This window comes from Oryctolagus cuniculus, chromosome 7 (assembly GCF_051225735.1).
Source record: "Oryctolagus cuniculus isolate XC-2025 breed Fujian yellow rabbit chromosome 7, ASM5122573v1, whole genome shotgun sequence".
NCBI classification, from domain to species: domain Eukaryota; kingdom Metazoa; phylum Chordata; class Mammalia; order Lagomorpha; family Leporidae; genus Oryctolagus; species Oryctolagus cuniculus.
The window spans coordinates 12,752,620-12,823,546 of record NC_142873.1 but is presented as its reverse complement, the minus strand read 5'-3'; the positions used below and the strand labels follow the sequence as shown (position 1 = coordinate 12,823,546).

At 47.2% G+C, this 70,927-nt stretch overlaps 1 protein-coding gene across 6 annotated transcripts; it reads left to right on the top strand.

Moving 5' to 3' along the window:
- The first annotated feature begins 29,293 nt into the window (after window positions 1-29,293).
- NOM1 (nucleolar protein with MIF4G domain 1) lies at window positions 29,294-53,941 on the top strand. 6 transcript variants are annotated; one of them, XR_016236923.1, is made up of 12 exons: window positions 29,294-31,091; window positions 33,206-33,333; window positions 34,727-34,922; window positions 40,465-40,788; window positions 42,452-42,562; window positions 43,960-44,127; window positions 44,960-45,081; window positions 47,757-47,889; window positions 49,459-49,590; window positions 50,800-51,003; window positions 52,106-52,215; window positions 52,545-53,941. XR_016236923.1 is itself a non-coding variant. In XM_008263866.5 (11 exons), the coding sequence occupies exons 1-11, from the start codon at window positions 30,150-30,152 to the stop codon at window positions 52,717-52,719; spliced, it is 2,538 nt and encodes an 845-aa protein (XP_008262088.2). In that variant the 5' UTR covers window positions 29,294-30,149; the 3' UTR covers window positions 52,720-53,941. The 6 variants fall into 6 exon arrangements, 4 of the variants coding, with proteins under 4 accessions (XP_008262088.2, XP_008262087.2, XP_069933319.1 ...); XR_007924163.3 differs by lacking the exon at window positions 50,800-51,003 and having other exon boundaries at window positions 49,459-49,601; XM_008263866.5 differs by lacking the exon at window positions 50,800-51,003 and having other exon boundaries at window positions 33,209-33,333.
- The last annotated feature ends 16,986 nt before the right edge of the window (window positions 53,942-70,927 follow it).

The window sequence follows — 70,927 nt, the reverse complement described above, 5'->3', positions numbered from 1 at the left end:
CAGGGGACGCTACGGATGCAGCCTCTAGGGCCACAGAACAGGCTGCTCTGGGTGGAGAGGACATCCCAGGGTGACGTGAAAGGAGGTAGGTTCTGTCCTTTCTATTTCCTCCGCACCCCTGGTGATGGTAACTGTATAAGTGTTCTAGGGACACCATAACAAATGACCACAGACTGGATGGCTTAAAACAACAGAAATTTATTCTCTCACAGCTCCAAAGGTCAGAAGTCTGAAATCAAGCTGTCGGCAGGGCCATGCTCCCTCTGAAGCCTCTGGAAGAGATACTGTCCTACGCCTGTCTCCTAGCTGCTCCTGTTCCTGGCAGTCCTCGTGTTCCTTGGCTGAAGGTGGGGGCACTGCTCCAGTCTCTGCCTCCATTCTCACACAGTCTGCTTGTGTGTCTCTCTTCTTCTTCTAACAACACCAATCATGTTTGATTGAGAATCCTTCTTCCTTAGTAGGACCCCAACTAATTACATCTAATAGCATCCAGTGACCCTGCTTTCAAATTAGGTCACATTCATAGGTACTAGGAACTTAGGATTTCAACGTATGTTCTATGTTCAACCCATCATAGTAAGTACTCAATAAGCATGCATGGACTGCATCAGTGAATGAATTGTAACCCCATGAGAATAATAGAAAGTTTGGAGAAAACTCAGATCAGATGATTTAAGGGATCTCATTCAATTAAAAATGTTTTTCTTTGATATTATGTCAAAACTATGAGCAGCATTAAATCTCAAAGAGAAGTCAAACTCCAGGATTTAGTGGTAGGCAGTTAGCAAACAAACTCAAACCAAATAAACAACAAGGAACTGGACGCAAGGCGGGGCAGTATAAAATCCAGACATAGAACCCAAGAGAGCCTGAGAAGCACTAAATTCAGGGGGTGAAGTTACATGTGAAATCTGCAAGGACTGACTACGTTCTCACACCCCTCCATGCCCAGAACAGGGACCTGGCTCTCCAAATGAGGGCTCTTTACTACGTAAATTAAAGAGTTCCAAACAGCTGCCATGGCATCCTGGCACCCATGGATCTCCCTACCTGCTCATGGTAAAGTGAGCCTCGCATCCAGTGAGCCTTGATAACACACACAGAGCCCATGCTCAACCTCCAGGGCCTCTTAACCCCAAGTGTCAGTGAACAATGACCAGACATCTGGGAGAAGTCAGAAACACTAAGAAAGTTGCACACTTTTTCCATGATAAATATTTATCATCAAGTTTTTGACCACCTCTATGCACAGATTTAAAAAATTTTCTGCAACAACAAAAGAAACGTTTTTTAATTCTATTCTCCATGAACTTTTGAAATACACACACACACACATATGGAATGATACATACACAGATGTTTACAGTGTTAATCTCTACGCAGTAGAAACATAATTTGTTTTTCATTGTTCCATTTATCAGTTTTCATTTTCATATCTTATTCTATCTTCTGATTATACAAATGTATGATACTTCTGAGAGTATAAGAAACATTTTTTTCTAATTAGAAATAAACTAAGGGGCAAGTATTTAGCCTATTGGCTAAAATGCTCATATCCTATAGCAGAGTGCCTGGGTTCAATCTGTCTCTGGCTTCTGACTTCAGCTTCCTGCTAATGGAAACTGGAGTCACTCAAGTAATCGGGTCTCTCATCCACATGGGAAAACTGGAATGAGTCCCCAGCTCCTGGCTCTGCCCCTGGCCCAGGCCTGACTGTTGCAGGTATTTGAGGGGTGAAACACCCTTTTTTATTTAATCTCTCTCCCTGTCATTCTCTCAAACAAATTTTTTAAAATTTTGAAGAAATTAACTAAAACATTATTTCATAAATGTAGAGTGATCTGAGATATTGCAGGAAACAGAACTTTAAAAAAATCTACAAATTTTATCATTAGAGAGACTAGGGAAATAATGCATCCATAAAACAAGCATGGGATGATACGAAAAGGGAAAAACTAGAGAGCAAGAAACTTCAAAAAGATTGCTGAAATTTTAAAAATCAACATAAAAGTTGGAAGATGGAGTTGGGGAAAAATAAAGAGATAAAAAATATGGGGAAACAATAAAAAACTTGGACTATGTTTTTTTTTAAAAAGCCCAATATCTGCCTAGAAGAGTCCAAAAGCCCCATGAAGAGACCAGGGAGCAAATATTGTTGAGGACATAATGCAAGAAATTACCAGAAACCAATGACCAAAGACATAGTCATATGATTGAAGTTTCTAGCACAAGTGTAAAAAAGACCCACATCTCAGCGTATCATCTCAGAATACCAAAAGGGACAAGAACTGTCCCATGGGCATCTGACCTTTCATAAATAATACCAGATGCGCCGGCGCCGCGGCTCAACAGGTTAATCCTCCGCCCTGCGGCGCCGGCACACCGGGTTCTAGTCCCGGTCGGGGCGCCGGATTCTGTCCCAGTTGCCCCTCTTCCAGGCCAGCTCTCTGCTGTGGCCAGGGAGTGCAGTGGAGGGTGGCCCAAGTGCTTGGGCCCTGCACCCCATGGGAGACCAGGAGAAGCACCTGGCTCCTGCCACCGGATCAGCGCGGTGCACCGGCCACAGCGTGCCAGCCGTGGCGGCCATTGGAGGGTGAACCAACGGCAAAAGGAAGACCTTTCTCTCTGTCTCTCTCTCTCTCACTGTCCACTCTGCCTGTAAAAATAATAATAATAATAATAATACCAGATGCAATAAGATAATGAAGCAACACCTTCAAAGTTCTGGGGGGAAACACTATGTTTTATCTAAAATTCTGTATCCTCACCAAACCACCAATCAAGTGTGAAAATAAAATCTTTTGCAGATATGCATATATATGGAACATATACTTCCGTCTTTCTCCCCTTTCTAAAAAGCTACTAAAGTATGTGACTCGTAAGGAGGCAGAGGGGGACTAACAGAGGCCACCTGGCCCCTCCACCCTCAGCAAACAGCCTTGGAGAAGAAGGAAGAGGAGCCTCAGATGATAGCCGATCGTCCAAGGAACACAGAGTCGGAGACTCAGGACACTGGCTCCACACTCTCAGCAAGACTCAGGGAGGTGAGTTCCCCAGCAGGAGGGAATCCGCATCTCGGATAGGCAGGCAGTGGCAAACATCCCACACTGCTCACGAAACAAGTGCATCCACGATAACACTGCTGGCTGTGTGGTGATGCAAATGCTGCCACCAAACTTTTTATCTCAAATAGTTACACAGTCGCAGCCAGTTCTAAGAAATGACACAGAGATATCCCTATTACCCTATGTCCTGGGTTTTTTTTTTTTTTTTCATTATTATTATTTGACAAGCAGAGTTATAGACAATGAGAGAGAGAGAGAGACAGAGAGAAAGGTCCTCCATCTGTTGGTTCACTCCCCAAATGGCCGCTACGGCTGGCGCTGCGCCAATCCAAAGCCAGGAGCCAGGTGCTTCCTCCTGGTCTCCCATGGGGTGCAGGGCCCAAGCACTTGGGCCATCCTCCACTGCACTCCCGGGCCACAGCAGAGAGCTGGACTGGAAGAGGAGCAACCGGGACCAGAACCCAGTGCCCACTTGGGATGCCGGCGCTGCAGGCAGAGGATTAACCAAGTGAGCAATGGCGCCGGCCCCCCTATATCCTATTTTTGTCAATGGTTATATCTTACAGAACCACCGTACAGGCTCACATGCAGGTACGGAAATGGAAATAGTCCAGATACAGAACATTTCCATCACCACAAAACTGTATTGTTGCCTTTTTACAGCCACTCATTTCCTTCTATCCCAATCTGTCCTTAAGCCCTGGCAACCACCAATCTTCTCTCCAATTTTATAACCTTTTCATCTTATGAAGGTAATATAAGTGGAATAATATAGTATATATAACTCTTGGCACTGGCCTTTTTACTCACCATAATTATCTGATAATTCATCCAGATTGTTGTGTAGGTCGCTAGTTCACTCATTTTTATTGCTTAGTAGTATTCCTTAGTGTGGATATGCTACAGTTTGACCATATTTCACTGAACGAGGTCTGAGTTGTTTTCAGCTTATGGCTATTGTGAATCAACATGTTGCAAATATTCATACCTGTGTACAGGATTTTATGTGAACACAGCCATCATTTATGTGGGATAGACGCCCAACAGTGCAGATGCTGGCTCATATGATAATTTCATGCTCATTTTTAAAGAAATTGTCCAACTGTTTTCCAGGAAGATGATACCTTCTTATGAGTGGTTGATGATGTCGCTGGTTGTTGTATGACCTGACAGATTTTTCTTTGGTCTAATTGTTCTAGCAAGAGTTGAAAAGGGGGTGTTGAAGACTCCAATTGTAATTATGGACTATCTACTTATTTTTTCAGTTCTATCAGATTTTGCCTAACATATTTTGCAGCTCTGTTGTTCGACGCATATAAATTTTTAGAACTGTTATGTTTTCTTAGTGAAGTGGCCATTTTATGACTTTATAATATCCCTTTCTCCCTGTTCATTTCTTTTGCTCTAAAGTCTACTACATCTGCTATTAACAAAGTCATTCTTGTTTTGTTTAATATTGCATGATATATCTTTTTATATTCTTTTTCTTTTAAATATCCTGTATTATTACAATTAAAGTGCATTCTTTGTACAGGATATAGTTGTATCATTTTTTTTAAAAAAGATTTTACTCTATTTGAGAGGCAGCATCACAGACACACAGAGGGAGAGACCGAGAAAGAGGTCTTCCAGCTACTGGTTCATTCCCCACGTGGCCACATCAGCCAGAGCTGGGCAGATCCGAAGCCAGGAGCCAAGAGCTTCCTCTGGGTCTCCTATATGGGTGGAGGGGTCCAAGCACTTGAGCCATCTTCCTATGCTTTCCCAGGCCACTAGTAGGGAGCTGGATCAGAAGTGGAGCAGCCGGCACACGAACCAGCATCCAATGGGATGCCGACATTCCAGGCGGAGGCTTAACCCACTACGCCACAGCACCAGGTCCTAGTTGGTCACTTTTAAAAATCTACTCTGTCAAGACTTGTGCTGTGGCATAGTGGATTAAGCCGCCGCCTGTGATGCCAGCATTCCATATGGGCACCAGTTCGAGCCTCAGGTGGGAGACTCAAATGAAGTTCCTGGCTTGGGCCTGGCCAGCCCTGGCCGTTGAGTCATCTGGGGAGTGAACCAGCATATGAAAGATCTTTGTTTCTCTATATGTAACTTTTTCAAATAAAAAAATAAGTGAATCTTTAAAAAAATCTGCTCTATCAATCTCTACCCTTTGATTGATATATTTAGACAATTTATATTTAATGTAATTATTGATATGTTAGGGTGTAAATTTGTCATTTATATTTTTGTTTCTGCTTCTGCTCTTTTTTTGACTTTTATTTAATGAATATAAATTTCCAAAATACGGCTTATGGATTACAATGGCTTCCCCCCCCATAACGTCCCTCCCACCCGCAACCCTCCCCTTTCCCACTCCCTCTCCCCTTCCATTCACATCAAGATTCATTTTCAATTCTCTTTATATACAGAAGATCAGTTTAGCATATATTAAGTAAAGATTTCAACAGTTTGCACCCACATAGAAACAAAAAGTGAAAAATACTGTTTGCGTACTAGTTATAGCATTAAATCACAATGTACAGCACATTAAGGACAGAGATCCTACATGAGGAGTAAGTGCACAGTGACTCCTGTTGTTGACTTAACAAATTGACACTGTTGTTTATGGCGTCAGTAATCACCCTAGGCTCTTGTCATGAGTTGCCAAGGCTATGGAAGCCTTTTGAGTTCACCGACTCTGATCATATTTAGACAAGGTCGTAGTCAAAGTGGAAGTTCTCTCCTCCCTTCAGAGAAAGGTGCCTCCTTCTTTAATGGCCTGTTCTTTCCACTGGGATCTCACTTGCGGAGATCTTTCATTTAGGGTTTGGTGGTGGTGTTGTTGTTGTTTTTTTTTTTTTTTTTTTTTTTTTTTTTTTTTTTTTTTTTTTTTTTTGCCAGAGTGTCTTGGCTTTCCATGCCTGAAATACTCTCATGGGCTTTTCAGCCGGATCCGCATGCCTTAAGGGCTGATTCTGAGGCCAGAGTGCTTTTTAGGACATCTGCCTGCTTCTGCTCTTTATTTCTGTATTTTCTCTACCTTTCTGTCAGTTATTTACTAGACAGGTGCTTTAACCAACTAAGCCACTCTGCCAGTTATTTAAACATTTTTCAAAGATTTATTTTATTTATTTGAAAGGCATGCTGACTGAGAGAAGAGAAAGATATCTTCCATCCACTAGTTCACTTGTCAAATGACCACAGCAGCTGGGGCTGGGCCAGGCTGAAGCCAAAAAGCCTGGAACTCCATCTGGATCCCAAAACGGAGGACAAGTGGCCCAAGTGCTTGTGCCACCTTCTGCTGCTTTCCCAGGCACATTAGCAGGGAGCTGAGCAGCTGGGATTTCTCAAAACTGCAGTCCAGTATGGGATGCTGGCTTAACATGCTGTATCACAATACCAGCCCCAATTACTTTCAATTTTTCTTAGGATTTCATTTTGATTTATACATAGTGTTTTTGTTTGACCTCTTTGTGTTGGCTTCTTTAGAGATTGCCCTAGCCTCAATCTCTTGATCCTCTCCTTCTGGTACTCCAATGACAAAAGAAAAAAAATTAGATCTTCTAATGGAGCCTCACAGGTGTCTGAAGCTCTGTTCCCTGTTCTGATTTCATCCGTCTTCTCTGGCATTTCTGTTGTTCTGTCTCTCAGTTCGCTTGTTATTTTCTCGGCCCACTCCATTCTGCACGTGAGTCCATCCACAGGGGTTTTCATTTTGTTTACTGCACCTGGTTTCCAGTTGGTCCTTATTTCTTGTCTAGATTTTTACTTCTTTGCAGCGGCTTCCTATTTTTTTTTTTTTTGCTTCAAATATGTCCAAAATTATTTGTTAAAGCATTTTAATCATGGCGTTTTAATCTCTTTGTTGGACAATTGTAACATCTCTGCCAGGTGGGTGCACAAGTCCAGGCTCCCTCCTGGCCTCCTAGGACATCGCCCAGCAAGAACATCGGGACGCTCCATTACAGCTTTCACACGGCTGAGTCTCAGCCTCGGCTGACACTTCTGTTTATTTGGGTCACTTTTGACTGGAGTAGAGCAGTTATTGCCTAAATGTCTTCTGTCTTAGGTTTGCCCCTTTCCTAGTTCTTCGACTAGAGGCGGCAACTTCCCTCCCAGCTCCCCACCTCGTGCCCATGGGTGTTTCTGGGTTGCTGGCTTCTTCAGTTCCAAGTGTGGGATACATATGCAAAGCAAAGCAGAAACAAAAACAAAAATCAGGGGACCCCCACTCTACTGTCCCTTGGGTTCCGATATCCCTATCTGGTCTACCTTCTTCTCTCTGCCGTTCATCATCTTCTTACGTCTGCTTTATATATAAGTACAGTGGTTTTCGTTTAATGTAATGGGAGGAAGGAGGACAAGGATGTCTACTCCATCATCCTAGAGGCAGAAAGGGCTCGCAATGATGTAAGCATAATCACTGGTTCTTAATTTTAGAATCAACTTACAGTTAAGCACAGAAGATCTCATTATGCGCCCAGAAATGATCTAAAAGTTATCACTGCTGAAAACATGAAAGTAGGGATGGGCATTTAGCCTAGCTGTGAGGCACGAACAGCCCACGTAGGAGTACTGGCTGGTTTCTCAGATTCAGCGCCTCACTCCAGCTTCCTGTTAATGAAGATTCTGACAGCTCACCTAATTGAGTTCCTGCCCCCACATGAGACCTGGAATGAATTTCCAGCTCCTGGTTTCAGCCAATTAAAGCCCCAGCTTTTGGGAGCCTTTGGGGAGCTAACCGGCAGATGGAAGCTCTCAATCCACCACTTTCAAATAATTAAATCAAAATTTTAAAACATGGAGCAGGTGTTGTGACACAACAGGCAAAGCATCACTGTGGAAGCCCATACCCCATAGTGGAGTGCTTAGGATCAAGTCCCTTCTTTTTTTTTTTTTTTTTCTTCTTTTTTAATGGCTTACTTAGCATTTTATTTATTTATTTATTTACTTTATTTTTGGACAGGCAGAGTGGACAGTGAGAGAGAGAGACAGAGAGAAAGGTCTTCCTTTTGCCGTTGGTTCACCCTCCAATGGCCGCCGCGGCTGGCGCACCGCGCTGATCTGATGGCAGGAGCCAGGTACTTATCCTGGTCTCCCATGGGGTGCAGGGCCCAAGCACTTGGGCCATCCTCCACTGCACTCCTTGGCCACAGCAGAGAGCTGGCCTGGAAGAAGGGCAACTGGGACAGAATCCGGCGCCCCGACCGGGACTAGAACCCCGTGTGCCGGCGCCGCAAGGTGGAGGATTAGCCTAGTGAGCCGCGGTGCCGGCCAAGGATCAAGTCCCTTCTCCACCTCAGCTTCCAATCCAGTTTCCTGCTAACGCTCCTGGGAGGCACTGCATGGTAGCTCCTGCCACACATGTGGGAGACCCAAATGGAGCAGTCCCGGCTGTTGCAGGCATTTAGGAAGATAACCAGTGTATGGAGGACCTCTTTCTCTGTGTGTCTCCATCACTCTACCTTTCAAAATAATAAAAATGAATAATAAACATTTTTTTTTATTTTAAAACAGTAAAATGTAAAAGTTTGGGGGATGGCGTTGTAGCACAGTGGGTTAAGCCACTACATGTGACGCTGGGATTCCGCATAAGCACTAGATTCTCACGTCCAATCTGCTACACTTTCATTTCAGCTCCCTGCTAATGCACCTGGGAAAGCAGTGGAAGTTGGCCCAGATACTTGGGCTCCTGCGACCCAGATGGAGTTTCAGGCTCCTAGCTTCATCGTGATCCAGGCCTGGCTGTCAAGGCCATCTGGGGAGTCAACCAGAGAATGAAAGATATCTCTCTCTCTCTCCCTCCCTCTGTGTAACTCTGACTTTCAAATAAATAAATACATTTTTTTTTAAAGTTTCGATGGTAGAAGAAGGAAGAGGGTAATTAGGTGAAAGGAGTGATAAAGGTATAAATATTTTCATTTAACAAAATTTTAAGTGTGAAAATGATAAAGTGGAACGTGTACTATTTAAAGTTACAAAGGCAGGGCCGGCATTGTGATACACTTGGTTAAGTTGCCCCCTGCTGGGACAATCCCCATGTTTAATCCTCCACCTGCATCCCATATTGGGGGCCGGTTCCAGTCCTGGCTGCTCCTCTTCCAGTCCAGCTCTCTGCTGTGGCCTGGGAAAGCAGTAGAGGATGGCCCAAGCCCTTGGGCCCCTGCACCTGCGTGGGAGACCAGGAAGAAACTCCTGACTCCTGGTTTCGGATTGGCACAGCTCCGGCCGTTGCGGCCATTTGGGGAGTGAGCCAACGGAAGGAAGACCTTTCTCTCTGTCTCTCCTTCTCACTGTCTGAAACTCTACCTCTCAAATAAAGAAATAAAATTAAAAAAAAAAAAAAAAAAGCAGTTGCCCCCTGGAACACCAGCATCTCATATGAGCACAGTTCAAGTGCTGGCTGCTCCACTTTAGATCAAGTTCCCCACTAATGTGCTTGGGAAAGCAGCAGCAGATGACCCAAGTTGCTGAGCCCCTGCACTTATGTGGGAGAGCCGGAAGAAGCTCCTGGCTGCTGCCTTTGACCTGACCCCTGGCTATTGAGTCCACTTGGGGAGTGAACCAGTGGATGGAAGACCAACCTCTCTCTCTCTCTCTCTGCAATTCTGCCTTTTAAATAAATAAATAAATTCTAAAAATAAAATAAAGACACAAGGGCAGAGGATCTAACAACAGTCCTGTATCTACATAGAGTGTAAAAAGAGGAATAGGAGAAAGGGCGTAAGAAAGTCCAATTCCCTGGGCTGGCACTGCAGTAAAATGGGTTAAGCTGCCACCTGCAATGCCAGCATCCCGTATGGTGCCGGTTCGAGTCCCAGCTGCTCCACTTCCGAGCTAGCTCTCTGCTAATATGCCTGGGAAAGCATGGAGGACAGCCCAAATGTTTGGGCCCCTGTACTCGTGTCAGAGACCTGGAAGAAGTTCCTGGCTTCAGCCTGACCCAGCTCTGGCAGTTGTTACCACTTGGGGAGTGAACCAGAAGGTGGAAGACCTCTCTCTGTGTGTGTCTCTCTCCTCTCTCTCTGTAACTCTGCCTTTCAAATAAATAAATAAATCTTAAAAAAAAAAGTGTAAGTAGTTTCAAGTTCTAATTTTTATCAAAATTTCTATTTTCTTAATTGTTGACATTCTAGCCATTCTACCTATATATTCCTAAGTTTTATTTTTAAAAGATCACACAATTAGAAATGACTTTCTAACAGCAGTTCTGTGAATTTTAGGAAATGCACAGCTCTGTGGGGCCATCACCACTTTCAGGACACAGATAAAATCAGGACACACCCTTAAAATTGGGGTGGACATTTGGTCCAGCGGTTAAGACGTGAGTTAGGAAGTTCACATCCCTCATTGGAGTGTCTGCATTTGATCCCTGTCTCCAACTCCTGATTCCAGCTTCCTGCTAATGTAGACTCTGAAAGGCAGCAGTGATGGCTCAAGTAGCTGTCCCTACATCCACCTGGGAGACCGGAGCTGTGTTCCCAGCTCCTGGCTTTGGCCTTGGCTATTGCAGGCATTTGAGAAGTGAACCAGGGAACAAAGGCGCTCGCTCTCTCTCTCTCTCTCTCTCTCTCTCTCCCCCCCTCTATGTGTGTGTGTTCTCTGCCTCTCAAACAAACCTCTCCATAGGGTCCTTTGAAATCCTTCCCTCCCTCCATCTCTAACCTTTGGAAACCACTCTACCATTAAGAGTTTTTTTTTTTTTTAGAATGTCATGTAAAATGGAATAATCTATATATACTCTCTTTTTTCCTCCAAATGTTCAGTATTTATTTGCATAATGCATACATCAAAAAGTTTGGGGAGAAAAGAAGTGTCAACAGGAAGTCTATAAGTGCACAGGCCCTTGCCTGTCTCTAGTACTTAGGGGAATAGAATCCTTGGAGTCTGAATGGGAGAACTTCAAATGTTCCAGGCACCCACCAAAGCAATGCCACACTTGTGGTCCTTCATGCCTGTATTCAGTAAAGATCATAATGATGTAACTAATGACCCTATTCCTTTCTGCATGCAATAGAAAAGATCATCTCGTACCTGTAAATTTGTGCGATTTATAGTCCTTCATCCTACTTCTTCATAAGCAACGCTATCCATTACCCTGAAGTTGCGGGACATCAGGAGCGAATGCCCTGGTTCTGAATTGTCCTTTATTAGCAAACAAGTTTTTGTTTTTCCATCTGGCATCCTCTACATCTAAATTCATTAAGTGTAGCTTCCAGTAACCTGGGAGGTATTTCTTGACACCATCAATACCATATATGAATCCATTAAACAGAGTTGCTTAGCACAGTTGGCCCTCTTTATCTGCATTTGTGGGTTCCACATCTGAATATTCAACTAACCACAGATCGAAGATGTTTTTGTAAAAAACTGCATTTGTACTGAGCATATGCAGACTTTTTCTTGCCATTATTCCCTAAACGATACAATGTAATAACTATTTCCCTAGCAGTTACATTGTGTTAGATATTTTAAGTAATCTAGAGATGATTTAAAGTATGCAAGGATATGAGTGGATCATATGCAAACACTACACCATTTTCTATAAAGGCCTGGATCATCTGCAGATTTTAATATTCTCAGATATCCTGGAAGCAGTCCCCTGAGGATACTAGAGGATGACTATTGTATCAATGTAGATGCCAGAGCTAGCCCAGGGACACAACAGTGGTTCTGTATTATTAACGTGGAGGAGGATCTCCTGTTTAATTCATTTTACAGGCCACATGACCCGGCCAGCTAAGAACGATTCTAAAATCTTTAGGCGGAGGGGTGTGTAAAACAGAGCCATCTTAACATAATTAAATATGGAATTGGATGTCAGGAGGCCATTCCTACCCACTCTGATTTCCTTGGTGACATTATGATAAAGGCGAAAGGTGCATTAAAAGCTCTGGATCTATATTGCGGTCGTAAAATCTCACTCAGAGACAGTTCCTGTCTAGGGATTCATATGCCAGATATAGATCAATAAATGCTGAGAAGTTCTACAATATCCCAACCACTGCTCTATAAAGCACCAGTGAGTGCTCGCTGGTTGAACAATAAGGTACTTCTGTAATTCCAGTGTCAACACACAATTTACTCAAATACAATGAATTTATTCAGGAAAATTACTTGAGAAATGATGGGTTAGACTTGCCTTTTATCCAGGATAAAAATCCTTGGTAGTAACTACTGGGTTATACCAAGCTCAGATCAGTAAATGCTGGAGACTTTTTTTCCTGAGCTGTCAGGGTTAACACTTGGTATAAAGTTGGTGGTACCACATTTGTAATCAGCAAAAATAGTTTTATCCTGGCAAAATTCAGCTATTTTCTTTTTTTTTTTTTTTCTTGTGACAGGCAGAGTGGACAGTGAGAGAGAGAGACAGAGAGAAAGGTCTTCCTTTGCCATTGGTTCACCCCCGCAGTGGCTGCTGTGGCCAGCGTGGTGCTGGTGCGCTGTGGCCGGTGCACCGCGCTGATCCAAAGCCAGGAGCCAGGTGCTTCTCCTGGTCTCCCATGGGGTGCAGGGCCCAAGCACTTGGGCCATCCTCCACTGCACTCCCGGGCCACAGCAGAGAGCTGCCCTGGAAGAGGGGCAACCAGGACAGAATCCAGCGCCCTGACCAGGACTAGAACCCGGTGTGCCGGCGCCGCAGGCAGAGGATTAGCCTGTTGAGCTGCAGCGCAGGCCAAATTCAGTTATTTTTAACGCACCAGGAAGGAGATGAAATAAATGTGTTATGGTAGATGTTCACTCTTTGAATGCCAATAAAGATTGCACGCTGAAGGGTTTCCGTGGTCCTCTGACAGGCAGCAGACCGTGGGCTCGGCACACCAGCACTGGTGAGCAGGACCGAGGTGAGGGGACTTCGAGGGCACTTCACATTCAATGTCTCCAGCAGGAAAGACTGCTTTCTTGGCAACAGAAAGATTAACTGTACATTTCATAAAGGAGACACAAAGTTCAGTAATGTGAGACTTTGATTTACAATGGTCTCCTGATTTATTGTTGGATATTTTTAAGCCGTACTATTTAAAACACAGCTAATTTAAACGCTAGTGATTCTGCACTGCTTGATTGCTGCTAAAGATTTACTAATAAGGAAACTGTTCAGTCTACATATTCTCAGTCCTCCACGACAGAGCCAACCTCTAATAAACATCATTTGTCAGGCAATGGATAGTGGTTTTCTTCTGAGTAGTTACTATCTCTTTTTATCTCTTTGCTTGTTTGCTTCAAATGCAGTTTTAAATGTCATAGAAGCCCACACAAAGCACAGCACTTAATAGTAACCACTTTGCTGGTTAAATACAGATGGTGAGTTGTTTTGTTTTGTTTTGTTTTGACAGGCAGACTGGACAGTGAGAGAGAGAGACAGAGAGAAAGGTCTTCCTTTGCCGTTGGTTCACCCTCCAATGGCCGCCGTGGCTGGCGCACCGCGCTGATCCGAAGCCAGGAGCCAGGAGCCAGGTGCTTCTCCTGGTCTCCCATGGGGTGCAGGGCCCAAGCACTTGGGCCATCCTCCACTGCACTCCCGGGCCACAGCAGAGAGCTGGCCTGGAAGAGGGACAACTGGGACAGAATCCGGCGCCCCGACCGGGACTAGAACCTGGTGTGCCAGTGCCGCAAGGCAGAGGATTAGCCTATTGAGCTGTGGCGCCGGCCCATCCTTAACTTTTGATAATCTGACTACAATATGCCTCGGAGAAGATCTTTTTTGTTTGAGTTTACTTGGGGTTGTTTGAGCTTCTTGTATCTGGATATCCATGTCTCTTTCAAGACCTGGGAAACTTTCATTTATCAGGTTTTCAAAGCCTTTTTGTTTCCTTCTTCAGGAATATCTATAATATGAATATTTAGTCACTTAATGGAATCCCAATTTCACATAGACTTTCTTCATTCTTTCTTAATTCTTTTCTCTTCATTTTTGTCTGATGGGTTTAGAAATTCTTTCTTCTACTTGGTCTATTTTGCTGTTAAAGCTCTCAATCATATTTTTTTATTTCACTGATTAAAGATTTCATCTCCAAAATTTCTATTTCATTCTTCTTAATGAGTTTCATCTCCTTAGTAATATTTGCATTCATGCCAGTCGTTGATTTAATCATTTCTTGGATCTGTCTGTATACTCTTGGATCTCATTGAGTTTCCTTACAATCATTATTTTGAATTCTATATTTGCCATTTCAGGGATTTTCTTCAGTTCAGGATCTAATTCTTGAGCGTTATTTTGTTCTTTTGGAGGTGTAATGCTGCCTTGCTTCTTCATGTCTCCTGTGTCCCTATGTTGACGTTTGTGCATCTGCTGTAATCCTGCCTAGGTTTTACTGGAAAAGAGTTTATGGCTCAGCTGGAGTGGAGGGTATCAGTGGACTTGCTGCTTTGGCTTTGGTTCTAAATGAGCTCAGGAGTGTACTTCCTGAGTGATTTCTGCTGTCTTGATTAATGCTGTGTCTGTAAGTGACACAGTGGATGGTGCACTGCAGTTTGCAGGGGCTGAGGTGTGGCCTTGAGATGAATATGGTTTCCTAGGGTGTGCATCTTTGGTCCACAATCCCCCTGGGGTTGTGATAGCCAGGGCCTTGTTCCTGGTGCTGAGGGAGACAAAGGTGGCTGTCCCCTTGTCCAGCTGACAAAACAGAGTGATGCTGGGGCTTGTGGCACCAGCTGCTGGACTCTATGACTGAGTGATGAGGAGGGACCTTTCTGGCTAGGAAAGTCCAGCTGCTGTTGTAACTTATAAGACCAATAGCCCTAGCCCTGGGACTAGGGAGTAGGAACTGAGTGCTACTCAAGTCCTACAGGATGGCTGTAAGCATACAGGAGACCTTGTTCTGGAGGGTATGAGTCCAGACAGGTGGAATGCAGGCAGGCCCTTCCCTGGGCACACCAGGTAGATTCCAGTGGGACTGAGAAATTTAGAACTAAGAGTTACAGTCCTGGTGCTACAGGGTACAGTGGGGCCTTTACTCAGATCTCCCAAGGCAGGGTGAATTTTTATGAGGTGCTGCTGGTGCTAGTCCCCAGAAGTTAAGGGGTCCCCCTGGCTCAAGTAGAATGTATAAACCTAGCTCTTGGGCTAATGCCCCAAACCTCCCACAGTTACAAGGTGCAGGGAGTCTGTGCTTTGCCCCACACATTGTCCTGACTCTCACTCTGATGCTGGTAGGAGCAGAACAGAGGCCTGCGGCATGACTTTCTGCTGCAGCGTGGGGGAGGCGAGGGAAGCGGGGCAGCCTCCCTTCTCCAAGCCGGGCAGCTGCTCAGGCTCCAGTCAGCTCCAATGGCTCAAGCACAAGTCAGGGGGTCACTGCGGAATCCTCTCTCAGCTAAAACTGAGCAGCAGGGCGCATGGCACTTTCTTCCTACTTTGACTTGGTAAAATGGGGCTCATAGCGGCAGCTGGCTGCACCGTGGGGCCAGCTGTCTTCTCTCCTCTTGTCCCATGGAGTCTTCATTGTGTTTTCACTTCTGTGCCAAAAGTTTCCATCAGTCAGACTCTGGAAAGTGGCCCTTCCTTTGCTGATTCCATACCCCAAGCCTCCTTGGATCTCTCCGATACTCTTTTTTTTTTTTTTTTTTTAAGATTTATTTATTTATTTGAAAGGCAGAGTTACACAGAGAGAGAAGGAGAGGCAGAGAGAGGGAGGTCTTCCATCCAACGGTTCACTCCCCATTTGGCCACAATGGCTGGAGTTGCACCAATTCAAAGTCAGGAGCCAGGAGCTTCTTCCAGGTCTCCCATGTGGGTGCTGGGGCTCAAGGACTTAGGCCATCTCCCACTGCTTTTCCAGGCCATAGCAGAGAACTGGATCAGAAGTACAGCAGCCGAGACTTGAACAGGCGCCCAACTGGGATGCCAGCACTTCTAGCCAGGGCATTAACAGTGCCACCCCCCTGCCATACTCTTTCAAAGCTTAGAATAGCTGGCGCCGTGGCTCACTAGGCTAATCCTCCGCCTAGCAGCACTGGCACACCGGGTTCTAGTCCTGGTCGGGGCGCCGGATTCTGTCCCGGTTGCCCCTCTTCCAGGCCAGCTCTCTGCTGTGGCCAGGGAGTGCAGTGGAGGATGGCCCAAGTACTTGGGCCCTGCACCCGATGGGAGACCAGGATAAGTACCTGGCTCCTGCCATTGGATCAGCACGGTGCGCCGGCCGCAGCACACCGGCCACAGCGGCCATTGGAGGGTGAACCAATGGCAAAGGAAGACCTTTCTCTCTGTCTCTCTCTCTCACTGTCCACTCTGCCTGTCCAAAAAAAAAAAAAAAAAAGAGCTTAGAATAGTGCCTGGTTCACAGGAATTAAGACAATAAATTAGATATTTTTATTATGATTGACACAGAAAAATAAGTTCTATACAAGTTTGTCATGTACTAAATACAGAAGAAGAAACAAATAATATGTTTTAAAGACCTGTTAGGGGCCAGCATTGTGGCGTAGTAGGTAAAGGCAGATGCCGGTAACCCACATGGGCTCCAGTTCAAGTCCCAGCTGCTGTACTTCTGATCCAGCTCCCTGCTAATGTGCCTGGGAAAGCAGCGGAAGATGACCCAAGTGTTTGGGCCCCTGCACCCACGTGGGAGACATGGAAGAGGCTCCTGGCTCCTAGCTCCTGGCTTCAGATCAGCCCAGCCCTGGCTGTTGTGGCCATCTAGGGAGTGAACCAGTGGATGAAAGATTCTCTCTCTCTCCCTCTCTCTCTCTGCCTCTCTGTAACTCTGCCTTTCAAATAAATAATCTTTTAAAAATAATAAAATAATAGGAGGGTTTTTTTAAAAGCTACTGTGTTAAGGTAGATTCTTCTAGAAGCAAAGATTTTAATGCAAGCCTCAGAAGCCCTAGGAGAGGTGGTGATTAGAGAGAGAAGAGGAAGACTCCAATAAAGATATGAAACAACAAAGTCACCCACAGGTAAGCAGCTGAGACTCAGGGACACATGGCCCAGTCCTCAGAGCCGGTCCAGGAGGGCAGAAGTTAGGATATGGGTCCCCCATGGCCCAGTCCTCAGAGCTGGCCCAGGAGGGCAGAAGTGGGATGCGGGTCCCCCATGGCCCAGTCCTCAGAGCTGGCTCAGGCTGCTCCCAGGGCCATTAATGCCTCCCACCCCTGGAGGCCCCACTGCCACTGGCACCTGCTGTGTGGAAGAGATAAGGAGAGCACCAGAGGAGTACCCTTGAGTCTTCCTCTTCAAACTTTCTTATTCTCTGAAATGTTTACTTTGAACTTATCTTTTTACAAAAAAAAAAAAGCTACTTTCATTTAGAAAACATAAAACATACTTGAATATTGTGCTAATATTTCAGAATGGGGATAGCTAGATTTGGATTTAGTCTAATCTGAGTAACTTTAAGGAATGGAAAAACTTTTTTCTGCCAAAGGCCATTCAGATATTTATAAAATCATTCACGGGGCAAACAAAATTATCCATTTAAGCATTAGCCTGCTATATATTTACTGGATTTTTAAAGATTTATTTATTTATTTATTTGAAAGGCAGAGTTATACAGAAAGAGGAGAGGCAGAGGGAGAGGTCTTCCATCCACTGGTTCACTCTCCAATTGGCCTCAACAGCAGGAGCTGGGCCAATCTGAAGCCAGGAGCCAGGAGCTTCTTCCAGGTCTCCCACATGGGTGCAGGGGCCCAAGGACTTGGACCATCTTCTACTGCTTTTCCAGGCCATAGCAGAGAGCCGGATCGCAAGAGAAGCAGCCGGGACTAGAATTGGTGCCCATATGGGATGCCAGTGCCGCAGGCAGAGGATTAACCTACTGCGCCATGGTGCCAGGCCTGCTTCCTTTTTTAAGATTTAATTATTTATTTGAAAATCAGAGTTACAGAGAGGCAGAGACAGAGAGAGAGGTCCTCCATCTGCTGGCTCACTCCCCAGATGACCACAACGGCCAGAGCTGGGCCGATCCAAAGCCAGGAGCCAGGAGCTTCTTCCAGGTCTCCCATGCGGGTGCAGGGACCCAAGGACTTGGGCCATCTTCCACTGCTTTCCCAGGCCATAGCAGAAAGCTGGATTGGAACTGGGGCAGCTGGCACTGGAACTGGTGCCCATATGGGATGCCGGCACTGTGGGCGGCGGCTTTACCCGCTACGTCACAGCACCAGCCCCGATTTACTGAATTTTGAGTCATGCCTGCAGTTAATTTGCCTGGGCCAGACCAGACGAGTCTGTGGGCATTATGTGGTCCACGGGATGCACATTCCCTATCCCTGCCAGAGCTCGTGTCTTCAGCCAGTGACAATGTTAAGTACTACTTTGTGTACTTTGAAAGAGCTACATTCGAACTCAGTGAATTTGCTCTAGGCTTATGTAAGAAACCCCTAAAGACAGACAACCCATCGTGCAAGTATATGTGAAAGCAACAGGCTGCCTTCTTCCAAGGCGGGCTAAGCTGACAGTAAACACAATGAACTGAGGTCAGTTTTCTCAGGCCAGGATATTGATGGGAAATAACCCACGTGGAAGATCGCCCTGCATGAAAACCAAACTGCTTTCCCAGCAAGCCTCGCACAGAGACCACAGAAACAAAGAAAATCATAAAAAGTAGTAAGAACCATTACACTCACAGTGACTAACAATATAGTCATAACTTTCACCAAGGATGTAAAGTGCATAAATATAAAAAAGAGGCAGCTCCCCTTAATTCCAGGACTTCTAGGTAATTGCTGCAATGGGGAAAGCATCTCCAGATAATAGGAAAATACACTAAAAATGGGGAAAAGGTATGCTAAGACTAGGAAGAGTGAAAATTAACAATGCATCTGAAATACAGCCAGAATTAGATATCATTTTATGTTACCCAAACACATGAGAGCCGGCTGACGGGGGCTATACCAAGGAACAAAGGTTTTGCAAGGACTTTGGTAATCAGGGGTGAGATTGATCACCATAACGAAAGCCACGGCATTAATAATAAAGGGATCAATGACACAGACAAATATATTTACAGATCATTGCCTCAACTTGGGCCTGCAAGGGTCCAGATGTATCACTGCTTTCAAATTTATTTATAGATCAGTGTCCTCATGTGATAAACAGTCAGCTTGTAAACTAAAAATATTGAAAAGCACAACTTATTACTGTGACTTTCTTCCCTTTTCTTAACCGTGCAAGAGATGTCAGCACAGGCCTACAGTCCAGGGACGACTCCTTACTCATCTGATGAATGGGATGAAGAGTGTCAAAGGATGAGCTTACCCTACAGCTAACGTCTAATAAACAACAGACTCAAGACCCGGTCGGCAAGCCCGGCTGAGATGCCAACGTCTCCCTCGCAGCGTCTCCCACGGAGAAGTCCTTCTCCAAGTCTAAGAGAACTGCATGGCTGCAGCTCGGTTTTGTCCGACCTCTGTCGAGAGAAAACTCGAGCCCTTCCATGCGTGGCTCAGCTATTCCATAGACAAACAGCATTCCAAACAGACGCAACCAAGGACGTGGGGGGCCCTCTGAGTTCACATCCACCTCCTTGTGGTCTGCCTACTCTAAGGCATTAGCCGATCCCTTCCTTCCCTCCTTCGTCCATTTGCCTGACAAATGGTGGGTGCCGACGGAGAGCCTCAGGCTCTGGGGGCAGATGAGCCTGCTGCAGGAAGTTGACTAAGACGGAACGTGACCTCTCTTCTGCAGACTTGAAGTCCAGCATGGGAGGCACCGAGAATCCCAGCATGGAAGGCTCACTTTAGGAGTACCCCTCAGGGCGCCCCCCGACCACACACACACACACACACACACACACACACGGGAGCCTTGGGGAGGGCAGGGGAACTGTCACTGAGCAGAGTAGGGGGTGGGCAGGCAGAAAAGGCCTCCAAGGAAGAGCAGCCTGAAAGACTGTCGGGGGGGGGGCTCTCACATTTGGATCTTAGAAACCTTGGTTTCAGAGCAAAGAAACCTCTACCTGGAGGTGGCTACAATGGGTGCAAAGGACCTCACTGCTACCAGCCCCAGGCCTCAGAGAAATGTGTGGGCAGACAAAAAAAAAAAAAAAAAGTCAGTGGATTTGAAAGTACACTAACCTTTATTGCACAGTTACTATGGGCTGGATCCAGCTTTAAGAGGCTGGCATAGGGGCCGGCGCTGTGGTGCAGCAGGTTAAAGCCCTCAGCCTACAGCGCCGGCATCCCATATGGTCACTGGTTTGAGTCCTAGCTGCTCCACTTCCAACCCAGTTCTCTGCTGTGGCCTGGGAAAGCAGTAGAAGATGGCCCAAGTCCTTGGGCCCCTGCACCCATGTGGGAGACCCAGAAGAAGCTCCTGGCTCCTGGCTTCGGATCAGTTCAGCTCTGGCCATTGTGGTCATTTGGGGAGTGAATCAAGGAATAGAAGACCTCTCTCTCTCTCTTTCTGGCTCTACCTCTCTCTGTAACTCTTTCAAATAAATAAAATAAATCTTAAAAAAAAAAGAGTCTGGCATACATGAAGAAATTCTTTGTTTCCCGTCAAAACGGGGGAGCACCCAGCTTCACTGGCCCCCTCTCCCCTTGAGCATCAATGAAGTTACTGAATGACAGCGAGGCCTGGACTGAGTAACCGGAGCACAACCCTGGCAAGTTGAAGGCTTAGACGAGCGTATGGGGAAGGGGGAAGGCTGGGCAAGCAGCAGGCACTGGGTGGGGCGGGGGGAAGGTGGAAGAAGAACATCCATAGTCCTCTCACTCTCTCTCTCACAGGGCCTTGACACTCACAACTTGTCCCCAGCAGCCCCGAAAAGCAATCTGCCCCTGCCCCTCACCAGGGGAAAGCGACACAGCAAGGCAGAGCTGGGCCAGTGCAGCAGGCAGCCTTCCTTCCAAGACCGGGGGGCTGCAGCCTGGATCCCCCTCCTTCCCTGCTGCTCCTGCCTGGGAATGGAGTGACAGAAGCTTGACTGCCGGAGTGGTCTGGGCAGGTGGGTGGGCCTGCAGTTCTCTCCAGTGGAGTGTATCACAGAGACAGGCCCACACCTCCAGCCTCCAAACACTCATTACTGGACAAGGAAGTTGATCCGGGAGCTAGCCATGTGCTCACAAAGCCTAATCAGCGGATGCCTGAGGAGTAACACCTGCCCCAAAAGCAAGTTACCAAAGAGGCCAGCACTGGAAATTATGAGAAAAGAGATCAGCAAAATTTGAAACCACTGAGGAAGAATGGGAGGGCTGTGTTCAATGCCAAAGGGGAGCAAGAGCAAGAAATTACTTCTTAACAACCCTACAGGACAAGCATTATCATCAGGCCATTTTACAGATAAAGAAACTGAGTCTTGGCGCTGCCCAGCAAGGTTAACAGCGGCAAAGGGTGAGATGAGGATTTGGACCAAGCCCTGGAGCCCTTGCTGGTCACTGCTGTGTGTGTTTGCTTGTTCCTCTGAGGCTTCCTGCAGTTTGTTCTCTTCGCCAGGAAGGCGCGAGCACTGCTTGCTGTCACTTCCACCTTCCTGCCACAGCGTCCCTGAGGACACTGCTCTGGTGCAGTGTGTAAACCATCACCCGTTTACCCGGCAGCCTGGGGAGCCCACAGGTAGGGGTCAGCGGTGGCCAAATCCTTATGCTGTGGGCTGGCACTGTGGCTCTCTAGGCTAATCCTCTGCCTGCAGTGCCGGCACCCTGGGTTCTAGTTCCGGTCGGGGCACTGGATTCTGTCCCGGTTGCCCCTCTTCCAGTCCAGCTCTCTGCTGTGGCCCGGGTGTGCAGCGGAGAATGGCCCAAGTGCTTGGGCCCTGCACCGCATGGGAGACCAGGAGGAAGCACCTGGCTCCTGGCTTCGGATCAGTGCTGCGCACTGGCCATAGAGGCCATTTGGGGGGTGAACCAACAGAAGGAAAACCTTTCTCTCTGTCTCTCTCTCTCACTGTCTAACTCTGCCTGTCCAAAAAAAAAAAAAAAAAAAAAAATCCTTATGCTGTGTTCCCGCAGAGAGCCAGAGCACCTCTCGGGCTGCCACTCACAAAGATTTTGAGAGTTAGGAGAGCAGGCAAGACACTGGCGGTCAGCCACACGGGGTAGCAACAGCTGACAGCTGCGACAGGGGAGGGGCAACGTAAACAGTTGGGGTGGAATGAGGAGCGTAGAAGGACTTGCAGTCACTTACACTCTATAGCAACCAGCATTTAAAATGATGTCTTGTGGTCTAGGAAAAGCAATGACACGCTGAGTCCTGCAGGCTGCTGGTTTACTCTTTGTCACTATAACTGAAATACTTGAGAGGAGCTAGTTAGGAAGGAGGAAGGGGCCGGCGCCGCGGCTCACTAGGCTAATCCTCCACCTTGTGGCGCCGGCATACCAGGTTCTAGTCCCGGTCAGGGCGCCGGATTCTGTCCTGGTTGCTCCTCTTCCAGTCCAGCTCTCTGCTGCGGCCCGGGAAGGCAGTGGAGGATGGCCCAAGTGCTTGGGCCCTGCACCCGCATGGGAGACCAGGAGGAAGCACCTGGCTCCTGGCTTCGGATCAGCATAGTGCGCCGGCTGGAGCGGCCACTTGGGTCCGTGAACCAACGGAAAAGGAGGACTTTTCTCTTTGTCTCTCTCTCTCACTGTTTAACTCTGCCTGTCCAAAAAATAAAAATAAACAAACAAAATGTTTTGCACCAAAATAAATTTTCCATGAACTTTCTGAACACCCATATCCCTATTACACATCTATAAAATATTGAGTGCTGTGAGAGTAAGCCTCTTGATGCTGATATTCACCTGGGCAGCATGTCCCCAGACATGCAGAATGTTCAGTAAGGTGTTGCCCTGTTTCATTTCCACACCGAACAAAAAGTGGGCTTTTTTTTTTTTTTTTTTTTTTTTTGCAGCATTTCTGTTCTCTATCATAGCTGTGCTAACTTGCATATTCCCACCAACAGTGTATAAGGATTCCCTTTCCTCCATATCCTGGCCAGCAATTTTTCTTTTTTGTCTTTGGTAATAGCCACTCTGTTAGTAAAATGGTGCCATCTTATCTGTGGTGCCATCTATGCCACGGACACACTCTTAGGCTCTCTCCCTGGCCACCTTGCACAGTTAGCTTCTGTCCTAAGCCCCATGGCCCTACCACAGGTGTCAGCTCCACCCCACCCTCATTGGATTCACTGCTCCTACTTCCCTGCCCCCTTGCAAAGGTATAACAGGATCTGCTTCCAGCACACAGACTCTCTCTCTCTCTTACTCCCATGACCCTCCCCCCAAACCCCCACCCCTGTGGGGATTCCCCCATCTGACACTAAACCTTCCTTTACCTCCGGTGTGTGGTGTGTTTTGTGGTGGCTTTACACACTCTAACTGTGGTGAGGTGATACCTCATTGTGGTTTTAATTTGCATTTCCCGAATGGCTATTGATACAGAGCATTTTTTTTTATGTATATTTTGGCCATCTGAGAACTGTCTATTTAGATCCTTTGCTTATTTCTTAACTGAATCATTAATTTTCTGGTTGCTGTGTTTCTCGAGTCCCTTACACATTCTGGGTATTAAGTCTTTGCCAGATGTTTAGTTTGCAAATATTTTCTCCCATTCTGTCAGCTGCCTTTTCACTCTGTTGATTGTTACCTTTGCTGAGCGAAAGTTTCTTACTTTGCCATAATGCAGTTTGTCCATTTTTGATTTGTCGCTTGTGCTTTTGGGATCTTATAAAAAAATCATTGCCTACACAAATGTCTTGAACTACTTGCCCTTGTTTTCTTCTAGTAGTTTCATAATCTCATGTCTTACATTTAGATCTGTGTTCCATTTTGAGTTGATTTTTTTGCACAGGGTGAAAGGCAGTGTTGAGTGCGGGAGTCCCAGTCTTCTGCATATGGATATCCACATTCCCAGCACCAGTACAGAACAGAGTGGTGGATGTTTCTAATCCACACGTATATTAACATGTATGTCTGACTGTCTCTCATAAACATTCTCCTCTTTGTCCTTAGAAAAAGACCACCTGAGGGTTAACTAGTACTGTGAGCACCCACCTAAATGACTGTGACCCAGCCTCCACGAATCCTGGGCTGACCACAGGATTAACTACTGGCAGATGTCATGCAGCTCCTGGTGTGTTCTCTAAAGAGGAGGAGCGTGCCCCAGCCTCGCCTACCTCTCTGCTTGTCTTGCTGCCTGGAATGCAGGCTTCAGGAGTTGGAATGCCATGGAGACGACCACAGGAACAGAAAACAGAACCGGGGTGTCTACCAGACCCCCACCAACAGGGCAGCACTCAAGACCAATGCAGCAGAATCTCTGGGAGTTGGGACCCAGGAATTGATGTATTTCAAAAGTCTTCAAATGACCTTAATGTGCAGCTGAGGTTGACAGTCACTGAGACAGAAAAGCGTACACTGTATCCCCAACACCTTTTTTTTTTCTGACAGGCAGAGTGGACAGTGAGAGAGAGACAGAGAGAAAGGTCTTCCTTCCATTGGTTCACCCCCCAAATGGCTGCTACGGCCGGAGCGCTGCTCCGATCCGAGGCCAGGAGCCAGGTGCTTCCTTCTGGTCTCCCATGCAGATGCAGGGCCCAAGCACTTGGGCCATCCTCCACTGCCTTCCTGGAAGAGGAGCAACCAGGACAGAATTTGGCGCCCCAACTGGGACTAGAACCCGGGGTGCCGGCGCCGCAGGCAGAGGACTAGCCTAGTGAGCCGCGGTGCCGGCTCCCCAACACCTTATAACCTTATGTTGCCTCTAGACTAATCTCTGATGTTCTATGAGAGAGAAATACATTTCTATCATGTTTAGGCCATTTTTTTTTTTTAACAAAAGTCAAAACAACATCCCAACTGATGCCCAGACACCTGGAAGATTGTGCATGATCATCAGTGTACCTGTTCTGGAGGAGTTGGCCAAAAAAAAAAAAAAAAAAAAAAAGTATAAGAATGGAAAAGGAGAAGGCTGGGGCGTATATTGCTGATTCTCTCTTCCATGTTAACTGAAGTTGAGATTTTTTTAGCTTAGCACATACCTTTCATATATACAAACAGTTACTAAAGCTATAAGGATCTCTAAGCTCCCCACTAGTGCACCTGGGAAGGCAGCAGAAGATGGTCCAGGCTTGGGCTCCTGCCACCCACGTGGGAGACCTGGACGGAGTTCCAGGCCCTTGGCTTCAGCCTGGCCCAGCCCTGGCTGTTGTGGACACTTGGGGAGTGAACCAACGGATGGAAGATCTCACTTTCTCCATCTCTCCCTCTTTCTCTGGGACTCTGCCTTTCCAAATAAATAAACAAATCTTTTCAAAAAGATCTAAGGAGTCCATGATAAAAACAAAATGATAAGGGCTGGGCATTTGGCCCTGTGGGTACTACACTGATTAAGACGCCTATGTTCCATATCAAAGTGGCTGGATTTCAGTTCAGGATCCAGCTTGTGAGTCCAGCTTCCTGCTAATGCAGACCCTGGGAGACAGCGGTGAAGACTTAAGTAACTGGACTCCTGCCACCCACATGAGAGCCTAGGATTGAGTTCTGGCTCCTGGTCCAGCCCAGGCCCAGCTGTTACAGGCATTTGGGGAATGAACCAGAGAATAGACCCTCTCTCTGTTTCTCTGTCTCTCTCAAATACATAATTTTAAAAACAGAGTGACAAAATATTTAACAAGAAATTCAACAAGAAATGTCTATAGTCTATATGAAGAAAATGCAAAAGAAGATCTGAATGAATGGAAAGTAATAGATGTTAATTCTAAAGTTTACTTTTATGAAAGAGCAAAAATAGAAAGAAAAAATACGAAAATTGAAGAGTAACAAGGAATAAAGTTGACCTGACCTTAGACCATGACATAGAACCATAATAATGAAAACAGTATAGTACTACAGCATGAATACCTGGGTAGATAAGGAAAAAGAATAGGAAGTCTAGAAATTACTCTCAAAAACATAAGGAGGGGCTGGTGCTGTGGCGCAGTGGGTTAACGCCCTGGCCTGAAGTGCCAGCATCCCATATGGGCGCTGGTTCTAGTCCCAGCTGCTCCTCTTCCTATCCAGCTCTTCGCTGTGGCCTGGGAAAGCAGTAGAAGATTGGTCCTTGGGCCCCTGCACCCACGTGGGAGACCCAGAAGAAGCTTCTGGCTCCTGGCTTCGGATCAGCACAGCGGATGGAAAACTTCTCTCTCTGTCTCTACCTCTCTCTGTAACTCTGTCTTTCAAATAAATAAAATAAATATTAAAAATAAAAAACATAAAAGGCCTGCGCTGTGGCTCACTTGACTAATATTCTGACTACTGCACCGGCACCCCGGGTTTTAGTCCCGGTTGGGGCACTGGATTCTGTTCTCGTTGCTCCTCTTCCAGTCCAGCTCTCTGCTGCAGCCCGGGGAGGGCAGTGGAGGATGGCCCAAGTGCTTGGGCCCCTGCACCTGCATGGGAGACCAGGAATAAGCACCTGGCTCCTGGCTTCGGATCGGCACAGCGCCGCAGTGGCGGCCATTGGGGGAGTGAACCAACAGAAGGAAGACCTTTCTCTGTCTCTCTCTCACTGTCTATGACTCTACCTGTCAAATAAAAATTAAAAAAAATTAAAAATAAGGAACTTCGGTATATTATATCAAGATAGTGTTTCAAATTGGTGGAGAAAAGGTGGATTTTTTAATAAGTTGTATTGGGTAGTTATCTAGAAAAAAATGTGTTGATTCTGCCCTATTCTTTCCATTAAAGCAAAAGATATGTCAAAGATTAAATATTTAATTCATGAAATCATAAAATGACAGGAAGAAAACATGGAACACTTTTTTTTTAAGATTTATTTATTTATTTGAAAGTCAGAGTTACATAGAGAGAAGAGAGGCAGAGAGAGAGAGGTCTTCCATCCGATGGTTCACTCCCCAGATGGCCGCAATGGCTGGAGCTGCGCCGATCCGAAGCCAAGAGCCAGGAGCTTCTTCCTGGTCTCCCACGTGGGTGCAGGGGCCCAAGGGCTTGGGCCATCTTCTACTGCTTTCCCAGGTCATAGCAGAGAGCTGGACAGGAAGCAGAGCAGCCTGGACTAGAACCAGCGCCCATATGGGATGCCGGCACTGTGCCATTGCGCTGGCCCCCTTTTCTTTCTTTCTTTTTTTTTCTTTTCTTTTTTTTTTTTTTTTTTTTTTTTTACAGGCAGAGTTAGTGAGAGAGAGAGACAGAGAGAGACAGACAGAGAAAGGTCTTCCTTCCGTTGGTTCACCCTCCAAAGGCCGCTACGGCCGGCATATCTGTGCCGATCCTAAGCCAGGAGCCAGGAGCCAGGAGCTTCTCCTGGTCTCCCATTCGGGTGCAGGACCCAAGCACTTGGGCCATCCTCCACCACCTTCCCTGGCCACAGCAGAGAGCTGGCCTGGAAGAGGAGCAACCGGGACAGAACCAGCACCCCAACCGGGACTAGAACCCGGAGTGCCAGCACCGCAGGTGGAGGATTAGCCTAGTGAGCCGCGGTGCTGGCCGAAAACAGGGAACATTAAAAAAAAAAAAATCATTAGGTGAGGAAGGCCTTTCAAAATACAACACAAAGCCCAGAAGTCATGGGGCAGGTATCAAGGTGCAATGAGTTAAACCACTGCTTGGGATGCCAGCACAGTGCCATTTTGAGTCTCGCTGTTCTGCTTCAGATCAGCTTTCTGCTAATTCTTTCTGAGAGACAACAGATCATGGCTCAAGTGCTGGAGCCCCTGCCATCCACAGGGGAGACCCGGATGGAGTTACGAGTCTGTGGTTTGGGCTTAGCCCAGGCCCAGCTGTTGTGCACACTGGGGTAGTGAACTAGCAGATGGAGGATCTCTCTTTCTCTCTCTCTCACTCCCTCTCTCCGTCACTCTTCCTTTCAAGTTGATGAACATAAATAAATAAACAGTTAGTAAAAGAAAAGACTGATAATTTTGACTATGGGAAAAACTTTAATCTCTACAGCAAAAACAAACAGTTAAGTCTGAAACTAGCTATTTGCAACACTTCATGAAGAAGAGCTAATTTTCTTGACATAAATAGAGCTACCATGGAAAAAATGTAATAAATGATGGAAAAATAGGGCAAAGGATATGAACCAAAATTTTCAGAAAGGAAATGGAAGTGGCTTATAAGACACATACAAATTTGAATTCAGTGAGGTATTTTTTCTCTCATCAAATTGGCCAACACAATTTTCATAGATTGATGCAATATTTATGGATAGCACTTCAGCAATATCTATCAGGTTTATAAAATATAAAATGTTAAATTCAGAAATCACACTTCCAGGATCATGCCTCAGATTCTACTCTTGCAAGTGCAAAATGCTATATATTCAAAGATACTCATTGTAGCATCATTTTTAATATGAGTAGCTTGGAAATAATAACTCAATAGGAGACTGCTTAGCTAAATGATAGATACCTCCATACAATGACAGATGCCAATACAAAAATAACCATTCATGCACTCACCCATCATCTACCTGCTGAGTGCCTATTACGTGTCAGGCACTGCTTTAACCACAAGGCAGGAAGCCTGAGCTATTAGTGAAGCTTGCCCTGCAATGCTAGAAAGGGGGCAACCAACACATCAGTCAAATGAAGGGAAATGTGTCATGGAAAATGGTGTCAAGGGATGAGATGTTGCTGCAGTTTAAGAAGGACAGCCAGGCTGGGGCCAGCGCTGTGGCGCAGCAGGTTAAAGCCCCAGCCTGCAGTGCTGGGATGCCGGTTCAAGTCCCGGCTGCTCCACTTCCGATCCAGCTCTCTGCTATAGCCTGGGAAAGCAGTAGAAGATGGCCCAAGTCCTTGGGCCCCTGCACCCGCGTGGGAGACCCAGAAGAAGCTCCTGGCTCCTGGCTTCGGATTGGCACAGCTCTGGCCATTGTGGCCAATTGGGGAGTGAACCAGTGGATGGAAGACCTCTCTCTCTGCATCTCTTTCTCTCTGTGTGTGTAACTCTGACTTTCAAATAACAAATAAATCTTTAAAAAAAGAGGCTTTCCACATATTATAACTCCAGTTAATATTTATTTACTTGGAAAATAGAGCAACAGAGAGAGGGAGAGACAAAGAGCGAGCTCTTTCATCTGCTGGTTCACTCTCCAAATGGTGCAATAGCCAGATCTGGGACAGGCCAAAACCAGGAGCCAAGAACTCCATCCTGGTCTCACGAGTAGGTGGCAGGGACCAAGTCCTTGGGCCATCCTCCACTACCTTCCCTGTTGCATTAGCAGGAGGTAGAGCAGAGCAGACTCAAATCAGTACATACTCAGACAGACGGGCTGCTTCGGATCAAGGGGCTTGCATAACCCTCTGTACCACAACACAAAGGACAAGGGTGCTTTTCCAAGCACAGCTTGTTACAAGCAAAACTGGAAACCAACTAAATGTCCATTTTATTAGTGTCCTAGTGCAAATTACTTAGTAACAGTGTACCACAAACTGGGTAGTAGTTTGAAACAACAAACAGTATCTTCTCCATCTTGGAGTCCAGAGATCTGAAATCAGTTTCGTCAAGGCTGGATCTTGCTATGGTCTCTCCCATGTCTGCCTCCTAGCTTCTGGTGGTTGCCAGCAATCCTTGGCTTGTAGCTGCATCACTCCCATCTCTGCCTCCACCACCGCGTGATGTTCTTGGGTCCGAATTTCCTCCATTTTATGAGATCACCCGTCACTGAACTTAGGGTCTGCTCTAATTCGGTTTGCTGTCCACTTTTCTAAATGTGCGTGGTCTATTTCCAGACACAGGGTCCAGGTGGACCTGAATTTGGGGACACTAAATTCACTCCAGTGCGCCTATCAACGGAAGTCCAAATAAATCATGGGGCCCCATTCCATGAAATACTAAGCAACTCAGCTACCGAAGAGGACGCTTAGGATTCCGTTGCTACTGCAAAATACGCACAGAAGTGTCTGTACTATATGGGAATATGCACCCAGGTAAATGCAAACTTGCCAGAAACGGGTCGCGCGGCACCCGTAACTTTGGTTACTCCTGGGGCGGGTCGTTAAGACGCCTCTCTCACGATCTCGTGTTTTTTGAGCGAGACGGTATTTGTGTACGCAGCGCGAAGTTAAACTGTACCAAACGTTCTCAAAGCAGCCATTACCCGTCGGAGGCTCCCTGCCCTCAGCGCGGCCACCTTCCAGACAGCAGGGGGCGCCGCCCACACACCCTGCCGCTGCTTTCTCCCGGAAGTCCCGCCTCCGCCGGAAGTCGTGCGTCGGCGTGTCCGGGAAGATGGCGGCGCCCAGGAGCGTGGAAGGTGCGGGCCGGGGCGGCTCTCGGGGCCGCGTGGCCCGCCTGAAGCGGAAAGGCGGGCGAGGGTCTCGCCGCGGTCCTGGGGCCGGCGGGGAAGGGGCCCTCAAACGGCTCAAACTAGCGGTGGAGGAGTTCGTACAGACGACTTCCGAGGGCGAGGCTCCCGGCGGCTTCAAGGGCCGCGGAGCCGGCGTGGGCTCCCGCCCCAACGGCAAGAAAAGCCGCAAGGAGCTGAGAAAGGAGAAACGGCACTTGAGGAAAGCCCGCCGCCTGCAGAGGACGGCGGGCAGCACCCAGAGCCCCGGAGTCCCCCGATCACGAGAGGAGGAGCGCAGCGCCCGCCGTCCCGCCCCTAAGGACCCCTCGCCACCCGGGCAGCCGCCGCCGCCCAAGGCCAAGAACCCCCGACCCCCGGCCAAGTCTCCCTCTGCGCACACCGGGCCCTCAGCGGCCGCCAACGCCGCTGCCCGCAGACGGGCGCTTCTCGCGGCCAACGAGGAGGAGGACCGAGAGATCCGGAAGCTGGCGCGCTGCCTCGGCTTGAACAAGCGGAAGAGGAAAGGCGACGGCAGCTCCGTGCCGCTTAGCTTCGCACGCGATGGGCTGGACTACATTCTGGGAGCCCTGGAGTCTGGGAAAAGCAGCGGCTTGTACGAAAGCAGTGAGGAGGGGGAGGACGCCGCGGAGACGCCCCCCGAGAGTGATCTGGAGAGCGACTCCGAGGAGGGAAGTGAGGACGACGTAGAGGAGGCGGAGAAAGCTCAGGAGGCGGCTGAGGCATCGCCGAGCGAGCTCGAGGGTGCGCAGCAGGAAGAGGGAGCAGCAGACAGGGAGGCGAGAAGGGGGAGAAAGAGGGTCCGCTTCGCCGAAGACGAAGGCGCGAGTGACAGCTCTTCAGAGGATGGAGACGCGGAGGATCAGGTATAGTGTGAGGCCCAGGCCCTCTGGGATGCGGGGCTGACAGCAGGAGACACGTGACACACACGTGCTGTCGCTGAGTGTCAGAAAAGCAGGTTCGTGAACTCTATTCTGTCTACAAAATTTTGTATGCAAGGCAGAGTTACAGACAGAGAGGGTGAGACAGAGCTCTTCCGTTCACTCCCCAGATGGCCGGAGCTGGGCCAATCCCGAAGCTTGGAGCTTCTTCTCAGTCTCGCACGTGGGTGCAGGGACCCACAGACGTGGACCATCTTCTGCTACTTCCCCAGGAGCATTAGCAGGAAGCTGGATCAGAAGTGGAGCAGCCAGGACTCGAACCCGGACTGCAGGTGGCGGCTTTACCTGCTGTCTCACCACACAGGCCCTTCTGTCTATTTTTGTGTTTTTAAATTTCTGTAATGAAAAGGGGGAAAAAAACATCTAGAGATCATTTTATTCTAGGAGCTCAGGGCGTTTGAATGGGAAGTCCTAAGGGAACACCTTCTCCATTCTGTGCTGTCTCCGGTCTCCAAATCTGACCTTTGACCTCCACCCTACTTCTCTCCTGCTTCGTAGGACAACTGCAGCACCAGCCTTGCCCCAGCTGAGCGGCTGCTGCTGGAGCGAGCCCTTCTACAGCACAGAGCTGCTGTACAGCACTCCTCTGGAGAGAGTCCCATACAGTTGAAGAGGCAGCGGTCCAGGCTGCAGGGGCTGACTCCTGCCTGTGTGCCGTGCACCTGACACGGCTGAGGAGTTGCCAGTGTTGCAGCCTTCCGCTCCAGACGTGCTCTATCTGCAGAGCCTTTCCTCAGCTTCCCCACCGCGTGCCTGTTAACGTCTCACGTGTCTCTGGCGTGTTAAGCATGAAAACGTCATTACTGTTCTCCTGCCTTAGCCCCTGGCACCTTGTGGAATATCCCTAAGTGCCGTCAGTTCCTCTCTTAGTGTATTATTTTCTGACTTTTCCAAAGTGTGCTTCGTAGCCTGTGGAGGCATAATTGACATACAACTGGAGTAATGTGTATCAAGAAAAACAGCTTCCGTGTGTATAAATAGACTTCTTCCAAGTTTAAACTTGCCAACAGTAAGGATCATGTCTTAAAAATATTTGTCTCAAGGCCTGGCACTGGGGTGCCCAGGGCCAGTGATAATGTTTTGTTACCCCTCTTGCTCCCTCTCCCGAGTTACCTGAGGAAATAGCACTGGATTGATTTTGACTTTATCCTACAGGCGTCTTTAAAAATTGTATAGAAAATGCATATTGTGGAGAAGCTGTGTGTGGATTTATGTTTTTTAATGTAGATGTTAAAAATATGTTTATTTTCATCTACTTGAAAGGCAAAACGACAGATAGTCTGCTGGTTCACTCCCCAAAAGTGCCCAAAACACCTAGGACTGGGCCAGGCTAAAGTCAGGAGCCCAGAAGTCCACCTGTGTCTCCCACATGGGTGGCGTGAGCCTATGCACCCTATGATCTGCTGCCTCCCAGGATGCACCAGCAGGAACCTGGATGGAAACCAGAGTAGCTTGGACTCAGACTGCACCCCGATAGCGGGTGTGGGTGTCTCGAGTAGTGACAGCCCTCTGCACCACAAGGCTTGCCTCCCAGAATTTATTTTTCAATTCAGTTTTCCCACAAACTTTTTCAAGTACCCTTGTATAGATCTAGATGTTAGTCTTAAAAAAGTTTGAAATATTTTTAGGGTACTTTCTCCCTTGAGCTGGTGGTGTGTTTTATCTTGGTGTCTAAATGCCTATACCTGCAGTAATTCAGCCTGGACAAAAGTGTGGTGCCCAGGGCTCTGCTGGGCAGCTGCCAGGGGAGTACAGCCAGGGCTGAAAAACCACCAAGGGGCAAAGAAGGTAATGAGATGTACAGCATTGACTTAAATAGGGATGCTTAGACCACCCGCCCCCACCCCCCTCCCAGCCTGGTGGGTGATGCGCTTCTCCAGGATTATTCTAGACACTTACTAAGTGTCTGATGTTTATTAAACAGGGATGGTCAGTAGCAGTAACTGCTGCCAGTTCTTGGGAATTTAAGTGCACATTTAGCAAGAAGAATGGGATTTGTCCAGCATGAGTTTTATGTAATATAATTATCTGTTCTCAAGCAGAGTCTTTATGAAAGTGCTGAGAAGTACGCCCCACCTCACGCGAGGCGAGCTGAGGAGACAGTGGCTGTCCAGAAGAAGGAGGAGCTAGACAGGCTGAAGAAACAGGTGAAGGGTCTGATTAACAGGTAAGCCCGGGGTATGTTACATGCTCTCCTTAAAGAAGCTGTCTGGTTCTAAAAACCAGTAAGCCCGGGAGTTAAAATACAAATGAGGGGTAGAAAGTGTAGCCCTTAATCGGATCCTTTCGTTTTCTTTTCTTTTTTTTTTGACAGGCAGAGTTAGTGAGAGAGAGACAGAGAAAGGTCTTCCTTCAGTTGGTTCACCCCCTAAATGGCCGCTACGGCCGGCACGCTGTGCCGATCTGAAGCCAGGAGCCGGGTGCTTCCTCCTGCTTCTCTCCTTTTCAAGGCATGGGTCTGGGAGAACAGAAAGGATACAAGGCTGGCGCCGCGGCTCACTAAGCTAATCCTCCGCCTGTGGTGCCGGCACCCCGGGTTCTAGTCCTGCTTGGGGCACCAGTTCTGTCCCGGTTGCTCCTCTTCCAGGCCAGCTATCTGCTGTGGCCCTGGAGGGCAGTGGAGGATGGCCCAAGTGCTTGGGCCCTGCACCCGCATGGGAGACCAGGAGAAGCACCTGACTCCTGGCTTTGGATCAGCGCAGCGCCAGCTGTGGCAGTCATTTGGAGGGTGAACCAACGGAAAAGGAAGACTGTTCTCTCTGTCTCTCTCTCTTACTGCCTAACTCTACGTGTCAAATAAAAAAAAATAGCAACAGAAAATGAACATTAGGACCGTCCTCAGAGCTTATTTGGGTCTCACTTTTTTATGTGTGTCTGTAGTTCTGTGCAGTTTTATTACATAAAAAATTCATGTAACCAGCATCACAGTCAGGATAAAGAAGTATTCTATCACCAAAAGGTTCTTGTGTTACCTTTTTATGGTCTTACCCCACTTCCCCCTGAAACATTTTTAATTTTTTAAAAATAAAATGCAAACTCTATTTGCATGCTGTATCCTGGTGTTTTATCAAAACAGACCCTTCTAGTGTTCAATTCCATGTTAGCACAGGCACACAGTACTCTTCAGGTACATATGTAGTCTTCCCCTGTATCCATTCACCCATTCAGTTGGTGCAGCCTTTTCTCTGTGTTGGGAACTAAGAATGTTTGTGCTGCCTAAGGAGTGGAAACTTGGCATTTTCTGAATAATACAGCTTTACCCAAGTGTGGTCCCTGCCTCTGGAGGTGGTAGACAGAGGAGTGTCCTCTGGATTCATAGAGAGCTCAGGGAATGCCTCCCTGTGGCCGTATTATAGCCGTAGGGACGATTATGTTGCTACAGTATCCAGAGTAGTTACGTGGTCATGAATTGTGTATGCTGGGCTTTTGGGGGAAGAGAAGAATTGTGCATGGGCCAGGAATATACATAAATGTAAAATATTGATAGTGCTAACTTCGTAACTGGAAAAGAATCCCTGACTGGCAGCATCGTTGCAGTGTGTATTTACGCCTCACCACAGGTTGAGTGAACCAAACATGGCATCCATAAGTGGACAGCTGGAGGAGCTATACATGGCCCACAGCAGAAAGGACATGAATGACACCCTGACTGCCGCCCTCATGGGCGCCTGTGTCACCGCCGCAGCTATGCCCAGCAGACTGATGATGGAGCACGTCCTCTTGGTCAGCATTCTTCACCACACTGTCGGAATCGAGGTACAGTTGCACCTTTTCCCACACTGCTTATTGTGTCTGAAAGGTGATTATCTTAATGGTAAGACCGATAAATGCTTTATTGTTTGGTGCAGATTGTTTCCTTTTGTTGATTCCTTTTTGTTCCTAATAAATATACTACATGCTCTACATATCATATAATTCTTTTTTTCTTTTTTTTTTCTTTTTGAAAGCAAGAGTCAGAGAGAGGTCTTCCATCCTCTGGTTCACTCCCCAAATGCCACAACTACTGGAGCTGGGCCAGTCCAAAGCCAGGAGCTGCTTCTGGGTCTCCCCACCTGGGTTCAGGGGCCAAAGCACTTAAGCCATCTTCCACTGCTTTCCCAGGCCACCAGCAGGGAGCTGGATCAGAAGTGGAGCAATCGGGTCTCAAACCGGTGCCCATATGGGATGCCAATGCCTCAGATGGAAGCCCCCGCCCTGCCATGCCCCTGTGCCAGCCCCCGTATGGGTTTGCTACTGAGGTGATTATGTTGAATGGGAGACTTCTTCATAAACCTCGAGGGAGATGTGTGGAAGCACCTGGCCCCAGTAAGATGAGGAGGCCTCAAAAAGTTTGTGGAAAACATGGAATTAAAAGATAATTTTTTCTTTTTTTAAATTTTTTTTTAAATATCGATTTTATTTATTTGAAAGTCAGAATTACAGAGAGAGAGGAGAGGCAGAAAGAGAAACGGGTCTTCCATCCGATGTTTCACTCACCAATTGGCTACAACAGCCGGAGCTATGCCGATCCGAGGAGATTCTTACAGGTCTCCCACGTGGGTGCAGGGGCCCAAGGACTTGGGCCATCTACTGCTTTCCCAGGCCACAGCAGAGAGCTGGATCGGAAGTGGAGCAGCTGGTGCCCATATGGGATGCTGGTGCTTCAGGCCAGGGAGTTAAACCGCTGCGCCACAGTGCTAGCCCCAAAAGATGACTTTCTTTTGGTGTAAAAGATTTTTGAGATTCGTGTGTAATTTTATTATAATGCACATTTTCCATGAACTTTTAAAAAGTCCACTCGTAAGTTGAGCAGATACTTCCTTAAACCCACTTTGCAAATATAACCCCAAAAAAAGCCACTGATGAATCATGGGATATTCCTATCGCCACACAGCTTATTAAAAGTATAATGGAACTACCCACATTTGATTGATTTTTTTTTTAATTTTCTGTCAATTATAGTATTAAGAGTTACTTTGGCACTATTGTAGAGTGGGACTATCCAGAGCTTACTTTTAAAATGCACAAACTTGCCCAAACACATTCACCTTCTTGCCCCGGGAGGCTCCGTGTTAGAGCAGTGTGGAGTGGGGTGAAGATGCTGCTGAGGTCAGAGTGCACACAGCTGTCACGCACAGCTCTGTCCCCTGCAGGGGTCTCAGGCCTCCAGGTCTTCCCCTGTGGAGTTGTTAAGATTGAGTTAGTCCATACGGAAGGTGTAGCAGAGGCTACTGTGTGTTTTATTTATTTATTTATTTGAGAGGTAGAGTTACAGACAATGAGAGGGAGACAGACAGAAAGGTCTTCCATCCACTGGTTCACTCCCCAGATGGCCGCAATGGCCGGAGCTGCGCCGATCCAAAACCGAGAGCTTCTTCCGGGTCTCCCATGCGGTGCAGGGACTCAGGGACTTTTGGGCCATCTTCTACTGCTTTCCCAGGCCATAGCAGAGAGCTGGATCAGAAGTGGAGTAGCCAGGACTCGAACTGGCACCCGTATGGGATGCCGGCGCTATAGGCCGTGGCTTTAACCCTCTGCGCCACAACACCAGTCCCTCTAACCTATCTATAATTGAGGAGATTTTCTTGCTAAAATTCTGCTCTTCCTCTCTATATTTCCTAGCTTGCTTTTCCTCCCACAGTGGGTTTCATCACTATTCCTAGTTAATCTCTGACCCACATGGAAACTTGCAGAGCTACTGGGCATTGGGAAGCTGAGGACGGTGGAGAGTGGTCTAGGCCCAGAGTCTTCCAGGCAGCAGGACTCTCTTCTCAGCTGCCTAGCTTGTCTCAGTTATGAAGAGCCTGCGCCAGCTGCTTTGGGAATCACTCTTTTGAAGTAATTTTTTTTCCTAAGAGCTGTACTCAGAATGTGTGAGTCCATTTTCTCATCATTACAAAGCATAATGGGATTACTGGACACCATTCATTGTGTCCTGTGATTACCATAATTCAGTACTGTTCTGTGGCTTCCTCAGTATGTCTCCCATCTCCTAGATCAAATTGGTATACTTCGGCGGACTTAATAATCAAAATGATTTTAGTACAGGCAACATTTCACTGAGTTGTGTTACAGATTGTAGACTCTGGCCACCCACAGTACATCAGGAATTTACTTGATTTGAAAACATGAGATTATTGGTCCTATTTGTCATTTAGACCCTCACTAATAGCATGAAAGGCAATGAAATGACTTGTTCCGAGGGGAAGTCATTACAGCCCTTTAGCTAATGACATCCACTAAAAGTTCTGCCAAAGTGTGATGAGCTCTCAGGACGCTGGTTCCATTAACATTCTTTCAGTTCCATAGTGAAGCAGGCGTCCTCACAGGAATTCATGGAAGGAAAGAAATGTGTTAAGGATAATGGTGTTAGCTACAGAACTGCTTTTATAATTCATTTAAAAATAAAAAATCAAGGCTGTGCACATTTGTGTTAAAATTGACACGGAAGAATTAACGTAGGGGCAAGCATGGCACAGTGAGTTATGCCACCGCTTGGTCCACGCCTGTTCCGTATCAGAGCACCTGCGATTGAGTGCTGCCTCCACTCGCAGTCCAGCTGGAAGAGTTCCTGCTTCCTGGCTTCAGCCTGAGCTGGCCCATGTGTCACCAGCATTTGGGGGGCGAACCAGCAGAGCCAGCACCTCTCTCTGTCTCTCCCTCTGCTGTCACTTTGCCTTTCACATAAATAAATATTTTTTAAAACAGTTCATGTATATGCTTAAATACCTTTAGCAGCAAAAATTCTATTCACATTTTTACATGTTATACTGTTTTATTTTGAAGATATTAAATGGAATTTGAAATTTTGACAAATTCTATTTGTATGATTGAAACATACTTGAGGATGTATACCTGAATTTTTCTTGATATTTGTAGAATCCTAATTTTTTTTAACTTGTGTTTAAATACGATGTTGTAATCATGATAGGAGAGTATATTCTTCAAGGTTATGTGTAGTGAAGGGGATTGAATTGGAAGTCTCAGGTCTTTAAAAACTAAAGTGTATCCAGTCTGTCAGAGCTGACCTCCAGGAAGTCACTGTTGCCTTCTGCCAGTCTGCTGCTTTTGTCTGGATTCTAGCATTTTCCTTTTTTGCAACCCAACAATGATCTGTGCATGTTTTCCCATTACTGAAATTTCCATCACCACTACACTCAGTCCTGCCTAACGTCCGTGGTTGAAAGTTAATACGTCTTAAATGGATTTTGCCCTGCTGCTCCTTTTTTTTTGGATAGGCAGAGTTAGTGAGAGAAAGAGACAGACAGAGAGAAAGGTCTTCCTTCCGTTGGTTCATCCCCCAAATGGTTGCCACGGCTGGCGCGCTGTGCCGATCCAAAGCCAGGAGCCAAGTGCTTCCTCCTGGTCTCCCATGGGGTGCAGGGCCCAAGCACCTGGGCCATCCTCCACTGCACTCCCTGGCCACAGCAGAGAGCTGGCCTGGAAGAGGGGCAACCGGGACAGAACCGGCGCCCCGACCGGGACTAGAACCCGGTGTGCCGGCACCTCAGGCAGAGGAGTAGCCTAGGGAGCCACGGCACCGGCCCTGCTGCTCCTCTTGTACCTGCTGGTTTCCTAGTCCAAAACCTTGGCAATCATAGTCCTTAGTCTTTCACATTCAGTGATGGATCACACCCTCCCGGTGTTGTCCTGAGGCAGTGCTGTGCCTGTCCCTTTCTTCCCCAGCCCAGCACAGCTGCCTTGTTCAGCCATCAGCTCCTGACTATTGGTATCACTCCCTGTCTCCACTGTGTCCCTGCTACCACCTTTTCTCAGCTTGAGCTGAGACTGGGGAGAAAATAAAGACATGATAGTGTTATCAGCAGGATTCATAACTACCATTTCTTCCTTTTTTTTTTTAAGATTTTATTTATTTGAGAGGTAGAGTTACAGACAGGGAGAGACAGAGAGCAAGGTCTTCCATCCCGCTGGTTCACTCCCCAGATGCCTGCCACAGCTGGAGCTGCACCCATCTGAAGCCAGGAGCTTCTTCTGGGTCTCCCATGCAGGTGCAGGGGCCCAAGGGTTTGGGCTATCTTCTACTGCTTTCCCAGGCCACAGCAGAGAGCTGGATTGGAAGTGGAGCAGCCAGGACTAGAACCGGCACCCATATGGGACGCCGGTGCTACAGGCAGAGGATTAACCTATTGCACCACGGCACTGGCCCCCATAACTATCATTTCTTACTTCAGGTTTCATTATCTCAGTTTTACAGACTGGAAAAACAGAGGTTTAGTAACTTGCTCAAAATCACAGATTCACGTCCAGGTCTTTGTCATTCCCCAGCATGTGCCTATGTAACTTAGAATCGAATGGATCAGAACATGAAGGAGAAGGCACGGTCAGTGACCTTGCCAGAGCTACTGCAGGCATCCAGTTGTTCCGTTCTGTCAGATGTCTCCGTTGGCTTACCTGGGGGTCCCCTAAGAAAGCAGTACATGCTGCATCAGGTCCTGGTGCCCAGTGGAATGCAGGCTGAACTGAGTGGGTGTGTTCCCACACTGCCTTTAAAACCAGAGACACGGCCGCGGAAAATGAGACCTCTTATCCATTGTACCTGAGTTCCCTAACAGTGGTGAAGTACCTGTCTGGTTGGTAGCCTTTGATATTGAAAATCTGTTTATATTTCTATTTTAGATATCATTTGCATTGCTTCCTTGTAAGAAATTTAACTTGAAGTTAAAATCTAGAAGGTCTTGAGAAATGAATATTGGTTTTTTTGTTTTGTTTTGTTTTGATGGCTGAGTTAGTGAGAGAGAGAGAGACAGAGAAAGGTCTTCCTTCCGTTGGTTCACCCCCCAGATGGCCACTACGGCCGGCGTGTTGCGCTGATCCAAAGCCAGGAGCTACGCGCAGGGCCCAAGGACCTGGGCCATCCTCCACTGCCTTCCCGGGCCACAGCAGGGAGCTGGATTGGAAGAGGAGCAACTGGGACAGAATCCGGTGCCCCAACCAGGACTAGAACCCAGAGTACTGGCGCTGCAGGCAGAGAATTAGCCTAGTGAGCCACGGCACCAGCCAAGAAATGAATATTGTTAATAGAATATTTTGGATTTAGACACGTTCTTAACAAGATATTTAACAAGCTTGTTTTTCTAAGGAATCAATGGCTGCTGGCCAAAAAATTGCTCTTTGTTGTTGATTTGAAAGAAAAGGAAGTACCGTTACGGTACTTCACAGTTACTAAAGTTTATGCCCTGCTGAGATTTATATCCTACCTCATGTGTATTTTGGGTGCTGATTTTAAAAGCAGGAGTTGAGTTTGCTGCGCACTCAGCAGACGATGAGAACGCTTGATCCTTTTGTGTGTCTTCTTCAGGTCGGTGCTCACTTTCTGGAGGCTGTGGTGAGGAAGTTCGATGATGTGTATAAAAATGGAAGTGAAGGGAAAGAATGTGATAACCTCTTTACCATTATTGCCCATTTGTACAACTTCCACGTGGTGCAGTCTCTGCTCATCTTTGACATTTTGAAAAAACTAGTTGGAACTTTCACAGAAAAAGATATTGAACTGATCCTCTTAATGCTGAAAAACGTGGGCTTTTCATTGAGAAAGGATGATGCTTTGTCACTGAAGGAGCTGATCACTGAAGCGCAGACCAAAGCCAGCGGAGCAGGCGGCAAGTTCCAGGACCAGACCAGGGTATGAGGGCGTGTCCTGAACTCCTTCCGAAGTGCCTAAACCTCACAAACTGGCCAGAACTTAAAATACTACACCTCATTTTCTGATGATTTCTCTTCTGCCTTATCTAGTCTTATAGCTTTATTACATGAATGAAACTTGTTTTTCTGCTAAGGACTTAAATACATATTTTGTGAATTTAAAAACCAACTTATTTAACTTCCAGCTATATACAGAAGGCTTATTGAGGAGGGCATGAGGCATGAGGCTCAAGTGTTAGTCTGCTTGGGCTCCTGGCTCTGGCCTGGGTCTTCCAAGCCTTGGCTTCCTCCACTATAAAAGGGCCCAGTCATCGCTCCTACTTCATTTGCTGTTCTGATGGTGCAAGGTCTAGAACAGCACATGGTGTGACTTGCTGAGGGAAAAGGAAAAGACCAGTGCATGGAGATCGCCCCTGGGGTGAGAGGGCAGGACCAGGTCTTGGGGGGTCGGGAATTCATCCTAGAGGATCTGAAGGGTTCCTGACATGGACGGTTTTCCTCTATCACTTTAAAGAGGGGCTGGGCCACTGCAGAAGTCTGGGAAGATGGGGTGGCCTTTGTCAGAGTGGCCAGATGTAGTGGGGGGCTGCAGTGAAGGGAGGGGGAGGGGTTGGGGTCACTCTTTAGGTGAGCAGTAGGACATGCAGGAGACACAGGTCTGGAGGGGAGATAGCGCCATTTTTAAATTAGTGAAATCAGAGCAGTTGGGTTAGCTCTGAAGCGGTGTTGGCTGTGAAGGATTCCAAGGTGACTTCATATCAGGGGTCCTGGAAGCCACAGGGGTGGGTGGAGCCGCCTGGTGTAGAGCAGGGCATTAAGAGATCCAGAGTACACAACATCAGCCCGTAGCTGCGAGGAGGAGGAGAAGCCGGCTGTGAGAGCAAAGGGTGCGGTGTGCAGGAGAAATGAGAAGTCACAGAAGCCAAGGGCCTGGAGTGTCCCCAGGAAGTATTTATCCCTGCATGCAATGCAGAAGAGTTGACAGAAAGCAGATTAGTGGCTGGCGCTGGGAGTGTTGGGAGAAAATGGGGAATGACTGTTAACGGACATGGGGTTTTTATTAGGGTGATGATGGTGATAGTTGGACAACTGAATGTACTACAGACCATTTAATTGTATCCTGTAAATGTGTGAATTTTAGGGTATGAATTTTATCTCAAGAAAATGTTGTTATTAGGAGAAATCTCAGAGAAAGTATGTGGGAATTCCTTATATACTTGAACTTTTCTGTGTGACATTATTTTCAGCATAGAAGTTAGAAAAAACAGTCAGCAGGCCAGTGGTGGGGAGCAGTTGAGAATGAGAGGAGGGGGTGTGCCAGAGGGTCAGGTGGGACGGGAGCGTGGGTTGAGGACTTGGTAAGCGTGGCTGTTTTCAGATCAGACGGTGGAATGATGAGGGAGTCTGGGGCTGTGGAAGGTTAGGAAGAGAGAAGTAAGCTCTCTGGGTAGTATTCAAGGTCCCACTTAAGGCTGGGGGACAGATTTCTTACAGTATTAGATAGCCCTAAAGTTAATGCAGACTGTGTCTACCTAAAGGTTAGCAGTGATGACCCTGTGCCTCAGGAGTGGTGTGTATCTTGCCAAGTTGCATGGTAAGTTGTTTAAACTACTTGACATGATGGGGATTTGTTTTCCTTAAAGGTTCGGTTTATGCTAGAAACCATGTTGGCGCTGAAGAACAATGACATGCGTAAAATTCCAGGCTATGATCCCGAGCCAGTGGAGAAACTGAGGAAACTGCAGAGAGCTCTGGTAAGTGACTTGTCATTTTCTCTGCAATTTTTTTAAGGTTTGTTTGTTTATTTGAAAGGCAGAGATAGAGATCCTCCATCTGCTTGTTCACTCCCCAGATGCCTACAACAGCCAGGGCTAGAGCTGGGCCTGGCTGAAGCCAGGAGCCAGGAACTCTACCTTGGTCTACCATGTGGTGGCAGCTCACACACTTGAGCTGTCATCTGCTGGTGTGCATTAGCAGGGAGATGGATTGGCAGTGAAGTAGCAGGGTCTCAAACGAGGCACTCACGTGTGGGTGTCACACGTGATGGCTTAATCCGCTGCACAAATCGCCGGCCCCAATTTTGAGTTCTGATTTGTTCTGAGTTTCAGTGTCATGATGAGAATCAAGAAATGATTGGATTGCAAGGCAGATCCCGCTCCGGCCAGTGAGAGTTTTAAGGCTTTAGATTGGAAGCCGCTGCTGTTTTCGGTCATGACATCTGAGTGGGTTGGTGGTGTCTGCGGAGTTCCTGTGCAGGAAAGTCAGCGGTAGGTGAGCATCTCCCATGCTTCACCTCAAGGTGCTAAATTTGGATTGCCCAACAGGGTCATCTGATAGCTGTCAGGGAAGACCAGGCACCACCAAAGCCAAAGACCTCCAGGACGTTGGGAAGGATGGAGGGTAGGGGTTTGGGGGCCACTCACCTATATAATCTCCTTGTCTATTTAGTGTGTGGCCCTGGGCTGATCCTCACCAACCTTACCAATCAGAGTAAGACTTTCAGCCATGGTCATCTCAAGTCCCAGGCTCCTCCAGGTCCCCTTCTCACCTGCCCCGAGTCTGAGACAGTTTAGTCAGTTGCCCTGTCATCACAGGTATCCAAAGACAGTGTTGTTTGGTTGATAAACCCACAAATCTCAAATATAAAATACTGTGAGTTTAAAATCACTGACTTGAATATTATCCTAAACAGTTAACTATTCAGTTGTCAGTGACTCATCACAATACGTACGCACCAAAAATGTCGTTACCAAAAAAATGAAAATATGTGTTGGAGCTACAGGATATGAACCAGTTAAAAACCTCTCAGTTGGGGCAGGCATTTGGCACAGCAGTTAAGGTGCCATTTGGGATGCTTGCATATCACGGTGCCTTGTTGACATCCTGGCTCCACTCAGCTTCTGATCCAGCTTCCTGCTGATGCGCACCCTGGGGAGACAGCAGATGATGGCCGAAACACCAGGGCCCCTGCCACAGCTGTGTGGGAGACCTGGATGCAGTTCCTGTCTCCTGGCCCAGCCCTGGCTGTTGCAGGCATTTGTGAGTGAACCAGTGAATAGAAAATCCGTGTTTCTCTGCCTTTCAAATAAAACGAAAACAATTAATTTTAAAAGATTTTGAGGTGTCTCACCAGATCTCTTCCTTTAATCAGGTCCGCAGCGCTGGCTCGGGTACAGAGACTCAGCTTCGCATATCCTGGGACAGTGTCTTGAATGCCGAGCAGACAGGTCGCTGGTGGATTGTGGGGTCTGCGTGGAGCGGGGCCCCAATGATTAACAGCAGTCGTCATTCACAGCCACAGAAGGAGCTTCCTGGGACGGTAGGGAGACCTCATGCTGAGGCTGTCAGGCTGCTGGCACGCCCACCCTGGCGGTTATGGCTTACCCAGAGTACCTCCCCTATTGTTCGTGAACACTTACTGAAATGTGTGACGTGGGTTTATTTGAAGACCTTATAAGAAGAAATTGCTTTTGTGTTACAACTTAATTCTGTATTTATTTTTAAGGAATTTTTTAGCCTCAAAGCATACCACAGAAAAGTTCTAAAAGTTGAATGGAATGAAGGGAATACCTAAAAATTAATGCCCTGATTTTGTAGATACCTCTCTTTGAAATTTGGGCACATACTGTTTTTCCAGTTGATGTGGGTTCTAGTCCATGAGCCATGAATTACAAATTGGAAAAATTTTTGTCCATCTGTATTCGTTGTCATTAACTAAAGTCTGTATTTTATCCAGATTTCCTTCATTTTCCCAAATGTGCTTTCCCATCCTGGAACTGCACATCACGCTTTTTGGTCATGGCTCCCCAGGCTCGGTAGCAGCAACCACTTCTCTGTATTTCACTTTGTTACTGCTTAGACTGAGATCGCACCAGTGCTGAAAAGTCTCCCAAATGGAGCACTTTTCCTTTTATGGAAAGATTGCCTGAGAGTAAAGATTTAACTTTATGTATATATATTCATGTATAATTTATTATTATATTCAGCTTAAGCTATAGAATGTGTTACTGACTCTTTAGAAACTTTAATAATTACACTAAGTGAAATTTGGTTTAGTGTTGTTCAGAAAACAACGACGTCCATGAAGACATCCACATGATCTGTTAATGACAGAAGCTTGTATGACGCATGTTAATTATTCCTCTTTTCAGATTAGTTCAAAGATACTAGAACTTGCCCGAAAACAGAGGATGAACACTGACATCAGGAGAAACATATTCTGTACAATAATGACCAGTGAGGATTTTTTGGATGCTTTTGAAAAGCTTCTAAAGTAAGCATATGTGTGAACGTGTTGACTGTTATTTGATCAGGTGCTGTAAAAGAAATAAGTTGAGTTGGTTTTTTGAGTTGTGCATGGCTGAGTCAGGCGCTGCTAAGCGAGCTGGGCTTTCCCTGTTGCTTGGCACATGCCCTGGTTGGAGCCAGGCTTCCCTGGAGCCGGAATCCCATTGCTGCTGATTTGTCACAGGTGGTTCATCTTAAAAACATCTTAGGGCCAAGACTTGGTGTTTTTGACTGCAAGTGTTAGAAAATCAACTGATAATCTCAGTGGCTATTAGTTGTCCTAGATGAATTCAACATACATATAAATCTTTCCATTCAAGTTGTCCTTCTAATTCTCAGGAAAAGCTTTGTAGTATCCTCTTTGGTATTGATTGTAGTAAGATTTTGCAGACATCTGTGTACTTTTACACAGTACTCCTAGATATTTTAATGTTAATTCATTTTCCTTTATTTGACTCCAGCTTGGGAACTGGTTCTTTTTAGGATTCTGATAGTAGGATTTTATTCTCTAAACTGGATGCCTTGAAGTAGAAATCCTAAGCTTTCTTTAGCCTTCTGTACTTTGTTTTGTTTATTACGTCTTTTATGTTCCCTAGTTTTTAGGAGAGCTCATATTCTCTAGTCATAGGGTCTGGCTTATCCCTACCAGGCAAGGACTTCTTTTATTTTTCTCACAGTCGACTTTCTATTTAGATTTTACTCTATAAAACTATATTTAATGAACTGATTTTCTCATTCATGTAATCAACATGAATTGATAAAATGGCAGTAAAGGGCTTGAGTGATGTCTCATGGTTCTGTTGGGTGTCTTTGTTTCTTGTTGGTATTTTTTGTTTTTGTTTGTTTTGGCAGTGGAGCTTATATTTCCCTTCCTCTAATATTGTAGAATGTCTGCCTTTGTACACAGATGGCAGCTTCAACTGTGCTCAGCTCTTTCTCATTTCTAAAGGCAGTCTGTGGGGCTGGCGCTGTGGCACTGTGAGTTAAAGCCCCAGCCTACAGGGCTGGCATCCATATGGGTGCCGGTTCGAGTCCCATTGGTTCCACTTCCAATCCAGCTCCCTGCTAATGCATGGGGAATAGCAGCAGGGGATGGCCCAGGTCCTTGGGCCCCTGCATCAACGTGGGAGACCCGGAAGAAGCTCCTGGCTTCAGATGGACTCAGCTCCAGCTGTTGTGGCCATCTGGGGAATAAACCAGCGGATAGAGGACCTCTCTTACTTTGTAACTCTTTTTCAAATAAATAAAAATAAATTTAAATAAATAAAGCTGTGATCAGCCCACCTGCCCCTTGCCGAGGAGGTGACGGAGTACTGGTGCAGCAAGTACTGCTGGGCGTTCCGGGGGGACAGACCGTCCAGAGCACACAGAAACTCTGGTGTACTCTGCCCAGTACAGGAAGCCAGGCCCGCATGGCTCCTGCCTTACGACTGTGTCTTGTTCCTGTAACGCAATGGCAGAGGCAAAACTAGAGGGACAGAAAACAGAATGGCTGTGCCCTGCGGGCTGAGGGAACACAGGTGCCCGGGTAGGGACTGGGGGGCCATGGCATTTTCTCTGTTTCTGTTGTGCTGGTTGAAGTTGCCTGGCTGTATAGGCACATTCCCAGAACTGTACACTTGAAAGGATGGATCTCACTATTTGTAATTTACACCTTAGGTTTTAAAAGTGAAATTACTGCCATAGCAAGAGCCTGGCTTTAAAGGCATGCATGATGAATCCTGTTATGGTCAGTCAGGCACCAGTCACAGACTTTAGTCGCTGGCATAGAACTTGTAGATCGTGTTGTACCATATGACTGGAAACTGAGAGGAAAGTCAGGGACTGAGCTGGTCCCGTGCAGCCTCGTGTCTGTTGCCGCCACAGCGTCCTTTGCCTGGCTCGCTATCATCCAAACTTTTTTTTCTTTTTTAAGATTTATTTTATTTAGAGCCGGCGCCGTGGCTCAATAGGCTAATCCTCCACCTTGCGGCGCCGGCACACCGGGTTCTAGTCCCGGTTGGGGCGCCGGATTCTGTCCCGGTTGCCCCTCTTCCAGGCCAGCTCTCTGCTATGGCCAGGGAGTGCAGTGGAGGATGGCCCAGGTGCTTGGGCCCTGCACCCCATGGGAGACCAGGAAAAGCACCTGGCTCCTGGCTCCTGCCAGGATCAGCGCGGTGCGCCGGCTGCAGCGGCGGCCATTGGAGGGTGAACCAGCGGCAAAGGAAGACCTTTCTCTCTCTGTCTCTCTCTCTCACTGTCCACTCTGCCTGTCAAAAAAAAAAAAAAAAATTTATTTTATTTATTTGAAAGGCAGAGGTAGAAGGAGAGAGATCTTCCATCCATGGGTTCCCTCCCCAGATGGCTGCAACTGCCAGTGCTGGGCCATACAAGAGCCACAAGCCAGGAGCCAGGAGCTTCTACCAGGTCTCCCACATAGTGCAGGGAACCAAGGACCTGGGTCATCTTCCACTGCTTTCCCAAGCACATCAGCTAGGAGTGGGATTGGAAGTGTAACAGCTGGGACTTGAACTGGCACTCATATGGGATGCTGGTTTTGTAGGCAGTGGCTTTACCCGCTACACCACAGCACCGGCCCCTCATCCAAACTTTTAGAGACAAGAATGTGCCCTTCTGAAGGAAACTGGGTGACGTTTTAGTCATTGCTCTTCTGTTTTCTAGGCTTGGACTGAAGGATCAGCAGGAAAGAGAAATAGTCCATGTTCTTTTGGATTGCTGCCTTCAAGAAAAAACTTATAATCCCTTCTATGCATTCTTGGCCAGCAAATTCTGTGAATATGAAAGAAGATTTCAGGTAACGTAGTTAGAAGGTCACCAGTTATATGCGCCCTGCTGTATTTTCTAACGTTCTGTCTGGCTCAACTCACCTAAAAATTATTTCCCCAAATCGAGAGTCCACCCGATCCCTGAATACATGGTCCATTCTAGTAGCCAGGCCCACCTCTCACCAAGAGAAGAGGTAAAACAGCCAGAGGAGGTGACGAAGGGTCCACACACCCACTACATCCTACATCCCCTTGTCCTGTGGTTGTGCTAATGGGTCTCCCTTCAGTTTTATAGTGCAGCAGTCTTGTAGTGTAGCTTACTGATAACTTTTATTTAAAGTTACTTGTATCTGCTGATTTGAAGGAAAAACTGGAAAAAAAAAAAGATTATGATGAAATCATTTCAGCTGTTGTCCAGGAAAGGACAGTATAGTTAACTCCTGAAAGTCTTGCTTCTTAGAACATTAAAAGTGGACCGATAAGAAATAGAAGACCTTTAGGGGCCCAGCGCTGTGGCGCGGTAGGTTAATCCCCTGCCTGCAGCACCAGCATCCCAGCCGCTCCACTTCTGATCCAGCTCTCTGCTAAGGCCTCACAAAGCAGTAGAAGATGGCCCAAGTCCTTGGGCCCCTCCACCCATGTGGGAGACCCAGAAGAAACTCCTGGCTCCTGGCTTCAGATCGGTGCAGCTCCAGCCGTTGCAGCCAGTTGGGGAGTGAACCAACAGATGGAAGACCTTTCTCTGTGGGGAGCAACTGGGAGCAACTCGGACTAGACTAAGTTACTGGAATTAAGACTTATTCTATGCATCTGCTCTCCCACAATATGGCGCTGAAAGGGAGTAAACAACTTCTACACAGCTGCCTCTCGCCAACTTGAGTGATGACCTCCAGGAGCTGATCCTGCTCCTGATTGGAGGAGAGCAGCGTACTCGGCGTGTGGGTAGCAGAGTTGGGATTGGCGGAAGAGGACTATAAAGGAGGAGAGAGACAACATGCACCAGGAACATCTAAGGGGAACATCTATCTGAAGGAACACCTGTGCAGCCCCCGAGAGAGCCGGCCGGCGGTGTGCCGCTCCCCTGCGGAAGTGGGGAAAGTGGCTAGGGGGAACCGCCCTTCCACGGAGGTGGAAGGGACAGTAGCCAACCCGGCAAGAACCAGCAGCAAACTCGGGGAGGGCCGAGCAGACAAAAGAACAGCGCAGGGTCCTGTGTCGTTCCTCCACGAAGACGGGGAGCGACATAATGGTGCCGTGACTTGGATAGGAAGCCTAGGCAGGGTTCAGTGTCGTTCCTCCACGAAGACGGGGAGCGACATGATGGTGCCGTGACTTGGATAGGAAGCCTAGGCAGGGTTTAGTGTTGTTCCCCCATGAAGACGAGGAGCGACATTTCTCTCTCTCTGTCTCTGTCTCTCTCTCTCTCTCTGTCTCTGCCTCTCACTATCTGTAACTCTGCCTCTCAAATAAATAAATAAAATCTTTAGAAGAAAAAAAAATAGAATACCTTTAGATTATCTTCTTAGTGATATATTCTAATAGTTTGTTGCATTTAACTGTGTTTTTTTTTTCTTTTTCTTTTTTAACTCTTACATTAGATGACTTTCCAGTTCAGCATTTGGGACAAATTTCGGGACTTAGAAAATCTGCCAGCCATTAATTTCTCCAATTTGGTTCACCTGGTGGCCCACTTGTTGAAGACAAAATCGCTCCCACTTTCCATTTTAAAGGTTTGTGTGATGTACGAAAATTTTTGTTTTCTTTGAAGTTTTTTAAAGCTGTGGAAATAGTAGCATAGTTGCTTATGTTTGGTACTTGAACAAGATCTTTCCCTTAGATTCTGATTTAGCAGACATAGCTAACATAGATGTGGCCAAATTAACATACGGTGTAAGTGTACCTAGTAAAGGGAAGCACAGTTAGTTTTTCTGCTAATCTAAATCTGTTTTGGACTTAAGGTTGATACGCTGGCCCTAATCATAAAGTCCTGAACTGGTTGTTGTTCATTCGGGAGGAAGACAGAGGAAGTAGGAGACGGTCTCTTGAGGCCTGGTATTAGTTCTTTTCACTTCAGTGAAAGATTTTAAAGCTGTATGCCCTTCCCTCCTCACCATGTTTTGGGACTGCAAAGCCGTGAAATGCAGCTGCCCAGATGTTCCTCGAGTGGGCCATGAAACCTATAGATAGGAGATGGGAGTCCAGGGGGGCCTGTAGTACTTGCATGGTGAGAGCACTGGGATCTGGATAGCCTAAGAAAATTCTGGACTTCTGAAGAACTTACAGGCTAAGAGAGTGGACAGCTGAGATGGTGGAGGGGCACTGACTCTGTGCCCCTGCTGTGGGCTGCCTGTAGCTCCGTGTCACTTACATATTGCGTGTGTCCTCCGTGCCACTCATCAGAGCGTCTGTTCACACGGCCGTGCATCCCTTCTGGTGTGTGGTGTGGTTTGGCTACTGTGCTGCAAATGAGAGTGCTAAGCCTCACGCTGTGTTCTGAAAACTGGAGTGACTTAGAGCCTGGAAAATCAATTGCTAGCTTGTTGCCATGTGGACTTAATCCTGCCCTGTGCTCACTCACGTGGTGAGTTCCTCGTGGAGTAGGAAGTGCTGCTCCCCACAGGTGACCAAGAGGGGCGCAGGGAAGCTCCTTAGCTGATGGCACTTCAGAGAGCCCTTGATGCCCTCTCCGCCCTGCCCAGAGGGGCTGCGCTTCACTCTGGTCGTTTCCTTATTCTAAGGCCTGCTTTTGGTACTGTCACTGTACCTGTGAGTCTGTGACACTGTTTTACCTGTTTTCACCTCTTCTGTGTACATGGTGTACATGGTGTCACTGTACTTAGTAGCCTTCTGCAGTTCAGTATTTTAAATGCAACCAGAGTTTGCATTTATTCATGTTAATATCTGCATTTTCATTTTCTGATTCTGTTACTTCTGTATAGTATTTCACGGTATGAGTATACTGCAGATGATGGCGCAAACACTTGGGTCCCTGCCACCCACATGGGAGACCTGGGCTGAACTCCTGGCTCCTTCCTGGCTTCAGCCTGGCCCAGCCCTGACTGCTAAGGCATTTGGGGAGTAAACCAATGGATGGGAGATTTCTCTGTTTCCCTCTGTCTCTCTGCCTTTCAAGTAAAATGAATGTAAGTCATAACTAAATTAAAATTTTTTTGAAAGTTCATGAAAAAAACACATTATGAATAAAGCATGTATAGGCCGGCATTGTAGCATAACAGGTTAAGCCTCTGCCTGCGACACTAGCGTCTCACGTGGGCACTGGTTCAAGACCCAGCTGCTCCACTTGTGATCCAGCTCCCTGCTAAGGTGCCCGGGAAAGCAGTGGAAGATGGCCCGGGTGCTTGGGCCCCTGCATCCACATGTGAGACCCAGAGGAGCCTCCAGGCTCCTGGCTTCTACTTGGCCCAGCCCCAGCTATTGGCAGCCACTTGGGTAGTAAACCAGCAGATGGAAGCTTAGTCACTCTCCTAACTCTGCCTTTCAAATAAATAAATAATAAAAATTTTTGTACCAGAATAAACTTATCTTTAATTCCATCTTTCCATAAACTTTTTGAAGTGCCCTTGTATATGAATTAATCTTTCCCTATCTAAATTCAGTAAAGGATGGAGATAATACATTTTCCAATTTTAGAAATGAAATCTCTAATGTGTAAGGTATACCCCTATCATCTTTTTTTTTTAAGGTTTATTTATTTATTTGAAAGTCAGAGCCACACAGAGGAGAGGAGAGGTGGGGCAGGGTGGGGGGTTCTCCATCTGGTGGTTCACTCCCAATTGGCTGCAACGGCTTGAGCTGTGCAGATTCGAAGCCAGGATCCAGGAGCCCCCTCTGGGTCTCCCACTTGGGTGCAGGGTCCCAAGGACCTGGGCCACCCTCCACCGCCCTCCCAGGCCATAGCAGAGAGTTGGATTGGAAGTGGAGCAGTCGGGTCCTGAACCAGCATCCATATGGGGTGCCAGCACCTGAAGCCAGTGCATTAACCCACTGCACCACAGCACTGTTCCTCCCCCCCACCTCGCCCCCACATCGACTTTATTTACCATTGCCAAGTTCTTAACAGTTCACACCCCTGCCAAGCAATAGCTATGATTAGCCTCTTAAATCAGGGGTGGGGTGGGGGAGTGAGGAGGTATTAAATGTTTGATCTCGCTAACTATTTGCAAACTAGTATAAAAGTTGTTTATATCAATATAACTTTATTTTTCTCTACATCTTGACTATTAGGTGGTTGAATTCAGTGAATTGGACAAACCCAGAGTTCACTTTTTGAGAAAAGTGTTGAATATTCTGTTAATGGAAACAGAAGCTGAAGACCTTGGCTTAATTTTTGCAAGGTAGGTTTCTAGCTTATTCTGATAAGACATGGAAAAGATAAGAAGAGTTTGTTTTCACTTATGTGGATTTATAAAAGCATGGTTCTTCTTTGTGTAGCTTAATAAATTAGTTTTAATTGTAAGCTAATATCTTGGGCATTAGATGGGGGAAACAGAACTTGACTAACGCAAACTAACAATGATTTGTTACAGAACATGTTATGAAGCTGTTAATTAGAATGTTACTTTTAAAAGAAAGTGGGTTACGTCTCACAATTGAAGAGACCTGGAATTGAGATCTAGGAGAGACTAGATCATCTCTGACATGTGTTCCTGTGATTCCTTTCCAGGGTATCTGACAACCCAAAGCTGGGGATGTTGCGAGAAGGCTTGAAGCTTTTCATCAGCCACTTCTTACTGAAGAATGCACAGGCCCACACAAGTGCTGAGGAAGCTAACCTGCTGCGAGAGCGAGCTGATCTTGCAACCAAGTCTCTGCAGGGAAAAGCTTCCCTGCGAATGTAGCAGAGGGAAGGCATGGAGGGTCTGTGTTGACTGTGAGGTGTCCTTTGTGAACCCAGAGAGCTTCATGCGTTACATCGTGTCTGCTGTATGTTACTTATTTATTTTCATTTTGTTTGAAAGACGGAGACAGATCTTCCATCCTCTGGTTCACTTCTCAAATGCCTGCAACAGCCAGGGCTGGGCCAGGCCAAAGCCATCAACCCAGAACTCAATTCGAGTCTCTTACGGGGATGTCAGGGACCCCAGAACTCACTTTGGGTCTCCCATGTGGGTGTCAGGGACCCAAGCACTTGAGCCATCATCTGCTGCCTCCCCGGATGTGCACTTGCTGGACTCCAGTGTGGGAGGCAGGCATCCCAAGTCGGGACTTCACCACTGGACCAGATACCTGGCCTATACATTTACAAGGCACATATCTTGAGACAGTTTTTTAATCCAAGGTTATGTTGTGCTTGTGTTTTCAAATAATTGTATATTTGTGTTATATACACACACATATGTGCGGTGGGAGATGAAGGAAGGAGGGAGCGGCAGGCATAGTGGATAGAGTATTCTGTAAGCAGTGAGGCTGGGATATATTGCTGGATTTTGTAAAATAGGTGAAATAGGCCACCAGAGAGTGCAGTCATATAAATTGAAGTTTTTATATTTTGTATTAATCAGAAGTTCAGAAACCATGAATTAAATGTGATACATGGTATTTGATTATTTTTTTAAAGATGTATTTATTTATTTATTTGAAAGTCAGAGTTACACAGAAAGAGGAGAGGCAGAGAGAGAGGTCTTCCATCTGCTGGTTCACTCCCCAATTAGCCGCAATGGCTGGTGCTGCACCAATCTAAAGCCAGGAGCCAGGAGCTTCTTCCAGGTCTCCCATGCGAGAGCAGGGGCCCAAGGACTTGGGCCATCCTCTACTGCTTTGTGAGGCCATAGCAGAGAGCTGGATTGGAAGTGGATCAAGCCGGGTTTTGAACTGGCGCCCATATGAGATGCCAGTGCTTCAGGCCAGGGTATTAACCCACTATGCCACAGCGCCGGCCCCAGTCTTTATAATTTTTATGTATCACATCTACTCATCAATTCCACGTTGTACATGTAGTTTCTTACACAACTCTGAAGTCATCAAATAGATTGGCCATTTAAGTGGGTGCTGCTCCTTTCTCTCTCTCTCTCATCTGTCAAATAAATTAAAAAATAAAATAAAATAGATGGGTGCTGCTTATCTGCTGGTTTTTTTGTTTTACACATGAAGAAGACATAATTACTGCCTGCAAGAAATTAGCATTTAGTGAGAGACAAACACAGATGCACTTACTAACTATGGAAAACTGATTCTGTGAGGAAGTAGAGATGTCTGGATGGATACCCAGCATCTACCACAGATACACAAGTGTTTGTTGTTTTCTCAGGTAAGAGTTAGCTTCTGCCTCTCAAATGCCATAGACTTCATTAAAATCTTACCTTCACTTGTTGAAAAAAAATGCCTAAGATGTGAGTGTAGAATAGTGTTTTAGAAGTTGTGTGGGGGCCGGCGCTGCGGCTCACTAGGCTAATCCTCCGCCTAGCGGCGCCGGCACACCGGGTTCTAGTCCCGGTCGGGGCGCCGGATTCTGTCCCGGTTGCCCCTCTTCCAGGCCAGCTCTCTGCTGTGGCCCAGGAGTGCAGTGGAGGATGGCCCAAGTGCCTGGGCCCTGTACCCCATGGGAGACCAGGAGAAGCACCTGACTCCGTACCGGCCGTGGCGGCCATTGGAGGGTGAACCAACGGCAAAGGAAGACCTTTCTCTCTCTCTCTCTCACTGTCCACTCTGCCTGTCAAAAAAAAAAAAAAAAAAAGAAGAAGTTGTGTGTCAGAAACCCGTGCACCCTTCTGAGCACCGTCCAGAGCTGTCTCCTGGGACAGATGGTCTTGGGCTTTGATAACGTGGCTCCCTGTGCCAAACATCCGTTTTGTCACATTTCCAAATAGTTCCTTGATGTGGCACCATCGCAGTTTGTGTTTAGAAATCACAGTGTGAAGTCCTTAGTATGTGTCCTTGAATTAATGCAATACACTTTGAAATGGGCAAGCAACTTAGAAATAATTGTTAGTGCTAAGAATAACCGCAAAAATAACAACTAATGGCTTTCACATGCTTGTTAACCATATATTCAGAAACACCTCATTTGACCTAACATCAAATTAAACCCAGTGGGTCTGAATGAAAAGTGAAATCTTCACTTCATTGAGGGGCTTTTTAACAAAAAAGGTTTTTGCTGGATGGTTATTGAGCTGTGCAGATCAGTTCTCAAATACATGTAACAGCAGGATACACAAACAGCAAACCTTGTTTGAGGTACAGATGAGTTCACACTCACTTTTCTGCAAAAGATACACTCTATAGCTATAAACAGTCTCATTTTTCTTATATTGCCCTTTATTAAAATAAAAGGATGGATGTTTGGCATAACTGTTAAGATGCCACTTAGAATACCCGCATCCCGTGTCATTGGCTGGGTTCCAGTCCCGGCTCCAGCCTTCTGCTAATGCAGACCGTGGGAGACAGCAGTGGTGGCTCGGGTAGAGTTCCTGCCACCGCTATGGGACACAGGGACTGAGGGGTTCCTGGCTACCGGCTGGCCTGGCCCAGCCCTAGCTATTGAGGGCATTTGGAAAGTGAACCAATGGATGGGAGATCTGTCGTGTGTGTATGCCTTTCAAATAAAAGTTTAAAACAAAAATGTTTGTGCCACAGAAAATAGTTGTAACTTAATTCATTACCTGTGTTTTAATTCATTACATGGCAAGTTGCTAATAAGTCTGTAGTTTAAAAACTATTGAGAGGATCCTCTCTCTCTCTGTCTCTACCTCTCTGTGTAACTATCTTCCAAATAAATAAAATAAGTCTTTAAAAAAATAAAAAAAACTATTGAGAGGGAAAGGGGAGAGAGCTCCATTTGCTTTCTCACTCCCCGAATACAACTAGGACTGGGGCCAGGCTGAAGCCAGGAACCAGGAAGGCTTCCCTTGGTATTCCCAAGGGTGTTAGGGACCCATGCACTGGGTTGGTACTGCTGCCACCCAGGGATGGCATTGGCAGGAAGTTGGAGTCAGCTGGGAATCAAACCCAGGCCTCTCAGCGTGGGATGCGGGTGTCTTCGCCACTAGGCTGAGCACCTGCTTCAGTGTGTAGTTTTTAACAAAATATGAGTTACCACCTGATGGTAGTACTTTAGTATAAATGATAAATACATCCTGACCAAAAAGTGGGACTCCTTATTGCTTTTAAATATATAGATTTAAATATATATATATGTAGGTTTTTAAAATTGGTCACAATAATACCTACATTTGAAAAATAGCAAATGCTTAGATGATTAATACTTGGTGTTATATATATATATATATATGTATATATGTTTGTGGACTTGCAATGCTAATTGAGATCTAATGTATAGAATTGCTAAAAAGACTTTTAAGTGGTTTAGAAAACATTCATAAAGGTAAAAGGAACAAAGTTTTTAAAGTATTAAATATGTAAATAAAAATTTTAAAATTTTGTTTAGAGTGTGAGTGTTTCTTTTGATATACTAAGTTCTACACCTTGTTTTCCTTTTTTAAAAATTTTTTTTAAGATTTTATTTATTTATTTGAGGGAGAGAGACAAAGAGAAAGGTCTTCCTTCCGTTGGTTCACTCCCCAAATGGCCACAATGGCCAGAGCTGTGCTGATTTGAAGCCGAGAGCCAGGTGCTTCTTCCTGGTCTCCCATGCGGGTTCAGGGGCCCAAGCACTTGAGCCATCCTCTGCTGCTATCCCAGGCCACAGCAGAGAGCTGGATTGGAAGAGGAGCAGGCGGGACTAGAACCGGCCCCCATATGGGATGCAGGTGGAGGATTAAACATGGGGATTGCCCCAGCAGGGGGCAACTTAACCAAGTGTATCACAATGCCCAGTCCTGGCTGCCCCACGAACAATCCAGCTCCCTGCTAATGCACCTGGGAAAGCAGCAGAAGATGGCCCAAGTGCTTGGGCCCCTGCCACACCCACATAGGAGACCTGGAAGAAGCTCCTGGCGCCTGGCTTCATTCTGGCCCAGCCCCGGACATTTAGGAAGTGAATCTGTGCTGGGAGATACCTCCCTCTCTGCCCCCCACACCCTCCACACACACTTCTGTCTCTGTAACTCTGCCTTTCAAATTAATAATAATCTTTTAAAAAATTTACTTCTATAACCATGTTATAATTACCAAAATTGAGAAATTAACATCAATAGATTTTGCAAAATGTTCTTTGATCTAGATTTTCTGACTGTTTCCTCGTCATTTAGGCTGGCCCTAGCAGGAGGCAGGGGTGGTAGTTTTTCCCAGTCTTGTAGCGTTATCTTTGATCACTGGTTAAGTTAATGTCTGTAGGAATTCTCTGCGGTTATGGTTAATATTTCTTCCTTTGTAATTAATAATTAATGGGTAAGAAGCTGCATATCGCATCATCCCCACAGCTCAATTAAGATAATCATCCCTGTCAAAATGTAAAAGCATTGGCCGGCGCCACAGCTCACTAGGCTAATCCTCCACCTGCGGCGCTGGCACACCGGGTTCTAGTCCCGGTCGGGGCGCCGGATTCTGTCCCGGTTGCTCCTCTTCCAGGCCAGCTCTCTGCTGTGGCCCGGGAGTGCAGTGGAGGATGGCCCAAGTGCTTGGGCCCTGCACCCACATGGGAGACCAGGAGAAGCACCTGGCTCCTGGCTTCGGATCGGCATGGTGCTCCGGCTGCAGCGCACCGGCTACGGCGGCCATTGGAGGGTGAACCAATGGCAAAGGAAGACCTTTCTCTCTCTCTCTCTCTCTCTCTCTCACTGTCTAACTCTGTCAAAAAAAAAAAATGTACAAGTATTGTATGTTAATCAGAATTTAAAGACAGTCATCATTTATTATCTCGGTGTTTGTGGTCATATTCAGGACCAATCCTGGGGCAGGGCTCTGGGGACTGCATTGCTGTTGGCCAGGCCCACTGTCATCTGAAGCTTGGCTGGGGCTGGAGGAGCCACTTGTGTGACTGCCACTCAAGGCTGGACAAGGCGACCACCAGAAAGGAGAGGACCATGGTCCGGGGGGCGGGCTCTGTCTGGGACTGTGTTTGGTCCTCACCTGGCTACTGGCCGCCTCTACAACAGGGAATTCCTAGCTTGGCAAGCCACACTTTGACCCTTCCAGTTTTAACATCCCTTTGATGATTTGTGCTTGAATTAATTTCGGTGGTGGCTGGGAAGTGATTTCTAGCTCCACCATTCCTTCTGCATTTGGTAGTTAGCATTCTACAATAAAAATGAGCATTTTGTGTTCCCATTTATCAGTATGGATTCGTGGATTTCTATTATATGCAATAGGTTATAGTCTAGCATTGCAGGGTTTGTTTGTTTTTAAAGATTTCATTTATTTGTTTGAAAGGCAGAATAACAGAGAGATGAGGAGAGACAGAGATCTTCCGTCTGCTTGTTCATTTCCCAGATGGCTGCAATGGCCAGGGCTGGGCCAGGCTGGAGCCAGGAACCAGGAACCAGGAGTTTCTTCCAGGTCTCCCACATGGGTAGCAGGGGCCCAAAACTTGGGCCACTTCCGCTTAGCAGGGAGCTGGATCAGAAGTCGAGCAGCTGGGATGTGAACCAGTGCCCACATGGGATGCCAACATCTCAGGCAATGGCTTTACCCACTGCACCACAACGCAGCTCCAGCACTGCCGTTCTTAAAAAAAAAAAAAAAAAAAAAAGTTATTGAAGTGTGATTGACGTATAAGAGGTGGAGGATAGACCCCAGTGACACCATCATTATCAAGACCGTAAACATACCCATCACCTCCACAAAGTTTCCTGACGCCTTTATTACTATGGGGGCGGGGTGTTAAGAACGCTTAAGGACCAGTGCTGTGGCATAGCAGGTTAAGCCACCACCTGCAATGCCACATCCCCCATGTCTCTGGTTCAAGTCCCTGCTAATGTCCCTGGGAGAGCAGCAGAAGATGGTCCAAATCCTTGGGCCTCTGCCATGCATGTGGGAGACTTGGATGGGACTCCTGGCTCCTGGCTTCTGCCAGGCTATTGACATTTGGAGAGTGAACAAACAGATGAAGATATTTCTCTCTCTCTTTCTCTCTCTCTTTCTCTCTCTTTTTCTCCCTTCCTCCTTTCTCATTCTGTCTTCTCTCTCATGCTCTGCCTTTCAAATAAATACATCTTTAAAAAATAAATCTTTAAAAAAATGTAACATAAGATCCACCCTTTAGCAAACACTATAATTAATTACAGTCTTAACGCATATGGATGACCAGAACCTACTCATTCTCCATAACTGAATCTATCCTTTAACCATCACCTCCAAGTTACCCCGCCCCTATGGTAGCCACCCCTATGGGAACCACCCCTATGGGAACCACCATTACTGTCTGCCTCTGTGAGTTCATCTTCGGATCATGGAGTATTTGTCTCTGTCTGGCTTATTTCACTTCCCGTAATGTCCTCCAGATCTACCCATGTTGTAAATGACAGGATTCCCTTCTTTGTAAGCCTGAATAGTGTTCAGCTGTGTAAATGGACCACATTTTCTTTTTTTTTTCTTTATTATTATTATTATTTTTTTGATAGGCAGAGTTAGTGAGAGAGAGAGAGAGAGAGAAAGGTCTTCCTTCCGTTGGTTCACCCCCCAAATGACTGCCACGGCCAGCGCACCGCGCTGATCCGAAGCCAGGAGCCAGGTACTTATCCTGGTCTCCCATGGGGTGCAGGGCCCAAGCACTTGGGCCATCCTCCACTGCACTCCCGGGCCACAGCAGAGAGCTGGACTGGAAGAGGGGCAACCGGGACAGAACCCGGTACGTTTTCTTTATCCATTTATCCAGCCATGGACAAGTAGATTGTTTCTGTGTCTTGGTTAAGCTGGACAATGCTCCCATGAGCATGGCAGTACAGCTATCTCTGTAAGACACTAATTTCTTTTCCTTTAGATACATACACAGGAGTGGGATTGCTGGTAATATGGCATTTCTGTGTTTTGAGGCGTTTTCCTAGTGTTTTCCATAATGACTTACCAGTTTACATTCCCACAAAACAGTGTATAAGGGTTCCCTTTAGTCCACAGCCTTGCTAACACTTGCTGTCTTTTTAGTAATAGCCTTCTAAGCAGGTATGAGATGATACTTCATTATGGTTTTGATTTGCATTTCCTTGATGAGTAGTGATGTTGAGTACCTTTCAATATACCTGTTGACCACTTGTATATCTTCTTTGGTGAAATGTTTATTCAGGTCCTATGTCCAATTTTTGTCAAGTGTTTTTAGGTTTTGTTTTGCCCTTTTTTTTCTTTTCAGTCATGGGATTCGCCTTTAAGGAGGCCACTCTGGGAGTAGGCCTTATTCTTCTTCTTCTTCTTTTTTTTTTTTTTTTTTTTTTTTGGAAAAGCAGAGTTAGAGAGAGAGAGAGAATCTTCCATCCACTGGTTCACTCCCCAAATGGCCACAACAGCTGAAGCTGTGCCGATCTGAAGCCAGGAGCTTCTTCCAGGTCTCCCATGCAGGTGCAGGGGCCAGGACTTGGGCCATCTTCTACTGCTTTCCCAGGCCACAGCAGAGAGCTGGATCAGAAGTGGAGCAGCCAGGGCTCGAACTGGTGCCCATATGGGAGCCGGCAGTACAGGCGGCGGCTTTACCAGCTATACCACAGTGCTGGCCCCCTTGTTTTTCTTTTTGAATTCCATTCATGAATGTTGCATGCATTCCTTGTCTGTTTTGTATATCCACACATCAGACACATGGTTGCAAATATTTTCTCACATTCTGTAGGTTGCTTTGTCATTTTGTTGCTGCCTTTAGTTTGATGCAGTCCCCAGATGTTCACCTTCGCTGCCTCTGCTCTTGGGTTCATTGCCTGGAACAAAGCCGAGGCGCTTTCTCCCCACGCTTTCTCCCAGGAACTTCTCAATTGCCCTTCTTACATTCAAGTCTTTAAGCATTTTGAGTTGATTTGTGTGTATGATATGAAAGTAAGCAGCCAATTTTATTCTTTTACATGTGGATGTCCTATTTCCCCAGCACCTTTTATTGAAGACATTGTGCTTTCTGCCTGTGTATGCTCCGCAACCTTGTCAGAGAGCAGCTGACTGAGTGAGCGTGGATTTGTTCCTGAGCTCTCTGTCTCTTTCCAGTGTCTCATGGACCTGATTTTATGCCAGTGCTATACTGCTTTGATTATTATAGCTTTGTAGTCTAGTTTGAGATCATGATGATTCCTGCTTTGCTCTTCTTTCTCAAAATTTCTCTGGCTCTTTGGAGTCTTTTGTGACTATGTGTGAATTTTCGGATTGTCTGCTATTTCTGTGAAAAAGCTATTGAAGTTTTGATAGGCTTTGCATTGAATCTATAGGTTGCTTGGGGTAATATGAGTATGAACATTTTAACAATATTAATTCTTCCAATCCATTGACATATATCTTTCCATTTATTTCTGCTGTAGTTTTTTTTTTTTTTTTTAATTTATTTATTTGAAAGAGTTTGAGGGAGAGAGAAAAGGAGAGAGACAGAGAGAGGTCTTTCATCTACTGGTTCACTCCCCAAATGGCCACAACAGCTGGAGCTGGGCTGATCTGAAACCAAGAGCCTCTTCCAAGTCTCTGACATGGGTGGCAGGGGTCCAAGGACTTGGGCCATCTTCCACTGCTTTCCCAGGCACATTAGCAGGGATCTGCATCAGAAGTGGAGAGCTGAGACTTGAACTCGCGCCCATATGGGATGCTGGTGCTGCAGGCCAGGGCTTAACCCACCATGCCACAACACCAGCCCCATTTCTGCTGTAGTTTCTTTAATCAATGTTGTATACAGTTGACAAAACATAGGTCTTTCACTTCCATGGTTAAATTTATACTTGATTATTTTATTATTTCTATTCTATTTTATGTAGAATTATTCTCTTTTTAAATTATTATTTATTCATTTTATTTAAAGGCATAGAGAGTTCTTCCATCTGCTGGTTCATCCACAAATGCTTGTAACAGCTAGGGCTGGGCCAGCCCAGAGCTAAGGACAGAAACTGAATCCAGGTCTCCCACGTGGATTTTGTGTGTGTGTGTGTGTGTGTGTTTGTGTGTGTGTGTGCAGCAGTTAAGCCGCCACCTGGGACTCCAGCACCCCACATGGAGGCCGATTGGAATCCCTGCTGCTCCACCTCCAATCCAGCTCTGTGCTAGCGAACCTGGGAAAGCAGCAGGAGGAACTCAAAACTCACTGCCTCTCAAAGAGAACATTAGTGGGAGGCAGGAATGGAAGTGAAGACTGGACTCAAACTAGACACTCTGCTAGGGGATGCAGAAGTCTAAACCGTTGTACCAAATACCCACCCCAATCTTAATTATTTTTAATAGGTCACTGTTGGTATACAGAATACAACTGATTTTTGTACTGAATTTGTTTATTAGTTCTCATAGTTTTTAGGTGTTTCCAGATATAAAATCTTGTCATCTGCAAACAGATAACTCCACTTATTTTTTTTCATTTTAATTACTTTTATTTATTTTTTAGCCTAATTGCTCCAGCTAGGACTTCTTGATTTTCTATTGGGATGATCCGTTTTTGAAATGTCTTCTAGTAACATAATATCACTTTCTTCTTTTTTTTTTTTTTTTTTTTTTTTTTTTTTTTTTTTTGACAGGCAGAGTGGACAGTGAGAGAGAGAGACAGAGAGAAAGGTCTTCCTTTGCCGTTGGTTCACCCTCCAATGGCCGCAGCAGCCAGCACGCTGCGGCCGGTGCACCACGCTGATCCGATGGCAGGAGCCAGGTGCTTTTCCTGGTCTCCCATGGGGTGCAGGACCCAAGCACTTGGGCCATCCTCCACTGCACTCCCGGGCCACAGCAGAGAGCTGGCCTGGAAGAGGAGCAACCGGGACAGAATCCGGCGCCCCGACTGGGACTAGAACCCGGTGTGCCGGCGCCGCAAGGCGGAGGATTAGCCTAGTGAGCCGCGGCGCCGGCCGTGATTCCGTTTTAGGCAGCATATTGTTAGATCTTGGTTTTTTACCCATTCCATCTCTCTGTGTGTTTTGATTGGATAATTCAATCCATTTACCTTTAAAGAAATTACTCATAGATAAGAACTTGCATTGCCATTTTGCTCATTGTTTTCTGACCATTTTATAGTTCCTTCTTCCTCTATTACTGTCTTCTCTTGTGATTGATGGTCTTTGTAGTGGTATACTTTGATTCCTTCCTCTTTATTTTTTCTGTATACACAGCAGGTTTTTTTCTTTGTGATTACCATGAGGCTTACATAAAACATAATTAAAATAGCCTATTTTAAGAGGCTAACAGCTTAATTTGAATTGCAGACACAATGGGGTGAACATTTGGCCTGGTGGTTAAGACACTGGCTGGGACACCTCCAAAGGATTTCAGAATACCTGAGTTTGAATCCTGGCTCTGGCTTCTCACTCCAGCTTTTTGCCAGTACAGACCCTGGGAGGCAGTGGTAGTGGCAGAAATAACTGGGTCCCTGCCACCCATGTGAGAGAGCTGGGTGGGATTCCTGGTTCTCAGGGTCAGCCTGATGGCCCCAGAAGTGGCAAACATTTGGAGAGAGCATGCTCTCACTCTCGCTCTCTCCCTCTGTCTCTTTCTCTCCCCCTCCCTCTCAAATAAATAAATAAAAATTATAGAAAGAAAAAATCCACTATAATTTTACCCATATATACATCCCCACTTTGTTATTGATGCCACAGTTTGCACCTTTCTTTTAAAAGATTTATTTTATTTATTTGAAAGTCAGAGTTACAGAGAGAAAGGTCTTCCATCTGCTAGTTCACTCCCCAGATAGCCACAACGGCCGGAGCTGCACCCATCCAAAGCCAGGAGCCGGGAGCTTCTCCCAGGTCTCTCACGTGGGTGCAGGGACCCAAGAACTTGAGCCATCTTCTACTGCTTTCCTAGGCCATAGCAGAGAGCTGGATCGGAAGTGCAGCAGCCAGGACTCGAACCAGCGACCATAAGGGATGCAGGTGCTGCAGACTGGGGCTTTAACCCACTATGCCACAGTGCCAGCCCAGTTTGCACCTTTTCTAACATATCCCTTAACAACGTATTATAGTTATATTTTTAAAACCTTTATCTTTTAGGTCTTTTAGTAGAGTTAAAAGTGAATTACACACCACCACTGCAGTATTAGCGTGTATGTTTCCATGTTATTAATTAGCATGCTTTTGTTTCAAGTTGAGGAACCGTCAGCATTTCTGATAAGTCTAGTGGCGACGAACTCCCTTCGTTTTTGCTCCCTCTCCCTTTCATTGCTGAAGAACAGGCTTATCACCATAGTAATCTTGGTTGGAAGGATTTTTTCTTTCAGTACTTTCAGCATATCACCCTGCTCTCTCTAGTCCTGGAAGATTTCTGCTGATAAATCCTCTGACCATCTTGTACTGGGGTGTGGAGGTTTCTTTGAGTCACTTTTCTCTCGCTGCTTTTAATAGACTCTTTCACTATTACTTCCTTGGGGTCAGCCACTGGAAGTCTGTTTTCTCCTTTGGTAGTGTCCCATTTTCCTGAGTCTTCATTGTCTTTGAAGCCTCGCATGGCTGCCTTTTTATTTTAAGAAGCAGTTACTCTGGGGCTGGCGCTGTGGCGCAGCGGGCTAAAGCCCTGGCCTGAAGCACCGGCATCCCATGAGGGCACTGGTTCTAGTCCCGGCTGCTCCTCTTCCGATCCAGCTCTCTGCTGTGGCCTGGGAAAGCAGTAGAAGATGACCCAAGTCCTTGGGCCCCTGCACCCACGTGGGAGACCGGGAAGAAGCACCTGGTTCCTGGCTCCTGGCTTCCGATCGGTGCAGCTCCGGCCGTTATGGCCACATGGGGAATGAACCAGCGGATGGAAGACCTTTCTCTCTCTCTGTCTCTCCTGCTTTCTTCTGTGTACAACTCTTGACTTTCAAATAAATAAAATAAATATTTTTTTAAAAAAAGAAGCAGTTCCCACCTCCAGTCCAAAGACTGCAATCCGTGGGCGCAGCGAGGGATCAGGGGTCACTCCAGACTTCTCTGTGGATGTCCTCGTTTCACTCCTCTTGTTCCTTCTTAGGTGGGACGTCTGAGGATTGTGAGCCTTCTCCTGATCCCACAAAGCTGGGCCTCGTGCTGAAAACTTCCCCTTTATTTTCCCTGGGGCAGTGCCAGGAAGTGTTCAAGGTGGGGCGGTCTCCCAGTTCCACAGAACTGAACTGGCGGCCACAGTCCACAGCTGCTGTTGAACCTATGTGCTGTCTGCAGGAGCACGTTGGACGCTATGCACAGTGGGGTGCAAGGGGTGCTGGGGGCACACAGCAGCTGGTTGGGAGGGGTCTGCAGGCAAGTTGTTCTGTGGGGTTCGTGACAGACCTCTTGATGGAGCCTGTGAAGCCTTGAGCCGGACCCCTGGCTGGCTACTGGGAACAGCGCGCCAGGTGCATGCTGGGAACAGCGCGCCAGGTGCACTCCCTCCCCATCTCTGCTCCTAGCAGTCCCCAGATGATGCAGCCGAGCCTGTCCTGGCAGTGTTCTGGGGCAAGCCAGAGTGGCCCCCCGGGCAGCATCCTGCTCAGGAGCCCCCATGCTCCCCTGTGGAGAAATCTGACCAAGGGGCCGTTTCAGGGGAGAGGTGACTTGGGTAAAGCAGAACAGTTCTTTTTTTTTTTTTTTTTTTTTTTGACAGGCAGAGTGGACAATGAGAGAGAAACAGAGAGAAAGGTCTTCCTTTGCTGTTGCTGCGGCCGAGGCACCACGCTGATCCAAAGCCAGGAGCCAGGTGCTTCTCCTGGTCTCCCATGGGGTGCAGGGACCAAGCACTTGGGCCATCCTCCACTGCACTCCCGGGCCACAGCAGAGAGCTGGCCTGAAGAGGGGCAACCGGGACAGAATCCGGCGCCCCGACCAGGACTAGAACCCGGTGTGCCGGCGCCGCAAGGTGGAGGATTAGCCTATTGAGCCGCGGCGCTGGCCTGCAAAACAGTTCTTAACCCTCGTCAGTGCCTCTACTCTCAGGTATTTTTCTCCACCAGGGTCCTGGCACTTCTCAACTGTATTGTGGCCCCCACAATGGTGTTCTTGGCCCTGAACAGTTGCCTGCGTCACTGTTTCTTTGGGGAGATGAGACCTGGAACCTCCCGTCCTGCCATGGGACCGACCTCTCCTATGATTATCTTTATGTTTAAATCATCCCAGATTGGGCCACTGGGAGGCCCTTGAAGTTGCCTCCTCCAGCCTTTGGACATGTCCCCAGCATCTCCGGCACTTTTAAGTTTGTTGGCACTAGACGTTCCAGGCTCACTCTATGTTTTTTCAGCTCTGTCCTGGGTGCTCCAAATAGCGTTGTTTCCTTTTAGTGGGGAATGGTATTTAGAAGCCAAGAAATGGACTTTCCGGTGTACCAGTTGTTTCTGGGGTGCCGCTGCTTTAGGCCCCTTCAGAGGACAAGATTGGGAAAGAAGTTGTGTGCATGTGGCTATCATACGTGGAACATGCACATACATAAACATGAATACATCTATGTGCTAAAAATTGAGAGTTAATACTGGTAACTCCGCTTCCAACTCAACATACAGGGCTAGCCTTTTCTGTTCCATATATATGTCTTCCCTACCCAACAATGTGAAGCCAGGCTAACAGCATGATAAACAAACGCACTTGCTTGCTCATTCCTACATCGAAAATAGTTTTAGAATTGCTGACCACACAGCTGTGAAAAGCAAGCTTGATTGGTTCAAGATGTTACTGTAATTCTCACTGCATTGACTCTGAGGAGAAGGAGTGAATGTGTTCAAGATCGCTTGAGCTACTTCTCCTTTTTCCTCTTTGTCTGAGAGGCAGATGGCTTCATTTGTTTGTGTCTGTATTCCATGTTGGGTCTTCCCTCCATCCTTTTATGAGTTATAATTTTTTTTTTTTTTTTGACAGGCAGAGTGGACAGTGAGAGAGAGAGAGACAGAGAGAAAGGTCTTCCTTTGCCATTGGTTCACCCTCCAATGGCTGCCGCGGCTGGCGCGCTGCGGCCGGTGCACCACGCTGATCTGATGGCAGGAGCCAGGTGCTTTTCTCCTGGTCTCCCATGGGGTGCAGGGCCCAAGCACTTGGGCCATCCTCCACTGCATTCCCTGGCCACAGCAGAGAGCTGGCCTGGAAGAGGGGCAACCGGGACAGAATCCGGCGCCCCGACCGGGACTAGAACCCGGAGTGCCGGTGCCGCAAGGTGGAGGATTAGCCTAGTGAGCTGCGGCGCCAGCCAAGTTATAAATTATTTTTAACAAGTCATCATGTTTATAAAGTTTTACAGCATGCTCCTTGTGAAAATTTTGCTCTTCTGACATGATCCAGAACAATTAACCGTATGAATTCCAAATGTCCCTGTTTGGCAGTAAACCAGATGAGGATCTCGAGGTGCCACAGCTTTGGGAAGTGTGGTTCATTACCAGTGGAAGGGTCACGTGGCACTTTTCGTGGCTCTAATTCTGCGTGAAGTGACAGCTGGGGTCTGCTGAACATGGGATGCTTCCTGGGCGTGGAGCCTCCATCCCACTCTCCCGGTGCTCAGACATCGGCCAGAGCAGGATGACCAAGGACTACGCATCTCAGGCTCGGCTGCTGCGAGGGATTCAGACGTGATGGGGGCTGCGAGTTAGACTTATGCGAAGGGAAGATACGGGCTGGAAGTTGGACCCTGCCCGGCAGAAATGTCAGGGCACACAGAGTCCCTCTTCAGCAGCTGTCCTGTCTGGCTCTGGTCTACAGCGTAGGCAGAGAGCGGATCTCACTTGGAAACCGAGCAGGCCCAGCTCTAGGGGTTACAGCAGCTCCAAGGTCATCCTGCAAGTCAGCTCTGGAGACCCAACCGGGGACCGCTTCCACCCTCCTGATGAGAATCTCGTCAGCATCTAATTCCCCTACTAATAACTTGGTTGCAATTACAGGAGTAGTTCTAGTTTCTGTACCGAACGCGGGGATGACAGAATACCAGATCCTTAGGGTTAGAGATGACCCTGCTTGGTATTAGAATTCCCCGGGGTTGCTGAAGGTTTTTCTTGGCCTCATTCCTCCTCTGGTTGCCCCATCTTCATCGCTGAGTCCTGTTAGGACAAATGGTTTCACGATGAAAGACCTCATAACCAAACAATTAACTACCGTTGCACGCAACTGTTGCCTGGGCCGTCAGGACCCAACAGCTGACACTTGTTCTTGAATCTCACCCCTTCTCTGTTCACTGTTTCGACTGCAAATATTGTATGTGTGAGTATGCTTGTTTGTGAGGCTGTATGTCTCTAAATTAACATCAGCTCAAGGCCTCTTTGATTTATTTATTTTTATTGAGAGGGAGAGAGAAGGCGAATCTTCCATCCACTGGTTCATTCTCCAAATAGCTGCAATGGCTCAGCCTTGCCCCGACCGAAGCCAGGAGCCCGGAGCTCCATCCAGGTCTCCCATGTGGGTGGCAGGGTCCAGCTTCTGCTGCCTTCCCAGACTCATTAGCAGACAGCTGAATGGGAAGTGGAGCAGTCAGAACTTGAACCGGTGCTTTGATATGGAATGCTGGCAGAGTAGGTGGCAACTTAGTTGAATGCTGGCCCCAAGGCTTCTTTGAAAGAGGACCCAGGGGCCTGCCCTGTGGTGCAGTGGGTTAACGCCCTGGCCTGAAGCGCCCACATCCCATAGGGCGCTGGTTCTAGTCCCGGCTGCTCCTCTTCTGATCCAGCTCTCTGCTATGGCCTGGGAAAGCAGTAGAAGATGGCTCAAGACCTTGGGCCCCTGCACCCACATGGGAGACCTGGAAGAAGCTCCGGGCTCCTGGCTTCGGATCGGCACAGCTCCAGGCCGTTGCAGCCATCTGAGGAGTGAACCAGTGGATGGAGGACCTCTCTCTCTGTCTTTGCCTCTCTCTGTAACTCTGCCTGTTGAATAATAAATAAAATAAATCTTAAAAAAAAAAGAGGACCCAAATAGGAGAGGATATTTACTTATTCAAATGGGAATGCACTTGGGTCCCAATCCCTGGGACAAGCGACCTAAGATGCTGTAGTGTGACCGGAAGGTGCACTGCAGGTTGCCTCAGCAGCTGCCTCTTCCCAGGGGACAGGCACTGAGAGTGACAGGGTGGCTTTCCACAGGGAGTGACATTTGGGCTAAGCTCTTCCAAGAGGAGCTCAGAGGGCACTGTGAGGAGGAAGAGCATGTGCAAGGACAGAGTGACCTCCACGTTCCGCTCGCCTGAGCTGGTGCCTTCCTGTGCTGGGCCTGGCCTGGTGCTCTGCTGTGCAGGACCTAACCAGAAAGGCCAATAACCATGGCTGGGGCTGGCTCTGTGGTGTAGCGGGTAGAGCCTGCGCCTGCAGTGCTGGCATCCCATATGGGCGCTGGTTCGAGTCCTGGCTGCTCCTCTTCTGATCCAGCTCTCTGCTGTGGCCTGGGAAAGCAGTGGAAGATGGCCCAAGTCCTTGGGCACCTGCACCCATGTGAGGGACCTGGATGAAGCTCCTGGCTCCTGGTTCTAGCCTGGCCCAACCGCGGCCATTGTGGCCATTTGAGGAGTGAACCGGCAGAGATCTCTCTCTCTCTCTCTCTCTCTCTCTCTCTCTGACTTTGCCTTTCAAATAAATAAATCTGAAAAAAAGAAAAAGAAAGAAAGCAGGAGAGGGAGACCTCCATCCCTGGCACTCTGATAAGGGTTGAGGGCATCCCAAACAGCACCCTAACCCTCTGTGCCACAGCCTCTACATTTAGGAAAGGCTTCTTTTTTTTTTAAGATTTATTTTATTTATTTGAAAGACAGAGTTACAGACAGAGAGAGGTAGAGGCAGAGAGAGAGAGAGGTCTTCCATCCACTGGTTCACTCCCCAGTTGGATGCAACAGCCAGAGCTGTGCCGATCCGAAGCCAGGAGCCAGGAGCTTCTTCCGGGTCTCCCACGCGGATGAGGGGCCCAAGGACTTGGGCCATCTTCTGCTGCTTTCCCAGCCCATAGCAGAGAGCTGGACTGGAAGAGGAGCAGCCAGGACTAGAACCAGTACCCATATGGGATGCCGGTGCCGCAGGCGGAGGATTAACCTACTGCGCCACGGCCCTGGCCCCAGAAAGGCTTCTTATTCTGCCCTGAGGAATGAGGGGCTTCTCTTACCCATCAAAGGATTCTTGGCAAGGGGGTGACTAATGGAAGCCGTGTTCTCAAAAGCCTGGCTGCACTTGGAAAGGTGGCTCTTTCAACCTTCAGGCAGCGAGAAGCCCCAGGCTAAGGCAGCAGCTGTGAGATCGGAGATTTCAGGAGACATCTCTGGGGGCTACCCAGCGGAACTTGGTGCCGCTAAGTGAGGAGGAGGTTGAGGCGGAGACGGGGAGTTTGGAACGCTTCCAAGAAGGGGGATGAAGGCTCCCGTGTTGTTGGGGAGGTGGATGACTTCAGTCTGGGCCAGGTGAGGGTGAGGGAGGTGCAGGCTGAGGACCCGTAGGGATGGGAACCCCTGGAGGGGAATGAGCCTGTGAAACAAAAGGTCCGGGCCGTCCGCATAGATGCTCGAACCACGCTTACACATGGATATGCGTCCATGGAGTGGCGTATATGAAGGTCGTAACCCTTGGGTTTTCTTGTGGAAGTAATACTATCCAGGACACTGGGTGGTTTTTTTTTTGCACCTCACTCTTGCATTTTGTCCTGGGTCAGTGTGGTGGGAGGGACTTGGCTCCTCAGGAGCAGGTAACAGTATTCTGAGTAGAGCTAGATAATGATGAAAAATGATGTTTGCATGACAAGGTGATGAAAGGGAATGCCGGGGCCAGTTTAACACGTTGCAAGGATGCAGGTGATCCTGGGAAACAATGCCTCCTGTGTGTCCCACCGGTGCTGAGCGACTTTGACCTTGACATGTCTGGATGAGGATGTATGGGCCACTGGCCTCCCGTGGGTGTCAAAGCCACACTTTCCCAACTCCCCCGTGTGGGGTGAAGTTGTGAAGATGACCGACCACCACCAGCGTGGGCTGTTCCCTTCATTCCCGCCGAGGAAGCGCGTCATCAATCACTCTGATAGCTGGCACCTGGGCAGGCTGCTCAGGACATGAGGCACTGAGGGGGCTCCTCCTTGGACAGACACACGTGGAGACAGGGTGGCTTCTGCTCCGGCTATTCGGAGAATGACCAAGATCAGTTTTTCAGAAGTTCTCTCTAGAAAAACATTTATCGTGGTCTAT

Coding starts and splice junctions, on each gene's coding strand:
- NOM1 (XM_008263865.5), top strand. CDS start 30,150: ATGGCGGCGCCCAGGAGCGTGGAAGGTGCGGGCCGGGGCGGCTCTCGG. Junction 47,890..49,458: donor AATATGAAAGAAGATTTCAG/GTAACGTAGTTA, acceptor CTCTTACATTAG/ATGACTTTCCAGTTCAGCAT. Junction 52,216..52,544: donor CTTGGCTTAATTTTTGCAAG/GTAGGTTTCTAG, acceptor ATTCCTTTCCAG/GGTATCTGACAACCCAAAGC.